The sequence below is a fragment of the Empidonax traillii genome, unplaced genomic scaffold (genome assembly GCF_003031625.1).
Source record: "Empidonax traillii isolate 1590-97213 ecotype Southwest subspecies unplaced genomic scaffold, ASM303162v1 scaffold677:size394641, whole genome shotgun sequence".
NCBI classification, from domain to species: Eukaryota; Metazoa; Chordata; class Aves; order Passeriformes; family Tyrannidae; genus Empidonax; species Empidonax traillii.
In genome coordinates, this window is record NW_020955870.1 from 228574 (window position 1) to 298193 (window position 69620).

Sequence of the window (69620 nt, forward strand, 5' to 3'; positions counted from 1 at the left end):
ATGGAGCTTTGCTGTCTTCCAGGAAATAATTACTCACAACAGGAGATGGAAATACCCCTGTGCACCATGACAGAACAGAGCTCTGAAAGAGGATGTGGGGACAATGGAAGTGATAACATCTCTGCCAGCTAAGAAGTGGCTGTGGCTGTCATACAGAAAACCTGTGATGATGAGCAAGGCCCCTCTCACAGGCAGCCTGTGCTGTCTTGGCCCTGCTTGGGCACTTGATGGTAGTTGCCACCAATGCTCCACTGTGTGTACAGTGCTGTAATGAGGAGAGGGGACAGAGCTGGAGAAGGGTCTATCAGAGGAGTCCCTGGCGTGTAAAGGAACCATCCAAAGAGCAATCAGAGCCAATTGAGGCTTCCTTGCTTAAGCTCCTTGGGAGGGAAGTGAAGGTCACTGCAGAGATCTCACTGCTGGAATGATCCTGCTGCCTTTGGGCACTTTGTCTCTCTCCCACGTGGTGTTTTCCTCAGCACAGGAACGTTCTGCAGGGGTCTCAGCCCAGCCAGGCCAACCTCTGGCTGCCTTCTGCCACACAGTTACCGTGCTCCTCACTGACTCTCCTACACAGTTTTTAAGCCCTGCTTTAAGGCAATCAGAGATTCTAACCACTGTCTTTGGTGGTGGTTTATTAGTTAGGTTCAAGCATATTTTTAAGAAAAAACACTGCTCTGCACATCACAGGACAGTTTTCACACTGGCCCTTGGGTGTTCCAGGTGAAGGAGTTTGAACCTGACTTTCAAGAAAATACTGCTCTTAGTTAAGGGAACTGGGATTCAGACAATACCCCCCCCCAAAAAAAAAAAAAAGTATTTGATAACTTGCAAGACTTTTCACAGCAAAATCAGAAATCAACAGCCTCTACCACTAAAACCAAGAGAGGAAACAGCAGGCTAAATCCTTGTCCTACACTGCACAGGCAAGGGCACCAGCTGCTCCATTCAAGCCGTGGTCTCCCCTCTACAGCAGCACTTGTGCATGGCCATACAGACACACACAGAGGACCTAAGAAACTGCCCTCCTGCAAGGGGAAAAGCAGCTGCCTCTGCAGCAGCTCCCTGATGGCTGTGTATAACAGCCATGAACAGGGAAGGCTGCCCGTGTTTCTGATGGTTTGTGCAAAGGCTTCTTTTATAGCACTGGTGCACTGCTAAAGCTGTCACCCATGCTGCTACAGATCAGCAACTGTTTCCAAGTCCAGCTGCTCCAGGAAAAACTGGAAAACAACCCTTGCCTGTTCCTTGGAGCCTCTGCTGAACGATGGTTTCTGAGCACCTGGCCTGTCCAACTGCCTCTGCCTGAGCAGAGGAACCATCTGCAGCTGTCAGTTCAGGCAGGCTGATCCCACCTGCTGAAGGAAAGGATTTAACCTTTCTGGGGCTGCACTGGGCCTCTACAACACTTTGATTTTACAGCCTGGGCTAATATTGCTGCTGCCATGCAATGGAATGCCTTCATTTTGCACTACAGTTACGGTGCCTCAGCTTTGGCCTTCCGTGTAAGCTGCTCGTTACTTCTAAATGTTGGGTCAACAACCTCTATTTTCTGTCATTCAGGAGCAAATGTCCTGCCTTCTAATAGCGATCCCCACAGAGGGGACCTCAGTTCCCCCTGCAGCTGCTGTACAAGGGCTCACACGCTGCTGCTCCCCTGGGCCAGCACACAGTGCAGTGAGACCATGGGCACACTGACCTCTCCCCTTGCTGCTCTTGCTGAGGATGGAAAGGTTTCACCCTTACCAAGTGGAAAAGACCATTTACAGCCCCATAGATTTCCCTCAGAAATATCCACTTTGGACAAATGCAAGTCCCATTTGTTTTCCTGCAGCCTTTTACAAGGTGGCCAATGCTTTGCAGTGGCTGGATGCCATGTAGATAGGAATGGCTTCCCTGGGGATGATGTCCTCTGTCCCTTGGTGGGCCAGCTGACAGTCTGGCCCTGCCAGCACGGGGAGCAGGCTGGATGGTATGGCTGGGCAGCGAGGGGATGTTCCCCCTTGGGCAGTGCCAGGAGGCTGGATGAGCTGCACCCAATTGTCACTGTGCCAGGGGGGTCTTGGGCTGTCCCAGCCATAAGGAGCTTCCAGAGAGAAGAAGGGGCCCAGAGTGGCATCTCAGTGGAGCCTGTGGGGACCTCAAAGTTCAGATGGAGGTTTGGAGGGGTCCCTCATTTCCAGCTCAGTGTGTGCTTGGCCCTCCATGGCTCTCCCTGACCCGCACGTGCTGCTCTGGGCCCCAGGAAGGAGCCTCCTCCAGGCCAGGGTGCAGCTCTGTGCAGGAACAGGGCACAGGAGAAGGGGCTGCCAGCAGGAGCTGGTGGGGGAGCTGGCCATGAAGGGGGGTGGGAGGGGAAGGTGGAGTGAGGTGCTCACTCTGCAGCACAGACAAGGACATGGGCAGCAGTCACAGCCAGCGAAAGGGACGATTTCTGTGAACCACTGTGCCCTGTGCAGGTAGGTGCTGCAGGGGAAGGAGGCACATCTGCCACATTCTGGCACAAACATCTCTGCAGCCCCGAGGTGACCCGTGCCCATCTACCTGAGCAGCCCCAGTACTTCTGATAAGAGAAGCACACTGGCACTATCTGTGCTTGGACACTGCCTGCCCAGACCAGGTCCCACTGAGCAATGGCACATCTCTTATCCACTCCAAGGGAGCTCTGACCAGCCATGGTGGAGGCAAGAAGAGCTCTCCAGCACAGAGGCTCACTTCATTCTCCAGTGACACTTCCAGAGGAGCAGCTGTATGAGAGCTGGCTCTCTGGGCTGTGCTGTCTGCTCACACCGTATGCCACCAGGCAGCTACAAAGCATTTGTGCATGACTGATCTCATGACACAGCGTGTTTAGCAAAGGTTTAGAGCTCTAACTTTTCCCACTCCTTGCTTGCATGGATAGATCACCTGCCCATGCTTTATCCTTGGAGCTATGGACACCTGCAGAGTCTGGGCCATCCCTGGGACCTGCTGAAGGGCAGGAAGCCACCACTGCTAACTCAAGTCTTCAGGCCAAAGGAAGCCAGAAAAGCAGCAAGAATGATGCAAGGGTTGAGGAAGATGGGGGAACTGCAAAGGGGAGGTCCTTTCTAAAGTGAGTTTATTCAGAAGACCCACCAACAGGCCAAGGATGGCAGGGACAATCCTGCCAGACTGTTTCCTGGGAATGGAGTAATGCGGGTATCCCCCTTCCAAGGAGGTGTCAGTCCTTCCTTGTATATCCCAACAGCAGAGCCCTGTAGAAAGCAAATACTGCTATTTGTTTTATGTAAGAAGGTATTTTTGACAAGAACAAACAGGAAAGTTGGTCAAGAATTGGTTGGTGTGGCCAGGGTGCTGCCTGTTGTTGTCACCACAGGAGAAATGTGCAGGGTGGGGAATTCAAGAGATTTGTGTAAAGACAGAGCAAAGCAAAGGGCTCAGCAGTGACAGTGCCCATGGGTGGCCCTTAGAAGTGTGGATTCTTCACACAGGAGATTTTCCTTGTGGGAGTCCTGGTTATGAAGTCAAAGATGTCCTGAGGTTGGCTGAGCACCTCTAGGCACTGCACTGGAAGGACTGGAAGGAAGCACTGCAGCTCCTTGCCAGCTGCAGGGTGGAGGTATTCTCCCTGCTGGCCTCAGGCCAGTCCTCCAGACCCAACCTCTGCTATTGGGTGGGGTGGCCACTGAACCAGAACCACCGAGTGACAGATCGTCCAAATGTATTTGCTTAGCAGGGGTAGAGAGGGCAAACAGTGAGGCATGTTCTGCAACGTGCAGACATGACAGGCTTGCACAGATCTGAGCTTCTGCTCCTTCACACCAGTTCAGACCAGCACAACAATGGCACAAAAGAGAGGAGGCACAGTTCAAACCACTGGCACTCTGACTCCTGCAGTGGAGGCTCATCTATGCAACATCCACCATGCATGTGGTGTCCCCCACATGGATGCATGTTATATGTAACTTCTTGCACTTGAAGAAGCTCAGAGGTTCAGTCAGAGCAGGCCCAGCCTTAAATTCCTGCACTTGGGCAGATTACCCACCGAGCAAGGACATCTCTTCGGCCCCCTGTACGATGGCCCCAGTCTTGGCAGGACAGAGTTATGCCAGTCTGTCCCACCACACAACACAGGGCCAGCACAGGCTGGTTTTCCTTGTACATGCAAGATTTCTGCAGACACTGTAAGCCAAATTAAATCCTCTAAAGCTATGCTATTCTCATACCCAGAACTGGGGTTTAGCAGTGCAGAGGAAGCCTGCAAATATCTCCATCAACCAAAAGTTTCTCATTTGCTGGAGCGGCTGTCCATTTACTCCATCTAAGCAAATCTTTTTTCATGGCTGCCCAAAATATCTGATTCTTGCATCTGCCCACCCACATGCACCCACAGTGTGCTGGTGGTAGAGAAAGAAGTGATGTGATGCTTCTGGCCTTCAAAATTCAGTACACAGTGCAGGCTGCAGGACAGTGGGGTAGGGCAGGGTCTCTCCTAACTGTACCAACTCAAGACAGCAAATGGCTTCCTGTTGTAGGTTCATGGTTAGCCAGGGCTGTTCCTTATCTCAAGGACATACAGCTCCAAACAAGGCTCCAAACTGAGGCAGTGCTCCAGCACTTCACTCTTGTCACCAACTGTGGACTGGAAAAACGTTTTCCAATGAGACAGATGCATTAACAGGTACCTAAAGGGGCTCCAAGAGACCTGGGGAAGGACTTTGAATAAGGACCTGGAGTGACTGGACAAGGGGGAATGGCTTCCCACTGCCAGAGGGCAGAGTGAGATGGGATATTGGGAAGGAATTGTTGGCTGTGAGGGTGGGCAGGCCCTGGCACAGGTTGCCCAGAGCAGCTGTGGCTGCCCCTGGATCCCTGGGAGTGTCCAAGGTCAGGTCGGATGGGGCTTGGAGCACCCTGGGCTGGTGGAAGGTGTCCCTGCCATGGCAGGTGTGGAATGAGGTGAGGTTTAAGGTCCCTTCCAATCCAAACCATTTTGGGATTCTGGGATTCTGTGACCTTAATGCCAGATTCACAGAGCTGCTCCATTAAGCTCAAGACGTACAGACATTAACTGATTAATCATTATGGTCATCTTAATTTTGTTGCAAGATCATCACAAAGCTTTATGAATTATCTTTTGTAAAATACTTTGAGATCCTGGGTGGAGCATACTTTGGAGTTGCAGAAAGCATTCCTTTCATCTCCTTGATTAATCATGTAACATGTCCAAGAGAGACTGATCCCATGCACATACTTTGTTATCTCCCTAGGCCTGTCTCCTCCCCTCTCACATTTCCTCAGTAAACTTTGACAGAAGCTCTGGCATAAAAAATCAGCACTCCCAATGCGAGCAGCATTTCTGATGTTACAGTGCACGATGGAATAAGTAGATATTTCTTTCAAAGGAGAGACAAAGGTTTCTGATTTGACATTTCTTCACTAAAAACTGAGCTCCCAACACACTGGGAGCTGGTTTGTTTGTTTGTTCAACAGCATAATATTGAAATCATTCTCTCCAGCGAGACCATGAAAAAGGCTGAGCCAGCCTGGCCAGACATGAGGAACAGAACAGGTTATTGCAGCTGCTGGAGGAAAATATGTAAATAGCTCTATGGTGACTGGGCAGCCAGCCAGCTGCAGTTGGGCTGCGGATTTGAAAATCAGGCGCCAAATGGTTGTTTTGAAAAAAAACCCGGATTTGTTGTCATTAGCGCGGAGATCAGCGCCAGGTTTTATGTAACAGTGCAGGGGCGTGGGCTCCGCGTGCTCCCATCCCACAGCTCCACCGGGGTAGCACTGACCTCAGTGATTCTTGGAGCAGCGCTGGGATTGCTCCTGGCTGATAAAGCATGCTTTGTGAACTCAGAAGAACCTCATTCAGAGCCAGTCCCCACCCTCCTCCACTGCGCTCTCCAGACTTCCACATGGTGAAAAGATTAGGGGCTTGCCTGTGCTACGAGGGAGCCCGAACTCCGTGGAGCGCTGAGAACCCGGGGCTACCCTGGCAGGCTGCAGAGGACACTTTTATCTTCGGAGCATTGAAAGTACAACTAGAATAAAACCCAGCTCTGAAAGGCAAACCTCACAGTGTTAGAGATTATTGGCCCAATATTTCATTGAAGGTGACACGAACAATCCCTTCCTTGACCTTAGAGTCATTTTGCTCTTTGCCGCTCTAATCAGCAGCTGCTCTACCCTGGAACGCCCACGGCTCCGGCTCCAAAGGCTGCCACAGCCTGACTGGCAGGAAACGGGGATATTTTTCCTCCCTGGCCGGCTCATCTGCTTTCAGTGGTGCTTTCACAGCATTTCAGTGCCAAGAAATCTGTCTTCCTATTACTTTGAAGGAATTCCTGAACTCTGGGGAGCCAGTGAGGGTGAGACTCGATAGCTGAGGCTGCCCTGGTGTCCTCCGCGCCCCCCGGGAATGCTGTGGATGGGCTGTACTGCAGGAACCCCCCGGGAATGCTGTGGATGGGCTGTACTGCAGGAACCCCCGGGAATGCTGTGGATGGGCTGTACTGCAGGAACCCCCCGGGAATGCTGTGGATGGGCTGTACTGCAGGAACCCCCCGGGAATGCTGTGGATGGGCTGTACTGCAGGAACCCCCCGGGAATGCTGTGGATGGGCTGTACTGCAGGAACCCCCGGGAATGCTGTGGATGGGCTGTACTGCAGGAACCCCCGTGTCGCTCCTGTGTTACAGACGGGGCTGGTTTTATTTAGTAGGTGCTGTTGTAGCAAATCAGTCTGAGGAAAAATGACAAAGTGGAATTGTGAAAAGCTGGGGAGCCCTGAGTACTGACCCCCCAGCGTCTTCCTTTGCGGCTTTTCTGTTGGGATGGGGGCAATATAAGAGGAGGATTTTGAAGTAAATTCTCGTTTCTTTCTGGTCACGTGAGACCAGAACAAGAGTCTAAAGGGCCACCACTCGCCCTCCTGCCACAAAGGGGTGAACAATCCCAAGTACAGACAGGCATTCTCTCCATCCAGACTTGGTTAATAGTTCTCCAGTGTAATATAGCTTGACTTCTGCCTTGGTAAGGAGGTAAATGCTGTAGCAAAAGATAATTACTGTTCAAAGCTCCTGCCAAACATCATGTGCTGGAATCAGAAATAAGTACACCCTCTACACGTTACAGCGTGGTGTCTTGTCTTGAAAAAAATCCTTGTCCCGCTGTTTGCTTTAATCCCAACTGTGCACCATGTTCCTCTTTGTTTTTTATGTCTCAGCAAACTTTGTGGTAGTGGATGAGGAAGGTTTCAGCCATGACTCATGGCATACTGTTCATTTTCTCTTCTTGCTTTGGTGCTTTCTGCTGTGACATTGCTGGAAGCAATTTTACTCAATGAAAGATGAAATTCTGGAGAAAACTCTGTGGTGAGGTATGAGCGCGTCTCCCAGACTTACAGTCATTGCTAGCAATTTTTTGAGCAGTAATGCCGAGCCTAGTTTGAATTCAGACTGATAAAAAAATGTTCTGGGGCAATCCTTGCCCCTTCCTGGAATTAATGACAGTATCTGAGACAATCAGTTAAACATTGTCTGGCTGTTCTGAGTGAGGTGAGGAACATGAGGGGAGAGTCAGACAACTACAGAAAAGACAGAAATAATCCTGCTATGAAAGACATACAAATAGAAAATGTAGAATGAGAAAGGGGAGGGCATGGCAGCAGCTGCTGAGAAACCAGTGCAATTGAGGTAAGAAATAGTAGTGGAAATCCTACATCCCCAGATTTGTGAAAACATCAGAGTCATTATGAAATCCCAGATAGCATCAGGAAACTAGTTACACCCAAATGTACAGGAAACTTGTCAACAAGTGAGAAAGTGCTCTGTATCAAAGGATACACAGGGTTTTCCTTTTACATACTGGAAGCAATTTCTTCATCTACCTGATGGGAGAAGCACTCCAGTGCTAGACAGAGCCTGTCCCTGATGTCTGTGTCTGACATCCTAAAAATTTATTCTTAACCTACCCAGATATGTTGCAAGTGCCTTTGAGCTAGAGCTTCAGTACTGAGCCCAGGGCTCTCCCAAGTTCCTGACTTTGGGTCACGGTGGGACCTGTACCTGCACCAGCCTCTTCCTCTGCTCCACTTTCCACAGCAGGAAAACCGGGGAGAGAGGGTAAGGCAGGAGCCTCGGTGTGCCCTGAACAAGTTACCAATCTGAATGCCCAGTAAAGAAGCCCCAGGGATTGCCATGGCCCTCTGCTCCCCCAGCCAGGTAGGGCTGACACATCCCTATGTTGTCCCTTTGTCAAACACGAAATTACTATGTCTCGTGATAACAAATCCATTCGACCTGGTCAGAGCTGAAGGAGTTTATTGTAAAATTGTTCTGGGCAGCAAAGAACTCTCGAGGGTTTTAATGAAAAACTAACTGCTAAATATTGAGAGATGAGTAACCACACTGGCCCTGGTTCAATACTAAATCCCTGTTGTAGGAGGCATCCAAGAGGACCAGTATTTGAACAGATGCCAATTCCACAACTAAGGCATGTGTTTCACACCCTGGAAAACACAGCTGGCAAGTGGGTTCTCAGCTTTTGCACTTCCCTTTCTTCCTTGATGCTGCTTCTCCCCATCTCACCGTCAAAACATTCTCTTCTTTTTAGCAGAGACAGGAAAGGTGAACACACGCATTCAGGTAACAAGGAGGGTAAACTGGCGTCAAGGATGAAAGTGTGCAAGTGCTCTGGTTACTGCTAAAGAAAGGGACTTTCTGGAAAGTGTAGAAAAAAATCAAGTAGTATTATTGAGGCATATTCAGGAAGTATATTTTGAAAAAAAAAAAATTTACTTCAACACAGTAAAGAGCAGCACTATGAAAATACCCAGTAAAATTAGAAGGCAACCCCCTCCCCCCCCCCGACAAACCCAAACCACACTAACTCTTGAAACATTAAAAGTTTCTAAGCCATTATCTAAAAAATCTAACAAAACAACGGCGGGGGTGGGGTGGGATGGGCTAAACTTCATGAACAAAGGGGATTTAAATTTGGATTACAAATCAAAATTCGGCAAAAGGCTTTAAGAATTTCTAAAATATGACAGATGCACAGAGTATCCCATCAAATCACAGGAGAAGAAATGACCTAACCCAAAAATGCTTTTACAGAGGCTTTCAGCATTCCTGAAATATTTTTTTCTGGCTCAACACAACCAAAGTTTACAGCTGGTCTTCCACGAATTTGTTGGTGTTGGAAATCGAATACTAAAGACAGAAAAAGTTCACTCTGAGTGCACGGCTCGATGCTCAGGGGCGGTTTTTTTTGGTGTGCCCGGGGGAAGACAGCGTTGTTAGGAGATGATCCGGACTGCGCGGGGGCAGGAGCTGGGGCAGGGACAGGGGCTGGGCCTGGAGCCGGCCCAGCAGCAGTTACAGTTCGTAGACAGGCGCCAAAATTCAAAACACGCACTGTACTCGCTGCAAAGCCCGAGCGCGGCTCGACAAAGAGCAGCGGGCGGATGGGGCAGAAGCCGAGCTCTCCGCAGCAGCGGCCACAGCACCCTGGGATTTGTAGTCTCTTGTCGCTCTTTCCTTTTCCAGATCAAGTGCTCGAGCTCGGGCAGAAGGCTGAGTTTCACGCCAAGGTGCTCATCATATCATCAGAGCTCACTGGCAGAGCCCTGCCAGCAGCGACCTCACGCAGGGAGGTTGCGGACATGCCTTCAGAAAGGGCTCGGGGAGTGATTCCGCTTCCATTTTAGCTCCCCCTCATAAACTCCCTCCAGGTAACCCACTGACACCCACGGCTCCACAGGCTGCTGTGGGAATCCCTGTCCTCGCTCTCGGTAGGTGAAGGGGCAGTCAGTGCTGTCCCAGAGAGGTGGGACAGGCACTCTGCTGGACGCAGAGGAGCCAGGACAACTCTTTCTGTGTTGGATGCACATTTTGACACAAATGCATTCAGGTGAAAACCTGTGATTTTACCCTAAAGATACGCAGTGATTGCAAGAGAGACTTAGAGCTATTTGACAACAAGGGTATTGAGCATCCCAAATTCCTGGATTTATTCTGAGATTTTTCAGTTTGAAGTGTACTTGATATTAGAATCTCAAATCCTCTAACATGAGCATTGTTTTAGTTCTGTTTTAAGGACAAAAGTCTACTTTCTCATCCTGGCTTCCTAAGTTTCTTTTCACATCATATACAGTATTACCTTGCTGTCTTTCCTGTTTCTCTATCCAGACCTGTCCTCTCACCTTTGCATCATGCTCATTTTACTTTTTCTCTTTAGTGTGTTGTATTTAGTACTTCTCAGGCAGAAAATTTCCCTTTTCTCAGCCTTTCCTGGTAGCTAAAAGGCCCAAGGGCAGGAAGAGCTTTGGGAATGCTAGTTAACGTGCAAGAATTGACAGAGTTTGGGGTCTTTGGGGACAATACTACTCTAAATCTTTGAGAAGGGAAAACTTCTCAGTGGCTTTTAATGTGTACGCAGTTTGGCTGAATTCCCTGGGACTGCAAAAGGATTTCAGGATAGCTTCCTTCTGGAACGGCTGGACAGGGAGGCACTGCACCCTCTCAGTAAATCTAAGAAGTAGTTACTGAATTCCTGAAACCGACAAATCAGCACTCCTATAAACTCGCCCTTGGGAAATGCTGATCCGTGTTTTCTCCAAAACTGTCCACCCCCAATTTCAGCACACAGCCGGTCCCTGTCCCGTGCAGACCCAACAGCAGAGCACGGCAAGCTCACACAGCCCACACGAGGTTGTGGACGATGTTTTAGGGAACTACCGTGAAAACACACAAACACAACCTGTCAGGGAGCCCGTCACCCCACAGGCCTGAGCCCCACGGGTGGACCCTGGCACCGGCTCCAGAGGGAGCAGAGCCGGGTGAGGCTCAGATCTGTCCTGCCAGTTGCTCCGGTCCCTCCCGGCATTGCCACCCAAACCTCTTCCCCTCAGGATCGGCCCCGCTCCCGGGCCTGTCCTCGAGCCCCGACCGGAGCCGCCCCTGCGGCCGCTGAGCGGGCGCAAAATGGCGGTGGCGGCTGCGGCCCCGCGGCCATCTTGGCGCCAAGACTGCATGTCCCAGGCGGCGCCGCGGCGGGAGGGGCCGCCCGCCCGCCATCTTAGCGCTCCCTCCCCCGGTGCGGCGGGATTGAATGAGCCGCTGCCCGCCCGCCCGCCAGCCCAGCGCCATGTCAGGCACCCCGAGCCGCGGCACCCCCGGCGGGACCCCGCTGTCGCCGACCCGCATCTCCCGGCTGCAGGAGAAGGAGGAGCTGCGGCAGCTCAATGACCGCCTGGCCGTTTACATCGACCGCGTGCGGGCGCTGGAGCTGGAAAACGACCGGCTGCTCCTCAAGATCTCGGAGAAGGAGGAGGTCACCACCCGGGAGGTACGGTGGGGGGTGAGGGCAAGCAGCGGCGGCCCCTGGGGCGCTCCCCGCGCTCCGTCCCGGGGCAGGTCGGCGGCCCTGGCCGTTCCCGCCCGTTCCCGCCCGCGGCTGTGGCGGCTCCTCCGTGTGGCGGCTCCTCCGCGCGGCCGCCGCGCCATTCGCGTCCCGCCGGGCGGGGAGCGGGGGCTGTGCACACCCAGCTCCTGCCCGCGCGGGCCCTCGCGGCCTCTTTCACCGCGGTGTGGGGCCGAGGGATCGCTGATGGCCCGTCTGAGGCAGCTCGAGCCGGGATTCGGTGGCGGGAGCGGGGCTGCAGCGGGCGGGGCCCGGCCGGCGCCGCGGTCGGTCCGAGCCCTCCGGTGCCCCGTAAGCAGCACACGCGTCCCGCCCCGGCACTGCGGCGTTGGGTGTCCTGTCCTGACCACTGATGCGATGGGACGGGAGATTTGAAAGCGTTTAGACTGACTTTGCTTCTCACGAGAGGAAATCTTTCACAGACCCCCATAAATGGTCGGAATCAAATCCTTGCAAACGACTCTGATTTGCTTCCTGTGATCTCGGAGGCAAAACTCAGTGATCCCTTTTCCGAAGCCATGCTTTGCGTTCCCCTATTCTGTGTTGTCTGCTTCCCCCCAGCACTCTCGTTCCCCCGTGGAGGAAGGATGTAGTTGGTGACACACTGGGGACAGTCCCACCCATCCTGTGCCAGCCCAGAGCCCCTCAGCGAGGTGCGGGGTCCCACCGCTGAGCTGAAGTTAAAATGCTGTGGAAAGCCTGTCACTAAACGAACAGCCTGTGCTGTACTGCTGGGGTGTGATGGATTGCTATGCCACTGTGTAGGCTTTTTACATTTTTTTTTCTTTTTGCTTCTTTCACCCTTTAAGAGTCTGGTTTAATGAGGCTCAGGGTGGCGGGAGGAGGGTTTAGATTAGGTTAGTTTAAGCAGACCAGGTATGATAATGTCTTGTTTGGGGAGTGGTTGGTGTACCTGCAATCACTGTGTGCCCGAGACTGAAGTACTTTTAAAGTCCCTTTATATCACTTAATGATATATTGTAACATCTAGGTTTTCAGAATAACTAGATATTTCTAAACATGAAACATTGCTATGTTTACTCCGTGTGAAATCGTGCTGTAAACAGAATAACCACATCTAGTTCAAGGAACTTCTATGCTTTAGATCCCTGCAGACTAAAAGGAGTATTCATTTGAAATGCAAGAGGCAGAATGTAATTCTGTTGACAGCACACGTGTAGCAGGAGTAGGACAAGCAGACAACGTAGATATAATCTCATTAGACTTTAATCTGAACATAAAGGAACTCCTAATAGCAGTTCTGTGTGCTGTCCATTCTGGAAAAGTATTCTGATGCTGCAATTGGAAAATAAATTTGAGAATTTTGATTCTTTTGGAATCTTTTGGTTACTTTGGCCTTGAGTTTTTTTCATCCAGACTTCAAAAAGGTCTTATATATATATTATAACAAAGTTTGTCAGGATTCATCAAACTCTTCTTTGACACTGATGCTTCACCTCCTCTCTGGGCCACCTTTGTTAAATACTTTCCTCATCCCTTTTGGAAGTTCTATTTATTCTTTACATACACTCACAAAAGGAAACTTTGTAGTTTTATTGTTTTAATGCTGGATAGTGCACAATGGTTTAGGACTGTGGGAGCAGTAAAATTTCAGATGGCTGTCAGATTTTGGTTTTACTGGAATGGGAGAACCTTGTCCTTTCATTTTTGTGACCAATGTAGTAAACTGGATTTTCTGCTGACAATTCAGTTTCCTTATTAGCTGTTGGAATTTTCATTCATAAAATGATTAGGCTTAGTGCCAAATAAGATGTTAATTAAAAATAAACCCTTCAAACGCCACAAAACCCAAACAAACCCCAAAGCAACTTCTGTGTAGAAGCACAGTTAAACATAGTCCAGTGATACCAGCATACTGTTCTGTCTACATCATTATATCTTTATATTAGCTCTACATGCTTGTAAGAGACTATTTTCTTTTTTCAGGGTGTTCACGATGAAAATTGGTAGGCCTAAACTGTGTGTAAATTTGACTCTGATCTTATTTATTTATTTATTTATAAAAGCTGAATGAATGTTCTGTTATTTTTGGTGTTTCTTTGGTAATGGCAGAAAACATCCTCTGTCACTGTGGCAGATGCACGTTGTGGGATGCAGGCAGGAGGGACTGCTCTCCAGTGTTAACACCAGAGGCTTTTACCTTGAGAGCAGATGGGTTCATGATCCAAGGTGAATATCCCAAAGCTGAGGATGGCTGTGGCAAGCGGTGGACTGGAGCAAGGTCTCATGAGACAGATGCTTGTCCTTTGCTTGTCACTCCAGTATCCCACAGTGACCACACCTGAGCTGGGTGAGACCATTACTGACTGACATGACCTGGCATGTCCTGAGTAATGGATGACCCTGACATTCCCTGCCCCCACCCTGCATGTGTGGGAACAGTTTTGATCTTGTTCTCAAACCTCTGGTTTAGGGTAATATCTTCTAGATGAAAGAAGTTCTGCTGATGCTGTTCAGGCAAGGACTATAGCCATTGTTCTGCCAGAGACTCTTTAATCATCAGGTGATCAGGATGTTCTTTTTCCTTGTTGTTTTAATCACCAGTTTGTGGAATATTGCAGAAAACAGCCTCTATGTGGCAATCTTGGCATGGCTTTAGAAGGAAATCACTCCTGTTGCGCTTTTTGAGGAACACGGGTCTGCCATCTCTTAACAGCAGAGAAAAGGAACTTTGCAGTTGATTAATATTTAGTTCTTTGCCAATTATAGCCCTTTCCCCTGCTTTTCCTAAGCCTGTCCTGTGGTGCTTTACCTTTACTTGTATGCAGGAGGCCTTTAGAGAAATAAGAAATGTGCACAGTAAACCTTCAGACAAATGGGCTGGTACAGAAGAGAGTTCGCAGATTGTGGTAGAGCTTGGTGCCAGTAACACCAGCTTGTGGGTTCAATCCCCTATGGGCCAGTCACTTAGAAGTTGGACTCTGTGATCCTTACTGGTCCTTTCCACCTCCGAATATTCTGGGATTCTGTGAAATGCAAAAAAAAAAAAAATTTGCCTGTGTAGGTGGGGGAACATCTAATTGTCCTCGTTCTGTCTCTGTTCTCCTGCATCAGTCCCCTCATGTAGCTTAGCCTGTGACACAGAAGAAATTGAGCTCATCCCGTTGGATTTTTTCCTGCCTCCCTAGTACATGACTGATGTGTTCTCACTGTGTTGGGGGTCACTGTTCCAATAACCCAATTTGTGAGTCTCTGTGGGGGAACAGTGGAAGGGCTAAGAGGAGAGTCCTAGAAGTCTCCTCAGTCCTTTTTTACTAACTCCCTGCCCTCCCCTGCAGTGCTTATGGTTGCAGCCTTACAGAACAGATGTTTTGATGGGCACAGGAGGGATTACTGCACTGTTCTGAGGACACCCTACTGTGCTCACCCTCTGAAAGGAGAATTACAGAGGAAAATAAGAGAAGATCCCTGGGAGCCTCAGCCACTGACAGCAATTGCCTTTGTGACAAAAGCAGTGTCTGGGGGTTCCCTCTTCACCTGTGTCTTCCCAGCTGTGTGGATCCGAGTGCAGGTGGCTGCAGTCTTACCTGGTTTCCACTTATCTGCCAGCCCTGGAGCTGCTGTGCCCTTTGTGTACACCAGAGCTCCTGTCATGACCAGGGTACGTGGGTCTGGTGCTGCCTATTTGCCACCTGCAAAATACATGTTCAGATGCTGTTGTGGGTGTTGGGTCACTCAAGCTGTAGCCTCCAAAGTCGTGGATTAAGTGATCTTCTGGCACTATAGACATCATCTGGGAGGTGACACAACACACACATCATCATTGTTCTTGAGAACTTCACTGGTGTTTTTGGTGAGTCTGAACCATAGCTGACTGGCAGTCCTTTGTCAATCCATAACTGAGTAAATAACATATTGAGCTGCACCAGGGAATACACTTGTGTTTTGCACATTAATGCATGCTAATGAGATTAATATTGCATCACCAGATTTGGCTGGAGCATGTTTCTTGTCTAGTATGTTGGTTCTGTTCCTTCTTGATGTGTTTCACGTCTTCACTGAGTGACATCTTGTGGCTATTCTCAAGTGGTTGCTGTGGAAGGGTCTGTGTTGGTGTGTCTGCCCTTGATCCACAGCCCAGTGAGCTTTGTTGAGTGCTCCCAGCACGGACTGGTAAACAAGAGCACCCAGCAGTCGTGTCTTTCAGAGTCTGCTGTGGAAACATCTCAGTTGTCTTTTTTCTATTCCCTTGTTCCCTGTGTTGCCCAGTTACAAATTTGCAGGCTCTTTGGCCAGCAAAAGAAGAGAAAGTGAAAGCTCATTTGTGCAATTTCCAGTGTGTCCAGCTTGGCCTCTGTGCAGGAAGTGTTATGCTTGTGTGTACATGGACGTGCAGTGGCTTGTGCTGTAGCCTGTCCGTCTGGTTCTTTCTGAACTCTGGTTTGAGCTTTTAGCTTTATTTCTCCCATCACCTTCAGATGGGAGTTATATTTTCATAGTGGAGGGACCCATTTTTTGGCCTAACCTGTCATCAGGGAGGGATTATTTGCTGCTTCTAAGGGGTTTGTATTGTGGACATCGTAGAGAGGCTGCTGAGCCTCACTTGACAGTATGAATTTTGTCCCTTCTGCTCCTCCACAGAGGCACCAGTGATAGTGGTGGGAGGGACCTGAGAAGTATCAAACATGACTACATGGCTGTGGGTGATTTTCAGTGGTGTGGGGAGAGTGAAGAGCTTGGCTGAGCAGATCCTGCAGACCAAGACTGGATTGCACAACTGCTGTTGGCAGCAGGGTTTTGGATTCTACAGCAAATCCCAAGCACAAACAGAGGCTGGGTGGAGAATGGATAGAGAGCAGCCCTGGGGAGAAGGACTTGGGCGTGTTGGTGGGTAAGAAGCTCCAGGCACCCCATCCATGTGCTCTGGTACCCAGAAACCCCCCGTGCCCTGGGCTGGTCCCACAGTGTGGGCAGCAGGGGAGGGGGGATTCTGCCCCTCTAGCCCTCAGGTGAGATCCCCCCTGCAGAGCTGCCTCCAGCTCTTGGGTCCCCAACATCAGAAGGACGTGGAGCTGCTGGAGTGAGTCCAGATGAGGCCAGAGGGCAGGATTAGATGGGATATGGGAATGAATTTCTTCCCTGAGAGGCTGATGAGGCCCTGGCATAGGTTGCCTAGAGAAGCTGTGGCATTCCTGGAAGTGTTCAAAGCCAGGTTGGATGGGACTTGGAGCAACCTGGGATAGTGAAAGGTGTCCCTGCCCGTGGCAGGGAGTGGAAAGAGATGAGCTTTAAGATCCCTTCCAACCCAAACCACTTTGTGGTTCTGTGACTATGGAACTGTCTTTCAGGATTGACAACTGCTGCAGAGAGACAGGATCCACTTGACAAAATGTCTAGCATACAGCTGGATAACCATGTTACACAGCGGGTGAGCAAATGGCTCACGAGTTGGGCACAAAGGGTGACAGGGGCTGGGTTAACATCAGGCTGGTCACTAGTGGGGTTCCACAGGACTCTTTCCTTGGACCAGTTCTCTTTAACATCTTCATTAATGACTTGGATGCAGGATTTGAAGAAATACTAAATAAGTTTGTTGATGATACTAAATTGGGAGGAGCTGTCAACTCCCTTGAGGGCAGAGAGAGCTCAGCAAATCAGGGAGATGGGCAATCACCAACCCTATGAAGTTTAGCAGAGGCAAGTGCTGGATTCTGCATGTGGGACAGGGCAGCCCTGGTTGTGAGTATAGACTGGGGAATGAGAGCAGCTGTGGGAAGGGACCTGGGGTCCTGGTCGATGGGAAGGTGAGTATGAGTCAGCAGTACCCTGGCAGCCAGGAGGGCCAAACATGTCCTGGGGACATCAGGCAAAGCATCCCCTGCTCTGCGCTGCAGCTGCCTCACTTTGAGCCCTGCTGCAGGTTTGGGCACCCCAATTTAAAAAAGACATTAAGCTCTTAGAGACTGTCCAAAGGAGGGCAACGAGGATGGTGAAGGGTCTGGAGGGGAAGCCTTGTGAACTGAGCTCACTTGGTTTGTTCAGCCTGGAGGAGGCTGAGGGGACACCTCACTGGGGTGTTCAACATCCTCCTGAGGGCAGGTTCTCATGAGCAGTGACAGGACCTGAAGGAAAGGCTGGAGCCGACTCGGGGAGATTTAGGTTGGATATCAGGAAGAGGTTTTTCCCCCAAAGAGTCGGCACTGGAACAGGCTCCCTGGGGAAGGGGTCACAAAACAGAGGCTGTCTGAGTTCAAGAAGCATTTGGACAATTCTCTCAGTCACATGGAGTGATATGTATCTACCAATGGAGCTGGTCAGTCTGCTAAGTACTTTAAACTGGCAATGATAGGGGAGGGATGGATTCTGCTCACCTGGGTGAGACCAGGTGAGAAAATGGTGTATGTGATAAGCAAGCAAAGGCCTGGGGTTATGTGAACAGAGGAAAAAATAATAGGAAGAAGGATGAAATGGAAACATCCCAAGCTTAGGCATGTAAAGAAGGAAATGTCCATGGGGGACAATCCCCAGTGGGGATTGCTCTCCTGCCCTTCCTGGAGAATTGTCACACTCGGGTGTCTCCGTGAAGTGACTGTAGCACTAATGTGTGCAGCATGAGCAGCAGACAGGGGCAAGAAGTCTGTGGGCACACAGACTTCTGTAACAGAACACTGGCCTCGCTGGAATCAGGGGTAGCTCACATGTCTAGGGTGCTGTGCTGGATAGGTGGATACAAGCTTTTCAGGAAGGTGAGGAGTTGCCTTTCGTGAGAGAGAGCAGTGGGAATGCCCGGAGCTCTGCCTAAGGACAGGTTATGAATGAACTGAGAGCTTGTTGGGCAGACCAGGATGGGCAGTGTGGGTCAAGAACCTGATCTGATCAAGAAGATGTAAATGAGGCCTGCTTCAGACACCCTCACATGCACTGCCTTTGTTAGGTCAGGGCAGTGACCATGGGACAGTGGAGTTCAGGATCTTTAGTGGATGGACCAGAGCAAGCAGCAGGACCACAACCCTGGATCTCAGGAGAGTAGACATTACCACTTCAGGGCTCTCTCTGGGTTTACAGCCCTGGATGGAAAGGGGTCTCAGAGAGCTGGGTTGCTGTTCAACTGTAATCTTCTCCAAGATCAAGAGTGGTCCATTCCAACAGTCAGAAAATGGAACAAAGGTGACAGGAGACCTGTATGGATGAGCAAGGAGATCCTGGCTTGAGTCAGACATAAGAAAGCCTTCTTGTGGTTCAGACTAACCTTCAGGAACCCCAGGCCCCTGAAACCAGAGGGAAAGTCTTTTTACAATATCTTGCCTTCTCATCATGGCTAGGCTTCGTGAACGAAGATTTGAGAAGGGCTCTACCCGCACTTGCTACAAGCGCGCTGATGGCTAAAAAGGCCAATGCGAGATAGACAAGTCTGGTTGCAGAAGGTGCAGCAGAAAGACTCCCCAGGTGATATCGACAAGATGCGATTCTTTCTGCGTTGTCTTTTCTCCTCCAGAGTGATCCTGCGTGTGTTCTCAAAAGCAGCAGCAGCGTTATAGATGGTGTGTCTCCAGGCCTCCCGATTGGAGGCCAGAGTAGACCAATGGTGGTGATCAATATGGCCAAGGCTGAGGGATTGTTTCAGGCAGTCCTTGTATCTCCTCTTTGGGGCTCCTCTCTCACTGCAGCCAGCGGCAAGTTCCCCACAGAGCACGATCTTAGGGAGGCAGTGGTCCTGCATCCTGGAGGCAGTGGTCCTGCATCCTGGAGACATGCCCTGCCCAGCACAGCTGAGTTCTCTAGATTTTATTCTTAATGGCTTTTTTACTTGTTTTAACAAACTCCTCAGAATTCCAACAGTCCTAGAGCTTTATTTTTTTTCCCTTCTCTTGCTTCTGCAAGGATGCTAAACCCAAGTCAACTTGTTCTTGGCAAACCTGCTCCTGTGTGCTGCTGAAAACCAGGTTTCTCTCTTGTGGCTTTCTGGATTAGCCACCTCATGGGCACTCACTACTAACATATGAAAATAAGATCAGATGTCATCTCCTGGATTACAGCTTGAACTAATTGAAATCTATTAGAATTACACTTTGAAAATTGCATCTTCTGCTTCTCTGATCTCCCGTCATGTCTCTGTTTTCCTTGGTCAGTAGTCACTGTGTAAATCAATGCTGTTTCAATATTCTGAATGCTGCATGCAGTTCTCTTACCCTATTTTAAAACATCTAGAGCCTGTAAGGAAAAAAAAAATATGAGCAGAGCAGCAGAACAATTTCTCACCAGGAGCAAATCTGGAGAAGAGATGAGGAGAAACCTGAGATTTCCAAGTCATGAGTCCAAACAGATTTGTCTAGGAAGCAACCACTGAACGTTTCTCACAACACAAAAAATTAAGACATGAAATAAAATTATCAAGCAGTAGGTCCTAATGTCCTAGCTGTGCTTTTGTGATACTCTCTGATGTGAAATCCAAAAGCTAAATTGATTTACAGTAGGATTAGACAAATTAGCAGTGTGTGGTGGCTGCTGGGTTTTGATGTCTGGAAGCAATCTTTGGCTCAGAATTTTTTTTTTCTTTGAATTTTTAGAAGCTGGGGTATATGTGAGTGAAGAATTATATGGTGCTTTGTTCTCTATACTTCTTCCATTCAGCATTTGCTTCCAGCTGCTACTCCTACTGCCTTATATTGGAAGGACTGACACAGGTTTTTTGTGTGTTTGTGTCCTTCTGAAATGTGGGGAGCAGGAAGCAAGGGGTTGATGTAACCCAAGCAAAGTGATGAGAAATGACGAAGGAAGGAGTTGGAACTGATGGATTCTTCTGATGGAAGATGTCATCATACAGGTTGTGTCTTGAATCAAGTATTCCTTGGGAGTGTTCCAAGGAGGGGTAGGTGCTGTCTGGTGGTGTTCTGCACAGACGTGTGATGAGACACAGAACCATAAACGGCCTTCACAGTTGCCACAAGCACTTACTCGACTTGCTTCTCTTGTTGCTGTGGATATTGGCTGTTCCTATTGACTTCTATTTGTTTGTTGCTTTGATTTTTGTCCAGAGAGGGCAGGTGAGGCTTGTCCAAGGAGTTCCTGCTTTGCTTTAACAGCATTTTTTTAAGAACGGCTCAAGCGTCACTGTGTTTGAGACCAAACTGAGTAGCAAATGTAAAGACATTTAAAAAAGGGAGTGGGCAGAAGAGTGTCTGTAGAGTCAAAACAAATCAAAGTAATATCTGCACACTAAACAGTGGCACTTTTGGGACTGAATTTCTCTGGAGATTTTCAGTGAGTCATTAGACTCTTAAGTTCCTTCCACCAAAACAGGGTTTGGGGAGGGTGACAGTTTCAGGGAACAGAAATACTTTCCAGAATTTCTCTCAGTGCTGGGGTAGAAGAGTGCTTTCTGTGACTAACCATCTTGGACTAGAAGTGTTGCCAAGCTCCTAACTCCAGGCCAGTTCTGCTGAGCTGTCACCACTTGTTCTCATTTGAGCCTACTGTTGCATTTGGGTCTCTTCTCTCTACTTGACCAGTGCTGAAAACAAATATGATGCTACTTTTTTATGGCCTAGAAAGACCATCTTGAACTGTCCCCAGATTCAGTTTGATCATCTGAAACTTTTATCAGCATTATCACAAATCTGTATTCTCTTTGCATCCTGTTGTTAGAGTTCTAGCAAGGGCTTTTTGTGTGTTTGTTCTTTACTGATTGAAGGTGTTATTGCTCCCAGCTGTCTGCTGCTGCTTCCTTTTGCTGGAAGCTGCAGTGTGTCCTTATGTCTCAGTTATTTCTGTCTGCTCAGTGTATTAGCTTGAAATTCTAGTGGAAGTGGCCTTTTGACTGTGAGTGGGACCTGTGTGTTTCTTTCTCATGTGTGTTGCTGGAAGAAGGGCAGAGAAGAGGTTAATGTGCTGCAGAAGAAAAATACATTCTAAGAAGCTGCTACTATGAGCTATGAGTTGTGCCATGAATGAGCCGGTCGTTTCTAATTAAAGCACCACAGACTCTGGTTCTCTTTTTAATAACAAGTTTGGGAGCAGCTTTCATCATGATTTTTAAGATCCATCAAACTATATTGTCGCCACACAGGAATTACATGAAGTGTTTCTCCTTTGTTCAGAATAGTGTTGTTTGGTGTTTTTCAGCTCTGCATTTTCTGTAATGCCTCCAAAGCATAAATTGCTTAAGGCCTCTTGTAGGTATCACACCAGCCACATCTCTTTGTGCCAGTGAAAACCTCGGGGAAAAGGCTGCCTTCCTTTGTACCTTGACGTGCAATTCCAGTTTATGTCCTGGAGAACTGGGAAGGGATTTGTCCTTGTGTCCTGCACTGTGATTTAGTGTGTGTCTCTGAACCTGCAGCAATACAGCCCCAAGTTCCTGGCAGGTCTCCTGGGGCAGGATTTGAGCACATTGAGGAACCGAAGGGTCTAACCAAGGGCTGGCATTTGAGAAGGAGAGATGTAGGTGCAGAACCAGTGTTTCACCTTTGGGCCATTGTGCTTTGTACTGCAGTTTGCAAAGACTGTATTTTCACTCACAGATCATCCTTAAGGAAAGGCTTTACAGCTTATAATGTCCAGTTTTCAATTGTTGTTTTCATTGTAAAGTTCTGCATGAAAGAGTTTAGCGTAGTCATGGTATGCTTCTCATAGAACTTGCCAAGTTCTGTAAGTGATAATGCAGAGATAGCCTCTGGCTGGTGACTGTGGAGAAACAACAACCCCACCAAACCAAAACTTAGATGGAATAAAGCTTGAAAGAATTGATTCTTAAAAGAAAAGAAGCAAGACTGCATGGATAGATTGTTGCACAGATAAGTTGTTTCTAGTGTGTGGTATGCTTGTAAACTAAGGCTTCTCAGCCCTCATACTGTCGCATATTAGTTAATTTCAGAAGTTTTATGAGAAGTATAGTCTATCAGGAACTTCATTATATCCTGACTGCTTTTAATCAGTCTCTCTGAAGACCAGATGGTTGTGTCTGTTGTTGGTGCCACTCTGATGTTGAAATAGTACTTCTAGGAATGAAATATTTTGCTTTCTTGTTTTTACATTTTATCTTTGTTATGAAATTTCTCTTCCTAAAATTTGTGCATTCTTGGTTTGGCTTTTCTCACTCTGTGTTCCTGAATTTATATTAGTAATAGTTTTTTGGGTTTTTTTTATATTGTGGTGCCCAAAACTGTACACAGTACTCAAGGTGAGGCTGCACCTTGAAGAGCAGAGTGGGTTTGTTCAGCCTGGAGAAGAGGAGAGTGAGGGGAGACCTCCCTGGGGTCTTCAGCACCCTCACAAGGGGCAGTGGAGCAGCAGCACCGATCTCTTCATTCTCATGACCAGTGACAGGACCCGAGGGAACGGCTGGAGCTGAGTTGGAGGAGGTTTAGGTTCGCTATCAGGAGAAGGTTCTTCACCCAGAGGGTGGTTGGGCACTGAACAGGCTCCCCAGAGAAGTGGGCACAGCCCCAAGGCTGTCTGAGTTCACTAAGCATTTGGACAATGCTCTCAAGGATGTGATGGAATTGTTGGAGTGTCCTGTGCAGGGCCAGGAGTTGGACTGGATGATCTTGATGGGTCCCTTTCAACTGAGCATGTTCTTTGATCCTGTGATGATTGTTCTGGTCCCCTTAACAGAAGCAATAGCAGCAATCTTGTGTGGCCTGAACATTGTAGCTACCCCATATATCTTTCAAATAATCTTGCATTCTATAAAAACCTACGATGTACAAGACTTTGAGGTGCCTCATGCAGTCTGAATAGCTAATTGATTATGTGATATATTGGATTGGGACAGGGAGAGGTCTGTAGGTCCTGATCCTCTGACATAGAGAAGCAGGGTGCAAGCTCATTTCTGAACAGTTCACATTTCTGGAGTTCATCTGGTTTCAGATTCTTTTTGGTTTTATAGTGCAAGAGCAGCAGAGTCAAACTGGGATCTTGGGCTTGTATTCTAGAAAGTGTCTTAAAGCATTTATTAAAAAAAAAATCTCCCAAAACAGCAGTATTAGAAATGAGGGTAAATAATTTAAGCTAAGATTGTAGGGTGCACTGATCTGCTTCAGTTTATCTCTTGGGAAGACTTGCACACTTCAAATATAGTATGTTTTGTTATGTCGTACTGTTAATAAAAACTAAATCTAATCCCATTAATTGAAAATGTTCAATATAGAATGTGCTTAAACAGCAGAAATCAATATCATACACCCTTTTTTTCAAAGAAACTTGTGTGAAACCTGGTTCTATGTTTCAGTTCTCTGATAGTCTTTGGGATGTTCTCATACCTGAATACTTTTTTTCCCTTAGGTGAGTGGAATCAAGAGTCTCTATGAGTCTGAACTGGCTGATGCCCGAAGAGTTCTGGATGAAACTGCCAAAGAGAGAGCTAGATTACAGATTGAAATAGGAAAACTGAGAGCAGAACTTGAGGAGTTCAATAAGAGGTGAGGAGAGTACTCTTTTATAATTTTTTTCTTTTAATTGGGTCCTGCACAGGCGGAAGGTTCCCAGGTCTGACTGGCTGTGACACAGCACAGTGGCTTGTTTTACTACACAACATGTGTGACTCAGTGGCCTGTGACATCGCTGCTAAATAACTGTCTTCTCAGAAGTCATGTTTTGTCTGTGTGTCTCCTGCAAGCTGCTGAGTCTGGAGACACTGCACATATGTTGCAGAACAGAATTCACAGCGACAGATTGGACCAATGATTAAGAAAAATCAGTTACAGTTAAATGAAAACAAATTCCAAGATCTACACCAAGGAATGCAGGGAGAAGACGTGAGCCTTGTATCTGGAGTGCATCACAAAATAAGGGTGTTGACTTGGAAAAAGATGCATATCATGTTGAACCATGTAAAGAAATACTGTCTGTAGGGCACACCAATGCCCCATCATGGGGGATTTTTATTAAAAAAGAAAAAAAGCTGTTCCCTGCATCCTGAGTGGTGTGAGACTAGAACAGTGAGCTAAAGCTGCAGCAAGGAGGGATTACTGCACATAATAAAACAGTTTTTTAATTAACATAATGACACACACCTAGACAAGCTGCAGAAAGTCAGTATGTTAGAGGAAAAGATTGATAAATACTTGGTGGGCAGGAGGATGATGACCTTAATGATTTCAGCTCAAATACTCATGTTTAAAGCAGTTGGAGATGCTTTGCCTGTTATCAATATTGCTGAAGAAATACTGTTTTATTGCTGAAAGGCGACCATGTTTCCATAGCAAATTGCTTTGTACTTTGTGTGGGAACATGTCATGAGGAATAGGCTTGGCCACATCAAATAGGAAACCTCGGGGATGCTCAGGCCTCTTTGGGGATTGCATGTGCTCTTCCTCATGGGCTGCACTCTGAAGTAAAAGATTTCAGCAGTTTAGTGTGTTGTGCAGCTGCAAGAGGAAAAAACAGTTTGCACCATGTGTGTATTGTCATCTCTTAGCTTCCAGAGGTGCTTTCTTGTTTTCCCTTGTCTGTCCACGGCATGTTCTTTACCGTGCCGTGAATTTACAGCACACGGTACCGGCTGTGTTCCGGGGGGGTTCAGGTCACTGATGAGCAGCATTTGCAGGTCACTGCAGGAGCTGTGCAGGGCCCGATAAAAGGTGTCTGATACCAAAGTACCTGTGTTTGTGACCAGGACATGCTCAGGATGGGTGGGCAGCCACAAGTCTAATGAACTTTTGTTCTTCCAGCTACAAGAAGAAGGATGCAGATCTGTCTGTGGCTCAGGGTCGCATCAAGGATCTGGAAGTTCTCTTCCATAGAAGTGAAGCAGAACTCAATACTGTCCTGAACGAGAAACGCAGTCTGGAAGCAGAGGTGGCTGATCTACGTGCCCAGCTCGCCAAGGTATGACAGGGAATGCCTCCTTGCTTTAGCACAAGGCAGGCTGTGTAGTGTGAGATTCCCTTTCTTTCTTTCCCGTTAGTTTGTAGTGTGAATATCACTGATCCACCTCGCTTACTGCTGAACCTTTGCCTGCCCCTCTTGGATGCAAAACTAAGAAATCTCTGTAAAACAACCAAAACAACATAGTGTTTTGGACGTTTTGCTCATCAAAAGCTTTTTTTTTTTTTTTTTAAACATTTCTGATGTTTTTATATTCATGGGATATCAGGTTACTAAGTGTTGTCCTTTGTAAGGTCCTCAATAATTTTACACTTGTGCTGGAGTCCCTAGTGGGACTATGCTAGCAAGAAAAAGAGGTTGCAACACACTGTGCTTGAGGAATTAATAATCCTCAGCTCCAGTATTGCAGTGTATTGAAATAATCCTACATTTTAAATAGCTGGTATGCAAAGGTGAAAGCTTGGTTTAAATATCCATTAGCACGCACGTGTTCTTTTTTTTTGGTGGTGTTTTTTGGGGTTGGTTGGTTGGTTTGTTTTGTTTCTTTTGTTGGTGGTGGTTTGTTGGTTGTTTTTTATTAAATCAGTGGCTTGACATTAGATTTTTTATTGTGAATAATTGGTCCAAAGACATCAGATGAGGACCATAAAGGGTTTATGGATGGAAAATAGGAATCCAGACAGAAAAAAGTCTTTATCTTTAAAATTCTGTACTAGGCTGAAGACAGTCACGCTGTGGCTAAGAAGCAGTTGGAGAAGGAGACACTTATGCGCGTGGACCTGGAAAATCGGTGCCAGAGCTTGCAAGAGGATTTGGATTTCAGAAAAAATGTGTTTGAAGAGGTATTATCAACTTAGTAATCTTACTATAGTCCAAAGTTTAGGTAACTTTTAATCAAACTGACTATAAGTAACTACTAACTAGTTCAGGTAGGGAAAATTATTATTATTCTTCCTTTTAAATGGTTGAGTAGTAAAATAGTTAAAGGTTTTGCACCTTTTTACATGGTAAATCAGTGGTGCAGTTGGCATGAGAGAGTATTGTTTCATGGGCAGGGAAACTAATGGAGCAGCTGACTGCTCTGGGGAAGTCTTGTTCCCTCTCTCTGAACCTGCTTGCCTGGCACTGCTCCTTACTTGCACTTGACTATAACCTGGTTTTATTGACAAGAATATTATGCAACTGCCCTGCTTTCTGCAGAGATAGTTTTTTTCCCTTTTAGTGAGTGGCTCTAGTGAGGACCAGAATTTTTGTAAAAGTGGAAATCGGGAAGGGGAAGCATGACCTTCTCTCTGTACCAGATGTGAAGTGTTACATCACTTTACTCCATCCTGGGTGGTTCTGCAAACTCATTCAGTGAGAGTTGCCACTTGCTTCTGCCCTTCATCTCACCTGTGACAGGTGTGCTGTTTGGCCCACCATGCACCAAATCACTTCAGCCTGATTATCTAGTGAGACACTTAGAGCTTTTTCAGTTGAATTTAATTTTTGACAGCTAAGTGGCTGAGTTTCGCTTTACTACAGCACCCAAATAGTACCCAGCTTGGTTTAAGGGATGGGCCAGGGCTGTGTGGCTAAGGACAGGAGACAGGAGCTGGAGCAGGGCGAAGAAACCAACCAGGGAGATCACCTTGAGTTGTGCTGAGCATTTTCTCACTTTCATGCCCTGAAGTGGTTGGATTGATGCAGGTGACTGCAGTGACAGACTTCTGTCTGTTTGTATGACCTTAAAATAACTTTGCTTCTTGAGGAGGATGTGTTGCTTCTGACTGAAGGTGAAGCTAAATGAGACAGCAGAAGTTAAGATTAAAGCTTGCTCTGCTCAAGGGTGGGTGTTCCTTTAGCCATCATTGGAGCTTTCTGATCCTTGCATGGACCAATTCAACATAAAGCAAAAAAGAAATTATTTTTCTTTAGGTTAATGAATGGATTTGCTTCAGTGAAGGGTCCAAATCTCCATTAGAATTAGAATATCATGATTGGGAGTGTGGCAAGTGAGTCCTGCTCATTCTAGTGGTGTTGAACTGCTGGATCAACTCAGCCCTTCACCTGATCTTTTGTAGTCCCCCATGACATTCCTGAGGCCTCTGCACTGTCATTGCCTACACTTACTGAGAGACTGCTGCTTGTTAGTTTGGTTGGTGTAAAAATTCCCCACAGAAGGGAAAGCTTCCTCCATATCACTTCAGGGCATGTTACTGTCAGTAAAAGGGCATGTTTCTGTGGATCTGGTTTTAGATGTAGAGCATTTCTGCAAAACAACGAGTAAAGCTGCTCTGAATTTGTGTTATCCTGCTCTGACTTTCGTGTAGACATGCAAAATTGAGCCTTGCTTTACCTGCTATTCTTCCTCATGGCCCCTGCTGCTGACTTCAGGCCTTCTCCCAGGACTCAGAACCACTCCCTGGTTGGTTGTCCTGCCCTGAAGGAAGAAATTGTTTTTCTCATACCACACATTCAGACCTGGCCAGGTCTCTGCATGACTCTCTGCATTCATACTCAGCATGAATAAGTGCATGAGTAAGCCTTACCTTACTAGTTTGGGACCAGTGTTCTTAGACACAGGAAACTCATACTTCTCTAAAAATGAAAATTTCTTACTACAAACTCTGACCATAAAAAATTATATTTGTCTTCAGGATCGCTTGGGTTGCTGCTTTATTAATACTGTAATCAAAATCTAACGAGGAAGGATCATCAAGTATCTAGAAAAAGATGCAGTTTTTCTCTGTAGTGATTTTTTTAATGTATGTAATGGTCACAAAAGGTAATAATTTTCATCTGATTCCTTGTAGACAGCTATTGTACTGTCAGGATGTATATTGAGAAGGAAAGGGTTTGTAGTGCAGCACATGGAATATCTTAGCTATGTAAAAATTAATGTTTTCTTCTCCTTTCTTCCCCCCATTTTGATTTTTGTAGCATAAAACAGCTCCTTACTTAAACTGTCTGTGGCTATTTTTGAAGCTGGTTTTAGGTGGGATCACTTGAAAGAATTCTATCCTGCCAAATAAGAACAGTAACTTGCATCTGTTAGTGCCCAGTGCAGCAGTTCCCAGGCTTAAAGGCCTGTCGAACTGCAGCTCCTCTACATACACTAAGTAGTTAGCACTGAAATAGTTAATTGCTGTCTGAGTTTAATTGCTTGTATTGTTTACCTTACTGTGGGAATTAATCCCTCTTTTCTTTGTTGCATGCGCAGGAAATCCGGGAAACGAGAAAACGCCATGAACATCGTTTGATTGAGGTGGACACAAGCCGCCAGCAGGAGTATGAATCCAAAATGACTCAGGCTCTGGAGGATCTGCGAAATCAGCACGATGAACAAGTCAAGCTGTATAAGATGGAGCTGGAGCAGACCTATCAGGCCAAGGTAACCACTGCTGTCAGACCGGAATCCCAGTCTGGGAGATCAAACCAGCCCTACTGTTCTTAAGGAGACCAGTAATTATAATTTGAGGAAGCTTTGTCCCAGTGTTCAAGGGCCTCCTCTGGGGCTTGAGTGCAGGTGCATTTTCAGGGAGGTTATAGCCAGAGGTTATAGCCAGTCAATATACAGACATGGAGAATGAAAAGATGACAAGATTTGAACAGGGGAATGATGAATAAATTAAGTTGCTTTTTTTCCCCACGTACAAGATGGTTGTTATAAATGAAGTTGGAATGTTAAGGGAAAGGGGCTTGGCTGTGAACTTCGTTCTGGGGATTACTAGACAAAGATGTGTCCCTGTTAGAGACCTGAGCTGGGGAGGAAGATGATGTCAAAGCAGATTGTTAAGTTTTGCTACTGAGTGAGTCCAGCTCATTTCTTGCACAGAACAGATGTGGAGCTGCTGGAGCAAGTCCAGAGGAGGTCACAAAAGTGATCAGAGGGTCGGAGCCCCTCTACTCTGGAGAGAGCTGGAAGAGCTGGGGTGGTCAGCCTGGAGCAGAGAAAGCTTTGGGCAAACCTTTTGCAACCTTTGAACACTTAAAGAGGGCCTGTAAGAAAGATCATCATGATCTTTGATAATAAGTAATAAAAATTCTAAATATGAGGATTTGGCACTATGCCAGCATGACTATAAGGTAGTGGGTGGTTGTTAGAATTCAAATATTTTGATTTTAAAGCTTACAAGAAGTAGTGGAGTGTGTAGTTGAAGTTCCTTCAAAACCCATAGCCTGAAGAAGGCTCTGTGTGCTGCTTAGAACTTAGTGAACAGCACAGCCAATGAAGATTGATTTTATAAAGCTTTGTGCTGTGTGGCTAAAAACATCTGCCTTAACAGTTCTTAACATTGGGTTAGTTTAGTTTTTGAGTGGATTCCATGGTGTGTGGCAGAATTGTTGAAGTTCAGCTGCAAGGCATGCAAAGGATGCTTTTTCTCGCTGTCTGCTTTGATGAAACCTATGTTGTACCAGCCTTGAGCTCTGTTGTTGCTCTCTAATTTGGTTAAAATTAGCCACTAGAAATTAAACTTGTTCACTAGGTGAGTTTAAGAAAACAAATTGGATGTTGGCAAGTATTAAAGAGAAAAAGTAAAGAGAATAAACCAAAAAACATTGTTTTGCCTCTGGCAGAATGTCATCTGGAGTGCCGTGGGTAGTTTTATTGCTTCTTGAAAAGGTACTACAGAGTAATACAGAGCAGACTGACAGAGACAATTAAGAGTATGAAAGAGGTCATGCATGAGGAACGTTTTTAAAATAAAACTTCACCTGGAAGAGATGCCTTGAGAAAAAGGAAAGATACAGTGAATGTCTGTAAAAGGGTAAATAGCATGGGGAAGATGAATGAGGAGTGATTTCTTTGGGGTTTTTTTTCAGTAGAAGCAGGGCCATTGTTTTTTGGGCATTCAAAGAGGATTGTTCTTTATTAATACAGAGCTATGCTCCTTGCCCCGTAAATTCAAAAAGCAGAGACCAATTCTTGCCTGAAAATCCACAGAGAGACAGTAAGCAGCAAAATATTGTCTCTGGCTTAGGAAGTCCCTGAGTTGCAAATGGCCAGAGGAGACATAATACCTGTGGAATGTTTTACTGAGTTAGCCCTTGGGCATCCAGGGAACCTTTGGACCAGTACATGGACTTGGTAGGCAGCATTTGCTGTTGCCCAGTGTGATTGGTCTTAGGACAAACAGGCAGAGCATGTGGTCACTTTTTTTGAAACACTAAGGCTGCTTGTATAATGGAAGGGCTGACAGACTATTTTTTAAACAGCATAAGCAAATACTATAGGAATAGGTCTAAAATAGATTTTTCTGGTCCTTTCCTGTATTTGCTTAATGTTATGTAGTTCTTATCCTAAACTCACCAGATGTCCATTTAAAATTTTTTAAGATTAAATAGTTGCTATTTTTTACCAAAAGGATACTGCAGGGTATCTAACTCAATGCAAGTGACCTGTATAAAACTTACCTTCCAGCTGGAGAATGCCAAATTGTCCTCTGACCAAAACGACAAAGCTGCCGGTGCAGCGCGGGAGGAGCTGAAGGAGGCTCGCATGAGGATAGAAGCTCTCAGCTACCAACTCTCTGGCCTCCAGAAACAGGTAAAGGAACTACATTTGCTGACATCTTGAACTGTTTTGTGTGGGTATATTAACATTTCTAGCCCTTCGTATGTTTTGAGTATTACGTAGAGAAGTTTTTGGTTTTGTTCATTTGGGAGGGAGGTGAGTTTGAACCGTTTGAGTGGTTGCTCTGCCTAGGCCAGCGCAGCAGAGGATCGCATCCGGGAGCTGGAGGAGATGATGGCTGCTGAGCGGGAGAAGTTTAGGAAGATGCTGGATGCAAAGGAGAGGGAAATGACAGACATGAGGGACCAGATGCAGCTTCAGCTTACAGAATACCAGGAGCTGCTTGATGTTAAATTAGCACTGGACATGGAGATCAGTGCTTACCGAAAACTCCTGGAAGGAGAAGAGGAAAGGTACGTACAGATTCCAGTTTCTTTTCTAAGGACTAGCAGGTGTTATTTTCATTTCTTATGCTTATCTTTTTACCGTTTGAGCAGGAATGCCCAGATCTTCTTTCACTGAAGTTATATTGGCTTCACACCACTGTGTGTTCTACGGAACACGTACATGGAATGCTTGTTCTCAGCTGAACACCATCTTTATGTTTTTTTGGTTTTATAGTGGTCTTGGAGTACAGTTGAATATAATACTCTGTGCTTGGTTTTCATCTCTTTTTATTTAAGTGCTTGTGCTTCTGCATTTTCCTGGTTTTAAATCACGTGTCCTGCGAATAGTGTGTTCAGCAGTAGCTGTACTGGAAGGGAGGGTTAAGTGACCTGTGTTGCTCTCTTTATAGCACTGCTTTCCATGTCATATATATCATACTGCCAGAGTATTCCTCAGGGATGGTTAGCCCCCTCCTCCTCATGTATGCAGTCCTCTTGACACAGAGCAGCGAGGCTGCTGTCAGCAGCACGTTACAGTCTGGTTACTGATGATATTGTGGCTTTGTCTGTTGTTCCCTGGGTGAGTTAATTCAAATGCTTTTTTGATTGCTTTAAGGTTGAAGCTCTCTCCAAGTCCCTCCTCCCGTGTCACAGTCTCTCGGGCTACCTCCAGCAGCAGCAGCAGCAGCACTTCCCTTGTTCGCTCTTCCCGAGGCAAGAGAAAACGCGTGGAAGCAGAGGAGCTGTCCGGCAGCGGGACAAGCGGCATCGGCACTGGCAGTATCAGCGGCAGCAGTAGCAGCAGTAGCTTCCAAATGTCCCAGCAAGCTTCAGCCACAGGAAGTATCAGCATAGAAGAGATAGACCTGGAAGGCAAATACGTTCAGCTGAAAAACAACTCAGAGAAGGTGAGTGTCAGAGGAGAGAACGAGGAGGAGCCAAACTGAGATGCTGCAGAGCCCTTTGCAGCACAAGCAGGTGCAGGCACATGGAGAGTAGGAGCAGCATCTCAAGATGCAGAATCCTGCAGGAATTAAAAGGAGCACTGAAGAGTTGAACGTTATGGTGGGTTAACATGAGTGTAATGTTTGCTGCAGGAAGAGAACACAGTTTGTGTTCTAGATGTGTAAATGTGTGCTGGAATATTGCTCATGGAAACAGCCTGCTGTCTAGCAGAACGTTGTGTGAAATGAATACCCTTTAAAATGCTGAATGACCTTAAGGGACTTACAGTTTAGACTCTTACTGGATATAGAAAAATACTTTCAAGGTAGAATGCAGATGTCTAACAACCATGCAAATACATTTATATTCACATTAATTTAATAACAAAGACCTAAAGAAAGCTCAGATACCTGTATGCTCTGTTTTGTTCTCTCTAAATAACCTTCTAACTCTCTCCTTTAGGATCAGTCTTTGGGTAACTGGAGGCTGAAAAGACAAATTGGAGATGGAGAAGAAATTGCTTACAAATTTACTCCTAAGTATGTCCTCAGAGCTGGGCAGACCGTTACAGTAAGTTGTACTTAAAATATGTCAACAACATATTCTTTTGTTGATGCTGTGGCAACAGTTGTAAACCTTGAAGTTTGGTACAGCATGATTTGGTGTATAACTTTTGGTTTTATGGGTCTCACTTTAGAAGAACAGGATTTCAGTTAGAAAAATGCAGAACATAAATACTGAAGTGCTAATATAGAAATTCAGTATTTAAGACCACTTTTGGGGCACAGAGAAAACTGAAGAAAAAGGTATTTTGGGGAACGGTTCAAGGACTATCTGTTGTCAAACACGTTTGCCCCAGTTTGGAACACTAATCCTGCTCAACCTCCTAAAGAAATGGGAACATTTCAGAGCATTCATTCAATCTAGTGGACTGTAGTTAAGTTTAAGACTACAAATAATAGTATAGTTAAAAGTAGGGTAAAACAGCCATTGGAATTCAGAAAAAAAACCTGGTATGTAGAGAGAAATAGGAGAATCAGGGGTAACTGTATTGCCTGAACAGTGAATTACAGGATGTCTTTCTGCGTAGATTTGGGGTGCAGATGCAGGTGTGTCTCACAGCCCCCCCTCTGTTCTCGTGTGGAAGAATCAAGGCAGCTGGGGCACTGGAGGGAATATCCGCACTTACCTCGTCAACTCGGAAGGAGAGGTAGGCTGTGTCAGAGGGCTGGGGTACCTGCCACACTCTTCCATTGGAGGGTGGGGTGACATGGCACAATCCTGATTTCAAGATCTCCCCTATTATCTTCTAACATAGAAGAGTTTACAATTCTGAAATAATTAAGTATCTGTACATATCTCTGACATTTTTGGGATGTTTTTGAAAACTCTGATCATCATTATGATTATGCCCATAGACATTTCTGTTTTATAAAAACACACTGCTAGTACAGAATTTGTTTGGAATTTGAGTATGTACTTTCAGAAGAGACAAAGAAAAGAAACACTGCTGGCAATTCAAAGTTCCATTATATAGTGCCTATGATATTCTGGGGTGCAGTGTAAATATTAATGTAGGAAGATAGCTGTCATTTCCATGTTGGAAGCATATCACGAGTTCTTATTTGGCAGAGGTTCCTGTATATTCTGCATTTTCCTACATCTGCCCACAGTTAATGTTTCAAAACCATCCCCACAGATGACTTTTGCAAGGGAGAATAGTGCTTTGGCTGTTACTCATAAGTGTGCTGTTATCCCAGCATTAGAAAAGGGAAACAGACTGCATTTTACCTGTTCTTGCGCTGCCTTTCTTGCTGGCAGTTCTCTGGCTGCACTTTGTGCACACTGGGAGATAGGGGGGGGGATCATGTGTACAAATAAAAAGCTAACTGTCTCAGTATTCAGAGTGGTCAAAGGAGTATCTGAAAAAACTTCAAATCCATGTCTGTTCCCACTGTGGTCACCTTTAGTGTCCCTGCTAAGAAATGTATGTGAGGGACAACTTCTTCCACAACTAGAGATTTGCATCTCTGATTTCCAGGGTGCAAGTAGATAGAAGAATTTCTTACTACTAAGAAGTGTTAAAAATAATTTAGTAATAAAGGAAGCTTCCCGGGGTTTTAGAATTCTTTTTAGTGACTGGCTTGGAAGACCATGCTGATAACCAACATATACAATTGAGATTGAATATTCAGTAGAAATTGGGAATATTCTTAATGCTGTGTAATCATGATGAAAAAGTTTAGTTTCTCACATTACACTGTGTCTCAGACAGCTCCTACCTGTGTCTGCTGTGACCTTGCATAAAATTGAAACATGTCTGCTTCCTCTCAAATCCCAGGGTAACAAAACAAAACTCCTGTGGCTAAATTACATTACCACCCCTTTTAATGCACACAGATAGGAATGATGTGGTTTGCAGGATATTACCAGTATTTGCTTCCATAGTTACGTTAAATTTAGGTCAGGTTGCTTTAAACCCTTGATATTTAATAGGGGTGATAAATTGATAGTACAGCAAATACATAAGGAATAGATCAAGACTACTTCTCTGTCATTTTGTGTAGGAAGTTGCTGTGAGAAGCGTTACTAAATCAGTAGTCGTGCGAGAGAATGAAGAGGAAGAGGATGAAGCAGAGTATGGAGAGGAGGACCTTTTCAACCAACAGGTAATCAGATGCAGACGTTTATTTGTGCCTCACTGCTCAGATCAATCAGGCATAAGATTTAGGGAGTTCCTTCAACTCTTGTCAACTCTGAGTGTTCTGGTCCATGTTTCCAGCGGTTGCTTGGAATCCTGCAGCACTGCTGCAAGGCACAGAGAGAGCACAGTGTGAGCAGGGCAGCCAGGAATTGCTGCTGGCATCCAGCCTGGTACAGCTCAGGGTACCTGTGGCAGAGTGCTTCTGATCACACATTTACAGCATTATCAGACTGTTCTTCCTGTTCAGTATCTGCTGCTCTGTAAAGCAGAGCTGGGGCATTCTTGCTGCAAGCAGAATATAACCAGATAAGCACTGAAAACCAGGAAAGGGGGGTGCCTCTGTTCTGCAAGCTTCAGCTTACTGGTTTATTTTATGATACAATATACCTTCTACATCTGAAATAAACTTGTTTTTTCTTAGTAATACCACCTGTATGTTTTGATAACACTTGTGAAATAACCCACCAGCAGCTGGCATAGTGAAAAGGAGAAAGATGCTTCATACAGGTGATAGCAGAAAATACTTTAAATTTATTTGAAACTCAAGCGATTTGTTCCTCTGATCAATGGCTATTAGTAGCTCTTTTCACAAATAACCCATTCTGTGAATGTTTGCAGGTGAATTCTGAAAGCTTTTTGGTCCTCAGGACATTAAGCAATTTATTTGTAGTACAAAGCAACTGAAACAGAAACTTTTTCTTACCCAAAGAAGCAGCTTTGCAGCATAGATCTTTCTCAAATGGATCAGCATCTGAAATAAAGGGAGGAACTCGTTGGTCTAAAGCAAATGACATCACAATTTTCACTTGACATCTCTATCACCGTCGGAAGCACAAAGAGTAACCAGTGAACCCCTGGTAGGGAAGCACCCCTAGAGGAGCAGTGTGTCAGTCCTGGCAGCACTCGAGGCCGTGTGCGCTGCTTTCTCCACAGTTGCGATGTTCCCTTAAGACAATCAAATTACCAAAAAAATGCTTTTGACAACAGAGATGATAACCAGGATTTACACTTACAGTATGAACAGCTGATGAGAATTAAATTCAACTATGTCTGTCTTATTTTAGGGGGATCCCAGAACAACCTCTAGAGGATGCTCAGTGATGTGAAAAAAGAAGAAAGAAACTATTATTTGTGCTTTTTTCCCTTCATTTATTTCCTTTTATTTTTGCTATTTTTTCCCTCCGGAGCCACTGAAAACTATTTTTATATGCATCATCTGATTTCTTTGAAGTTTACTCCTTGGTACATTTTTATAAAAAAATTAAAAAAAAACCTTTTCTGAACAAAACTGCCAGAATTTTTAACAGATTTCTTTATTTTTCCCTCTTTGTTGAAACACTATATTGGAATACAATATTTTTCCCCACACAGAGTTTAAAGTCTTATGTAGAAACCTAAAGCAGAAAAGAGATTTTTTTAGCTAAAATGAGATGAGACTCCTTGAGTGTATGGTAAAAATATAATTATATATATAACCAGGATAACCTCCCCAGAAAAGAAGTTCTATGAAGTGGGTTCATCTGCAAGGCCCTGGGAGAGATTCACAGAGTGTTTCCTCCACAATTGCAGCAATGTTGCCTGGTATCCTCAGCAATGCCCAACTTAGGAAAATTAGACCCCAGCTTCATTCCAAGTGGTGTTACACAATGGCAGTGACACAGGGAACCTGCATTTTAGGCATTTAGGACTCAGGACTGTGCTGTCACGTCCTGCTCCCAGGTTTGACAGCCCACTGGTAAAATCATCTGAGTCTGTCACCACCTGAGCTGTGTCATCTTTCCAGAAGAGGGAAAATGGTAGGTTCTGCTTCCTGAATATACACACCATCCTAAGCTGGAAGTGTCAAACCCAGAGTCTGAACTGTTTGATTTTCAGGGGATTTTGCCATTGTCTCAAGTGAGACCTTGTTAAGTTGTGGGCACAAGTTGTGATAGTCAGTATTTATCATTAATGCTTCTGACATATTCAGCTTTAAACAGATTGATTAAGAAGTTAAACAAATTTATACTTTTGGCAATGATAAATAGTGGGGATTTTAAAGGTTATCCCATGTAAATGTCGACTTTTTAAATCAGAGCTAGATGCAGCTTGTTCATACTTCTCTTATGTTCAAAGGGGCATTGTCAGGTATCCTAAGGAGCAATATTTGCAAAATACTGCAGAAATAGTTGAGTGACTTTTACATAGTTCAGAGGCACTGCCGCTGTGCAGGACAGAAGCATTGCTGTGCAGTGTGTTTAAGTGCTCGAGGCAAAGTCCAACAAGGAGTGAAGGGAGAATAATGTTTTTTATAAAAAATGCTTTGTATGGGTAGCAGGTGATTTTTATTGCAATGGGATGCGTTTTGTGTCTGACAGTGTCCTTTTAGCTTAAGGTTTCTGCTGCTGCATTTCTCTGGAGAGAAGTCTGACTCCCGTGAGGGTTCATGTTCCTACAGTGGTGCATCTTTAAGCACAAGGAAAAATATTTGACTGCTCCAAAGAATGCACTGGCTACTGTACAAGTGAATGTTTTTTTAACTAGTTATTAGTATGGATACAAAATTTGGATACCATTTGGTTCCAGTATAGAATCGTGTTTTTACCTGCACTCTTGAAGTCTTATCTTGTCATTCAAATAGTTTAGACTCATCAGACAAGTGACAAGGTTTGGATGTTTTCGGTGGCTTTTGGACATTATGTTCTCTGAACAGTATTGTGACTGACAGATATAACCTAGAAAGTCAGTTTAGTGGCTCTGACTGATGGCTTTGTCATGCAAGCAGGGTGGGAACAAAAGGGGCTTTAAGCTTCAGCATTTATTTTGCCATTTAAAAATCAATCAAAGATGCTACTTTTCTCTAATTAAGTGGGATGACTGAATTGCTGAAGTTAAACTTATTAGACATTTAGAATTATGTTTTTACTCCATTATCAGAAGATCCATTACAAAAAAGCCTGATGACGATTTGGCTGTTTGGGCTGTGGGATAACTCCATTGATGTACTTGGCCATCTTTCTAATGTAATTTTCCCACTCTGCTTGAGTAGAAGATCAAATATGTAGTAAATCATGTCTATCTCTCTGTAAGATGTATCTAGTGAAATTATGTTTCTCAGACATACTGTTATAATTATCTTTTCTAAATTTGTTGTTATGCAAATGAATGCAATCAATGTATTTTTGCAGCACACCTTCCAACCACTGGACAGCATTTCCCTTTCTGATCCACAGCTTCTATAATATACTGACATAGTGTTTGAGGGCTTTTTGCTTTTTCCCTAAAGATCTGTATTTATTTTTTTTACATGGGCCAGTTTTTGGACTGCTTATTCTTTAAGATTGTTCTGTGATCTTAAATACTAAAGCAATGAGCGTGTAGTTCATTTGCATTTTTTCTGTGATTTTTGTTTGTTTCCTGTAAAGAATGGCCTCGGAAAGGCAGCTTGAATGAGGAAAAACCTCTTGCTACCTGAGCCATAGTTTTCTTAACAGCTACTGTATGGGGAGTGTGTCTTCTTGTAGCCTTAAGAACTGGTGCTTGCAAGATCTCTTGTGACGAGCACTGTGCCCTTCCGTAACAGTCTGCAGAATTTGTCCTTGGAATTGGAACTGTGTCCTTAAACTTTGGAAACAGTTTATTTGATTCTTCAAATAAACATTCTACCATGTTTAGGTATATGCAGGTCGTACAAACCAGTGATGGACACTGTGGGAAAGCCAGTCCGAATGTGGATGATTCTGTTACCACAGTGCTTTATAACAGGCTACTAAAAATATGATAATTAACTCCTGACTGTAGATTACAAGACACAGAAGAACTACTGTATTCCATGTACTTTGTGTCTGTGCGCCTTCTCCAGCCACCATCCTGTCCTCTTGCTTTTGATGCTGAGCTTCAGTCTAATGGCGCTGTCCCAGTAAAGCTGGTGCACCAGACTGGGAGGCAGTTTTGTGGCTTTAACAAAACAAAAAGCATTGTTTCCATTTCCCCCCCGTCTTTCAAGGATTTTTGTTCCATTTTCAGGATATTTGAAGATTTTTGTTCAAATCCAGTGTTCCCTTGCCCCCTTTTTCTCTTTGATCTTGTATATGAACCACTCTTGAAGAAACTGGAGAATAGTCAGCAGTTCTAGTCCAGTGCTGATACCTGGTGTAGAGCTTGAAGGAGAAATAGATTTTAAAATGAGAAAAATTATTTTAAGGTGTCTCTGAAGAGGGAAACAAACCAGTGTAACTTTTATCAGAGTAGTTACTTGAGCATAACTACCCGTATGGATGTTCTTATTCCAAAAAAATAACTTTATTCTGGATGAAATAGAAAAAGTTTTTCCTATGTGTAGATCATAACAGAATATGATATAAAATATGGAAAATGCATCCTTCCCCCTCCTAAGCTCATACCACATGAAAATGCTTTTTAGAACAAGTCTATCCATCTGCAGACCTGTCAGGAATGTGGTGTCCTGTGGAGTGAGCCCCTGGCATTTGATGCCTCTTTTTTCTCCCTTGCTTCCACATTTGTTCCTTTAACTGTTGGGTTGTAGTGACTTATTCCAGGGAGCAGAATGGCTGGGATTCCCTTGTAGCTGCACATCTGTATCTCCTGGGATTCCTTTGTTGCCCCACAGCTCTAGTTCCTGTGTTTCCCTTGTTCCTTGGCTCTGACAGAACCCATCGTTTGCACTGACTCGTTGCTCACTTGTCTTCAGCTCCGTGTTGCCATTAGATGGGAGTTGGCTGCATAGTCTGTGTTTGTAGCAGGAACCAAAAGCCTCATGAAGAAAATAAACATCTGCTTCCCATGCCTGTGATGTAAAAGCCAGCCGAGCGTGTGTGCAGCTGGCAGCAGTGTGGGAATTGTGCTGTGGTGGGAAGCAGACTGTACTGTGAAAGGAGATCACTGCGTGTGGTGTCTGTCCTCGAGCAACGGGACACCTCACATTCAGTTCAGGGATCTTAATGGGTTTTATACACCCTTTTTTCTTGTTTTTAATGCTCATACTGTATAAAAGCCCTCTAACTGCAACCTGAACAGAGGTTAGAAGAGACATGTAAACATCTTCTCTATACCCCAGGACACTGGAGAATCTTACTTTTCTTCACATCAGAAGGGTTTTGATGGTGCAGGAAAACATGCATGCTATATGTTCTAGATCTCTTGTAGCCACTTCTCTCCCATTTTCACTGTTAAGCCATTCTATCTCTTCTTTCTGTATCTTCTTTTGAAAGTCTTATCTCTAAACAAAGGCATATCCACATTTGATCCTGGATTTTATTGACACTGTTGGGTCCAAACCCTGTGTGAGCAGGAAGCAAAGCCTTGTTGTGAACCAGTGAGCGGAAGGTGAGATAGTGATTGCATTTTTCAAAGCACTGTTTTAGCTGAATGTCAGGACAAATGATATTGGAGAAATTGTTTTCTCATTTAAAATGGCCTGGGAAACAGAATTTTGATTTGCCCTTCAATATGCTTAGCTTTAAACCAGTTTAAAATTATTTAAAGGTGTTTGGTTTTTTTTTATACAAGACCATATTTACATGCAATTATTATTTGTAAACATAATGCCTTTCTTGAAATGCTAAGGTCTAGAATGATAAGGATGGTCGATATTGAAAGCCTCCATTCAGAATAGCATAAGCAGTGATTTGACTTGGAGTTCAGGAAAATAAAATGTGGTTTATTGAACTTCCAGATTTTGCTGAAGTGATGAGTCTGTGTTGGTAAGGCAGATGTTACTGTGTATTCAGCTACCCAGATCATTACACTAAAAGTACAAGCAATAATCTATTTTAAGTTTAAGCCAAAATGATTTCCATTTGGGCACAAAACGCAGTTGAACTTTTATTTTCATAGCACTGATGCCTTGTGACTTGAATTGTGATTTTTGTTTTTTAATTTTTAAAATTTTTGGGGCACAATTTTGATTTGGCTAGAGGGCACTGCTCAGTGCAGTGACCGCCTCCAGTCAGCTGCTGCAGGTAAATTTTTGGAAGGTTCAAGTTTTTAAAATAAGGAATGGTGAAAAAGGTTGTGAACTGAAACACAGAAGACAAAATTATTAAACTGTTCACTAGGAACTTTAAAATTAAACTACATAATGATCTAGACTTTATCATTTCAAAGTGTTTTTTTTTTTTTTTCTTTTTAGAATATGCATGCCAAATGTCTTGTCTTTTTCAATGATTTGTAATATACATTTTATGACTGGAAACTTTTTGTACAACACACTCGAATAAATGTTTTGCATTTTATTGGTTTCCCTCTTTCTTTTAACCAACCTCGAGGCCATGTGGCCATGAGATGATTCATCCCAGGGGCCCTTCCTGTGTGGAGAGAGAGAGGACACAAAGAGCTGTCCCCGCTCCTAAGGCTGATCAGCTGTGTGCCCCGGCGGGGGTCGCGGGCTATTCCAGAAGCAAACGAGCGCTTTCCTTATCAGGACGCAGTGCTGGTGGAAAGTGCTGTCCTCTCTGATCAGCAGCAATAAGTGCAGCAGGAAGAACATTAGGAGCTGGAGCGGGTAACCATCCCCTTCTCGCCACCCCCTGCACTGAAGGCGTTTTTCCATTAAACCGGCTTGATCCTGACATGAGAAGGGGAGCATTCCCATTGCCCCTCCGCGGGGCTGCGCTGAACCCCGCTGAACCCTCGAACGCTGTGTCTGCCCCCGGCCCGGCCCGGCCTGGCCTTTCCCCGCCCCGGGGAGTCCCTTCAGAGCCCTCGGGGGGCCGCGATCGGCGGTGACAGCCGCGCTGGCGGACGCGGTGCCCGCCCGGGCCGTCGCGGAGCGGCCCCGCTGAGGCGCTGCCGGAGCGCTCGGCTCGGCCCCGCCCGGCGCGGGGCTCGCCGGGAGCCGCAGTCCGAACGCCGCCATTTCGCCGGCAGCGCGGGGTCTGAGAGCATGGAGAGCGGCTTCGGCTCCGACTTCGGCTCCGGGGGCGGCGGCGGGGGGAAGCTGGACCCGGGGCTCATCATGGAGCAGGTGAAGGTGCAGATCGCCGTGGCCAACGCGCAGGAGCTCTTGCAGGTCAGGAAGGGAGGCGGGCGGGGCTGGCTCCGTCCCGCTCCCCGTCCCCGTCGCGCTCCCCTCGCGGCCGGAGCCGCCGGGCCGCGGTGCCGCTCACGGGCTCTCTCCGCAGCGCATGACGGACAAGTGCTTTCGGAAGTGCATCGGGAAGCCCGGCGGCTCCCTGGACAACTCGGAGCAGGTGAGGGCGGGCGGGAGGACCGGGGACCCGCGGCCCCCGGCTCGGGGCGGCCGCTGAGGCTTTGTGTCCCGCAGAAGTGCATCGCCATGTGCATGGACCGGTACATGGACTCCTGGAACACGGTTTCCCGAGCCTACAATTCTCGGCTGCAGCGGGAGAGAGCCAACATGTGACGCGCGTCCCGGCCTGCGGGCCAGGAGGGACCATGTGAGGAAGGGACGAGAGGCCAGTCCAGGTGGTTGGGGGTGAATCCTGCTGCCTTCCCAGCCCCTGCCATGGCAGAGCAATAAACCCTCGCTAAACCTTTTGCATCCATTGGCTTTTATTAGCACCAGCCCCAGGAGGGAGTGATTTTTTTTCCAGTCTTGAGAGCCACCATGAGCTGCTTGATTTACTTCTTGCCCTTCCCAAGCGTCCAGACTGGCCAAAGCATTATAGCACTTGATAAATCCCTGCTGAAAGGGCTGCGACAGGCAAGGAGCCTTCTGTGGAAAAGAGGGGCCAAGCCAAGCCAGCAACACAGTCGCTTTGCCCGGGATTCCAGCACGGACCCAGCCATCAGGTAGTTACCCAGTCCTGTCTCATGAGAAGAAAAGCTGCTATAATATTCTCCACATGCCACCTACCTTGGCTCTTTCTTCCCTTGTATCTCTATCTCTGTGGGGCTCACTTTGGGCTCATAGGCTGTGACTCAGCTCAAGCAGTATTGGGGTTGCAGCACAGCCTTGCAAATAGTTGTGCCAGCACAGCTGGGGGAGAGGACAGGGTTGGGAAGTGGTTGGATTAATTTCTTTATAGAATAAAGTGCTTGGGTTCATTTCTTTAAAGAATAAAGTGTGTTGTGTTGCTGTGATACTCTCTAACTTCTGGTTTGGCTCTGGCACAGATGTTCCATCTTGGAGCCTGCCTTCTAGGCATCTTTTTTTTGAGGGAGGAGCATATCTGCAACAGAGAACGTGCGTCTGCTTTGGTGCTCAACTCTGTACTGTTCTCTGCTTACACACCTCTCCTGAAAGGCTTTTTAAAAATCCCTTCTTTTAGAGATCTGCGTTTTATAAAAGATTTCCCTGTTTGCTGGGACATGGAGACACACGAAGGATGTTGTCTCCATACCTGCTTGGACATTCAAAGGCATGTGGTAGAACCTGACTGCATTTAATCTCCCAGTGTGGTGGCTTCTATTAAAGGGATTAAAGTGTTCTCACACAAGGTAAACTGAGGCGATAATGGGGTATTTGAACTTACTGAAACTGGAGTTTCCCTTCCAGATTGTCAGAATGGCTATTTGGAAATAAAGTGCTTTCAGCCGTGTTTGCTTAGGGGCCTTTTTACTTTTATTTATAGCTGTATGAATTTTGTGGCATGGGCTGTGCAGCAGTCCCATCCCATTTCATTCATGGGAACATCCCACAAGTGTTGCAGCCGTGGATCTGAACCCATGTGGAGCTCAGCCATGCCTGGAAGCCAGGTCTCCCACCTTGCTGGTGCTCTAGCTGGGAAGGTGGTGGATCTCGCTGCCAGCTGGGTTGAGACAGAAGAAACCTCTTGCTATGCCCAGATGCAGAGCTTAAGCACCAAAAATGAGGAAGGGGTTTGGGGTACAAGCAGCTGTTCAGTTTTGGTGGCTGAATCTATTGGGGAGATGTCTAAATCTGCCCAAGACTTGGCACATGAGCTCTGCAGCAGTTTTTTTCTTATGAACAAAGTTGTCTGCATGTCTTATGCTTTCTGGTGGGACCTGCCTTCCTGCTGAAGGAGTTGTATCCTCACACCCTATGTCAGCACTTTGACTTTTTCCCACCTAGCTTAACCAGAGCAGTGCTGTGTGCGACCATGCCTTAATCAGTTTAATCACCTGTTCCCTAGTGTAAAAAGAGCTGGGGGGAGGTTGGGTGGGTGGGGGTGTATGGAGGGTGTAGAGAAGCCTGTCTTGATCCTCTAGGACAGATCAGGGCCTCTGCAATCCGAATTTCAAGCATTTTAGTCCTGTCTCCTCTTGGGATCAAGTGGTGAGCCAGAAGGTCGTCACTGAGCTCTCAGGCACGGAGTGAAAACAGCAGCACACCCTTCCCAAGCGCCACTGCACAACAGCTCCATCAAAGCAGTGAGGTCTGAGGCTTCTGCAAGGGCATAACTGGGCTGGGATGTAGTTCCCTGGTCTCTTGGCTTGGCTTTGGGATGACAGCTCATCGACAGATCAGCCAAACTCCATGAATATCTGCCAGATGTTTCGGGCACCCCTCCAACTAGAAAGGTCATGTTCTAATGCGTAGGATGTTTGGCCAGGTCTTTAGTTCAGACAGGCCTCATTTATTTATAGAAAATGTCTAGAATTTGTACCTTTCTATGCAAAGCAGTTATCAAATGCCCTGGTGTCACAACAAGCGGGTCACACAATGCTGGCATTTGCTTAATACCCGCAAGGCTGTCTTCACCCCTTTGCAACATCAGAGAAACGTACAATAGCTGAGGGATTAGTGCCTCCTCTGGCAGTTACTCCTCTCATTCCTTGCCTTCCCTGAGTGGTGAAATGCAGTTTCAGAGCTTGAGGTTCTGTGCGATCCAGCCCTGGACAGCTGTGACTTTGGTGTAGACACCAGGGAAGTATGGCCTGGCACAGCCATAGCCCCAGCTTGTGATTCCTGCTAGAAACCACTTCCCTGAGGGTTCTTTACATGCCAGGGGCCCGCCTGCATCGCCCTGCAGAGAGAGGAAAAGGGTGTAGTATCAAGCCAGCGGCAGCCCAGCTCCCCCAGCTTTGAAATGTTCTTTCTCTCTGGGACATGGGCATTTGCTGGCCTGCTCCCCACTTCCCCAGGAGCCCGTTCCAAGCTAGGGGACTGCTCAGTGATGTACCTGCACGAACAATGTGAGGTTGGGGTTCTGGAACATGGAAGAGGGTGTTTGGAGGTACATGGAATAGGCTTCAAGGTATCCCCGTAGTCCTTTGCTTGGCATTACCCCCATGACCTGCCATGGGTTGGTGGGAAAAGCAACACAAGGTGTGTGCAGGATGGACATGGATAAAGGCAACAGCCATGATGGATGGACAGGCAGCTGAGCTAGGGGAGGCAGGGCCCTCCTGAGAGAATATAGCCTGGGGACTTGGCAGGAACTTGCTCTGTCCCAGCCGCAATGTTTGCTGCTCTCACTCACTGAACAGCTGTCGACGGTGCCCTGAGGGAAACCAGCACACACCATCCTGCTGCTGATCTGGACAGGGTAGAACTTTTTGCAGGCCTGGTCTCCAATTATGTTCACTGCTGCTTTTTGCAGATGCTTTGACATGAGACCTGAGGAGACAAGTATTCATGTTAACTGGATGCAGAGCACGTGAGAAGCAGAAGCATGTGTAGGAGTGGGGTCTCTGCAGCCTTAATTGCTGGCCAGAGGGAGAGACCTGCTTTGGGAAAGTCAGTCAGGCCTGGTTCCTCCCCAGCAGAGCAAGCACAGAAAGATCCCCTGGGTGTATACTTTGTCCAGCTCCTCAGCTGACCAGCTGCAAATGGTATTGAGTCCTTGTACTGCAGGAGCAGAGCTGGAGCAGCTGCTGTGGGGATGGGGAGCTCAGTGGCTGCCACATAGAAAGCTTGGGAGGGCTCTAAGAGGGCAGAGGTGTGGCTAAATGGAGTACAGTGCATGGTGGCAGGGGAGGAGATGGTAGTGATACCAGGCCTTGCCCAGCTTGGTGTTCCCTGCAGGGTCCAGTCTGGCCTGGGGAGTGCTTGGGATGGTGGCATTTAGAACTGCAGGTGTTGAAGTGTGCAAGGTGGGTGACCATCATGGATGAGAGGGGGCCCTCTCAACCAGTACCTCCTTCCTTCGTGGAGCCCCAGCCTGTGATGAAGCATCTGGCCCCTTCATGGAAGATGTGAGACTTGTCTGGGAGACATATAGGTCTGATGGTGTTGCTGAACTTGACAGGTGTGCTCAGCTCTAGCAGTGCCACATCATAGTCCAGGCTGTAGATGTTGTAGAAAGGGTGCTTGTAGATACGGAATATTTTCTCCATTTTGCCATCGATGCCACTCAGGAAGGGTGTTCCTAGAAAGGCCACCCACATTTTGGGGTCACTGTAACTGCAGAAAGACAGCAAACCTGGCTGTTAGGAGCACGGCCTCACAAGGAGGGCCATTCCTCCTCTTGTGGGGCTGGGATGCACTTCAGCCACACCCTGTGAGGCCAGAGCCCCTGTCTCCAGCACACTGGGCATACCCAGGCTTTGCTCCACTCATTCCTCCTCACACTCCCCTGTAGGGGCACACCTACAGGGATACAGGGAATGTGTGCCTCTCGTGGGGCACAGCATCCCAGCCTCTCGTGGGGCACAGCATCCCAGCCTCTCGTGGGGCACAGCATCCCAGCCTCTCGTGGGGCACAGCATCCCAGCCGTGGTGCTAGACCGGGAGCGGGGCTGATGGGACTGAGGCCAAGAGCCAGCTGGCTTCACTAGCCCATCTCAGACTTACATGTCAAAGCAGTGAGCTGCAGAGAGCAGCCACCGCTCAGCAATGAGGACAGCCCCGCACTTGTGCTCCTTCCGCCGCAGCCACAGACTGACTTGCCAGGGCCACTCCCCTCGAGCTGCACTGCTGCCACCCACGATCTTGCTGAAGGCCAGAGCAGTTGTTAGGCCACAGTCTGGGACAGAGGAAGAAGCACCATGGTTTTAAATAAACATAAATGAAAGGGGTGTCTGCCTGCCGTCACTCATGCCGTGGGACAGCCTTCTGGGGGGGCGTGCACAGGGCAGTAGGATGTGATGGATTCCATTCACCCAGCTGAAGCAAGGCTTGGCAGACAGGGTATGGTTTGTGAAACTTATCACAGATCACACCTTCCAGGGCTGTGGTATGTGAGGAAGGAACATTTGGATGGACTGGCTGAGCTATCACACAGCAAGGAATGTGCAGACCAAGGAGCAGTCCCAGAGATGACAAGACATTTTCTGGGTTGCCATGTTGTGCAGAGTTGTCTTGCCACCTTGTGCTACCGGACTGTCTGGCCAGAAGGCTGATGTGCTGGAAATGGTTTCTAGTATTTGTAGCAGAGGAAAAGAGGCCACATCTTCTGGCAGAAAATTTGGACCCTGCTCATCCAGCTTTATCTTGGTTTAGATTCTGGCAGAACAAGTAGGACCTGGACTACAGTGGGTGGCCCAGGCCCCCAGTGTCCTGTGTGGGGCCCAAGACAGCCAGTGTGAATGTGGTGGGTTGCACTGGGCAGTCTGGGTCACGCAGAGCAGGGGCTGCAGAGCAGGACTCACCGCAGTTGCGCTCGTCGGAGCCGTTGCTGCAGTCCACAACACCATCACATTCAGGATTTTCTTTTCCAATACACACCTTGCTGGAACACTCGAAGGTGAAGCTGGTACAAGGCACCACTGGAAGGGAATAACCCTACTCAGTACTCTCTGTGATGGAGGCCTCCTACCAGCATGTCAGTACATCTGCCATCAGTTTTACCTGGGGCTTGGGTGGGCTTGGCAGTTGTTCTCAGAGCTTCAGAGTTTTCACTCACATTTGTGCTCATCTTCATTCCCAGGGTGGTTCTGTTGGTTAGACTTGCAGCTGTTGTGCTGGGCTGGGTGAGGATGGCTGTGCTGGAAGTTCTAGTGATGGCTGAACTGGAAGGGATGCCTGTGCCAGGACTGGGCAACTGTGAGATGGTGTCCAGGATCCAGTCTGTGACTCTGGTAATTCTGGAGTACACACCAGGTTTCATAGCCTGGGCACAACCAAATCCCCAGCTCACAATGCCAGCTAGGTAAAACACTCCTGGGGTCACCTCACAGGCCAAGGGCCCACCTGAATCTCCCTGCAGAAGAAGCAAGGCAATAGCTGCTCAGTAGAGTCTCCCCTAGACAGGTCTACATGGAGTTGCCCCTCAGCCACACAAGGAGGACTTAGCTACCCCCAACTCTTCTTTCTTCAGCCTTGGGTCTGTCTGCTGTCAGGCAGTGTGTGTGCAGGGCATGTCAGACACTGAAGCCAAGGGTCAGTGGCTCAGCGTGGCTGCACAGATACGAGTGGCACTTGTCCTGAGAGTTCATAGCTCCTGTCAGCACCACTCCACCAACTGCCACTGTCTCACTGCCACTGGAGGAGACCTGCTTCATCCAGGATTCATCTGGCCAGACAGAGCAGTGGGATGTTGGTTTAAGTCATTCTCAACCTGGTGGAGCTTTATATACTTTTCTAAAGCTCCAAGGTACAGGGCTGGGTTTTTCATGCTCAGGTGAATTGCACAGCTTGGCCACAGCAGCTCAGTAAATATTTCACAAGGATCTGCTGAAGGCAGAGGTAGCCCAGCTTTCTGGAACAATCCAAAGAGTAGAGAAATTCCATACTCTTACCTGGCATGAGTCTACCATCCCCTCCAGGAAGCCAGCACAGATCATTCTGTCAGTGAGGGAGAAGTTGTAGAGGAAGTTGCAGGTGTTCTGGTCTATGATGCCCACAGAGGCTTTCTGCAGGATTTCGGGCGTGGTAACTACATGAAAAACACAGGATTACTGAGTGGGGCAGAGGAAAGGGGAACTCATTGATTTTAGACTGACAACACAAATTTTGGGAAAACAGGCTCTAAGCCCACATGAGAATTGAGTCCTATATGACCTATTTTCTCAGCAGCCCTGAAGCTTCCTGGCTCACCCCAGGGTGCAGTTCTCTGTCTGTGCTAAGGGTCCTGCACCCAGCTGTGTCCCTGACAGCTTGTGGGTTCCTGGTCAGCTGGGCTTCTTTGGTAGCACAAGTGCCACTCAAGCCTTTTCCCTACAGTGGGATCTTTCCTTTTTCCAGTTGCTTGGAACATCTCTGTGACTGAGTGTGTCTGCTGTGGCTGACACACCATCCTGCCAGAGCTGCAGCAGGCCCTGAGCCAGTGTCTGACTCTTGCTTAGCATGGTAGAGCTACTGAGAGGAGTCTAGCAGGTTTCTCCTGGTTCCCACCAAGCTGCTCTCTCAATTTTTGTGTTTGCTGGTGACTCCTAAATAACTGTGGTTTAAGGTGATGCTCTGTGTGCCTTTATTCTTCTTTATTCTTGGGTTTGTGTCAGTTCCTGACTGTCCCTCTCCTGCCCTGTGTGCTCACAGGACTGTGGGTCACAGTGGCACAGGCTTTGCTGCTCAGGCTGTCATTGCTCCAGGGCAAATCAGCACCACTGCTTACCGTTCCCTTCCTGGAGGTCTCCCCACCCAGAAATGAGGCATTTCTTGCCAACAGGGAACTTCTGCACAGCAAGTGGGAGGCACACAGGCTGGATATATTTGTTGAAGACAAGAGGTCTTGCCAGCTCGAGTACAGCCACGTCGAAGTCCAGAATCATGGGGCTGAAGAGGGGATGTGGGATCACTCTTGTTACGTTGACTTTCACTGTATTCTCATCTGTTCCATTTAGTGATGTTGTTCCCATGTAGGCTTCGATCTCTTCTGGATTTGTCCTGCAAATACATAATTCTAAACATGCATGCTCACACACAGATGACTGCAGACAGTTTTACATGATCAGCACACAGCAGTGCTGCCCTGCTAAGTCAGGCCCAAAGAACTGTTTCCAGCAGTGGCAGCTGCTGGATATCTCCTGAAGAGCAAGTAAACATGTAGTAATAATCCTCTCCTTACCTCCAGAAATTTATCATTTCAGGAGTGTTCTGGAACACAGAACTGTAGCTTTGTGTTCACCTTCACACAGTGTTACTCCAGCCCTGTGTGGGAGCTGGTGTGCTGTGCATTACCCCCAACATCCCGGTCATCTCCCTTGTTTTTCCAACTGTTGCTGCATTCCTGTGCTCTTTAACCGGCCCTGCCCACAGGACTGCTGCTCTCAGGGCAATATCTGCACATTTCTGACCGCTTGTTCTGGATGGCAACATTCAGATGGAGATGGATGGGGATAGCTGATGGAGACCCGTCCTTGTCCACAAACAGACAGCACTGCTGCTTTTGCTGTGTGCCTCATTTCACACTTGTCTGCCTTACATTTCACTCACTGCTTTATTGCCCAGCTGTTCAATGCATGAGGTTGTCTTGAAATCCTTCATAGTTAGTCCCCCGTTTCTGCCTTCAGGAATTTATTCTTGACAAACGTTATCCTCTTGCTACTCATTTCTTTATCAAGGCTACTTACAAATCTGGGCTTGGGCTCTTGCAGAACAGAACTCTGCAGGACTGAACACCATTTTCCCTTTAGCAGTTGATCACGTGTCTCTATTTTGTATATGACAACTTTTAAGGTTAAATTTATTAAAGAAGTTCTTGTGGCATCTGTCCTTTTCCACCCCTCTCAGATGTGTTGTCCTTGCTCCCTGCCCAAGCTGGGGTAACCCCTCTCTGCGTCATTCCAACCTCCCCACAAAACCCCTTTACTGTGCATCTCTAGTTATAGCAAAAATTCCCGTGCAGAATGTGTTCTTGTTGTTGGCTCCAGTGCCACGCTGTGGTTTTGGCAGCACAGCCCTGTGGTGAAGGGCAGGGGGGAGGCTCTTACTCGTTGAAGCAGTGAGCTGCCGACAGCAGCCAGCGGTCCCCAATGATGGTGGCTCCACAGAAATGCCTCGAGTCCTCTCTCAGGCTGACTTGCCAGGGGATCTCTCCTCTGGAAGCATCTGTTCCTCCCACAATCTTGCTGGGTTTAGAGAACCCAGGTCGTCCTCCACACTCTGAACAAAGTCAAAGCACGACTTGTGAGTACTCCTGGCAGAAGACAAGCAAGGAGAGACTTTTGCTCTCTCTAACCAGTAAGTCTGAGCTGGGACAGGTCAGGGCTGAGGTGTGCGGATCTACCCAAGCCCTGTCTGCTGATCATGGCAGGGCCTGATGGTGTCTACACCTGGGCTTTCACACTAACTGCTGTTCTGCATCTTGCTCTTGGCAAATCCCCAACCCTGGGCCTTTCTCAAAGGTAGAGTAATCAGTGCCTCTTAGTAATTAGTGCCTCTAGGCACTTAGGCACTTAGTAATTAGTGCCTCTTAGCCTTGCCATTACAGATGAAAACTTAATCCTAAATGGAGAAAAATACCTTACATCTACATCTCCCTGCAGAGCTGCTGGGGGCTCTTGGAGCAGACAGGTCATCCTACAGACACCTGCCCTCCTTCCCTGCAGTGAGGAGGTCCCTGTCTGCTGTGAAGGTGCAGCCACCAGCTTTGAGCTGTGGGGAGATCCATAGGTGGCAAACAAAAGTGAGTGGTCAATAGGTTAAATGCTGTCAGACACTGCTGTGCCTTAGTGCCCTGTCCTGGACCTGCTGGAGCAGCCGAGTCACTCAGGCAAGATGACACAGTTGTATAAGCAAAGGAACTGCATGGACCTGCACAGGTACTGAGTGACCTTGCCAGGCTGCTCTGGTCTGAGCTGGGATGGCCAGACAGTGTCACACGTGCCTTGGCCTTAGTACTTAGGCAAGGGTTGTGGGGCTCACCCTACAGAATGTCAGCTCGGCTCACCAGAAGAAGGAAACTGGCATTTGGACTTGCATCTGCCACTCTTCCTGCCAAGGTGCACCCCCCATGGGTGCTCATACCTTGTGGTCTCACTGCAGTCACTGGCCTGCTGGCAGCTGGGGCTGGGGAGGTGGTGGGGGTTCCTCTGGTGGTGTTGAGCTCTTCAGAACTGACCACATTACTGTTGGTACTGGAGTGTACTGGAGGGACAGGATGGGCTGTGGAGTTGGGAAAGGCAGAAATAGCATCCAAGATCCAGTCTCTGAGTTTGGTAACACGTGTGTAAACCCCAGGCCGCCTGGCTTCAGCACATCCAATCCCCCAGCTCACGATTCCCGCCAGGAAAAACCTGCCAGATGGTTCTTGGCAAACCAAGGGCCCACCAGAGTCACCCTGCAAGAGAAACCAGATGGTGAGCTCTCCCTGGGGATGCACCGAGCTCTCCCTGGCCACCTTCAGCATCCCTCTGCCAGCTGGGGTCTCTCAGTCCCTGTGTATCTCAGCTCACTTCATATTTGCTCCAACCTAGTGATGACTGGAGCATCTCCTGTGCTGGCCTTTGGCTGCTCCTCCATCTGGGCATGCTGTCCTTCTATTAAGTAGTAGCCTTGTGCCATTGATATGCCAGAAGAGCACAAGGACATCCTCTATAAAATATTGGGTTTAGCATTTCTACTGCTTTAATCGTTCGTTAAATTGTTGTTCTTAAAGGTTATGCCCAGCAGCCCCTCCACAGCCAGATGATGGGTGTTCATTGCCTGATACATAACCCAAGGTGACCATGCTAATCTTTGCATCAGGTTTTCTTGATTTGGCCTATGGTTCCCTGGTCAATTCTTTGTTATTGTGAGGCCCTGAGAGTGTCACTGATGGACATGTGGTGTCTGTGAAGCTGGTTGTGCCTTCTGGGGGTGATACTGCTCTAGATCAATAATGAATAACCAGATGGGCCATGCTGCTCATCCATCCTTGATTCTTCAATTGTTGGCCCCTTCTCTGGTGTTTGTGTTGTATTTAGTCCAGAAATAGGAGGCACGGCCACCAGAGCAGTGCAGTTTTGCTCAGCTGGTGGCTGCGGGTTTGAATAGCCCTGCCAAGCCACAGGAACAGCCTTGAAGTGTCCCCTGGTGCATCCTGAGAGGAAAAGACTCATGTGAGGTCCTGTGCCAGCTTCCCTGGGCAAAGCTTACCTGGCAAGAGTCAACCTTCCCCTCCAGGTAGCCAGCACACATCATCCTGTCTGTGAGGACGTGGCTGTAGAGGCTGGAGCACAGGTTCTGGTCCAGCAGCTCCACCGTTGCTTTCTGCAGGAACTCAGGTTTCACCACTGAATGAGAAAGACACGACTGTGAGCTCAGCTCAGGAGCCCTGCACGGGACCAGCAGCCCCAGGCACAGCCAGCCCAGCTGGCCTGAGTTCCCTTCCCTGGGGTCTCCTGCCCCATGCACACCCCACCACGTCTCCTCTGCTCCCTGCCCCGCTCTGCTTACAGAAATCCTCCTTGAGGTAGCCCCAGCCAGAGATAAGGCACTTCTGGCTGGTTGGGAAGTGATGGCCTGCGTCTGGCAGGCACACGGGCTGGATGTACTTGGTGAAGGTCACAGGTCTCTTCAGCTCCAGCACAGCTACATCGTAGTCAGCGGTGTCGGCGTTGTAGGAGGGGTGTGGGATGATCTGGGCAATGTCCATTTTCACTGCGCTGCTGTCGGAGCCTCTGAGGGAGGTGGTCCCTGTGTAAGCTGCCCACATGGTTGGGTCCTGAAACCTGGAGGAGAGACAGCAGGGACTGTGTGAGCCTCCAGCCACAGCACTGTCCTGCAAACCCAAGCTGCATCCTGCCATCCACGCTGAGAGTGATGGAAACTCCCCACAGTCCCCGTGAGGGAAACCAGGCATGACGGGGCAGTGTGGTGCAGAGATGGCAGCTTTTGGAAAGGAGATGGAGGGGGGAAGATGGCATGAGTAGAACTTACTCAGTAAAGCAGTGAGCAGCAGACACCAGCCACTTCTCTGTGAGGATTGCAGCACCACAAAAGTGCTCGTTGTTCTCTCGCAGGCTGACTTGCCATGGGAACTCCCCTCTGGACGCCTCTGAACCTCCAACTATCCTGCTGGCAGTCTGCATGGCAGGGCGGCTCCCACAGTCTGGAAGTGATGAGAGAGCCAGTGCATCAGGATCCTGATGCTGTGTCCCAGCAACATGGACTTAGGGGCAAGTGGGAGAAGCTGCTTCAGCTTCATGTGTGCTCCCAGCACATGCTCAAACAACAGGAGAGTGCCTGGGATGTCACAGGGTAGGCTTGGAAAGAGCACTGCAAAGCACTGGCCCATCACAGCATCCTCCCTGAAATTCTGGGGAGAAGCATCTGGACTAGTTTGACAATCTCAGCCACTGCCTCATGATATGCTCCCAGCAGCTCGTGGGTGTTATCCATCATGTGGCTCTTGTCCATCATGCCAGGCCACCAGGAAGGTGAGCCTTATCACAGTTGGTGGTGGGACCAACTCCCCTCATCCTCACAGCATAGGCATTTACTATTGGCTTGAAAAGTCATGCTGTGTCCTTGACTCCCTTCAGTGCCTGGAAGCCAGTGGTGTTACACCTGTCACAGTGTGCAGCAGCATTGTGGCCAGCTGTGATAGACTCCCCACAGCCCCTTCCCCCAGAGGCATCAGCACACCCCGTCTGCCTGTCACAGTCTGGGTTTGTGGCAAGTGACAGTGTCTCCAGGGCAAGGCTGGAGTCATTCGTGTCCTCTGCAGCCCACCCAGCAACTCTGCCCTGGCTTCCCCAGGGGCAGCCACCATGGGGCAGTGTCCTTGTCACTCTGCTCCCTGGCAGGGCCACAGTCCCTCCAGGATGGTGCTGGGAGCAGAGCTGCAGCTCTGGCTGAGCTTGCAGGGCCCTGGGCCACCAGGGTATGAACAAGATCTCTGCATCCATGCTGCTGGTGAGGAGGAGGAGGCTGCAGAGTGCAGGTTGCTCTTCCTGCCTAGCTCTTACCTGATTTCAGTCCAGATCTGTGGGGAGAAACCTTGCTGGGACCTGTGACAAAGCAGAAGGAATCAGGATCAAAAAGGGCAGCCCAGTGAGCTCTGGGGACTGTGCTGTTCCCAGACTTTGCTGTTCCCAGGCTTTGCTGCATCATCTCCTCCTGCCTTCCCCTGCCCCATGGCCAGTGTGAACTCCTGGCCTGGGTCCCTGCTGGGGAACTCTGCTCAGCCACGGAACAGGGGAGGAGCAGCCACCTCTGTGGGCTTTGGGGGATGAATTCCCAAAAGCAGTGAGCCACCTCCTAGGAGCAGATTCCAGGTCTGAACCTATGCAGGACTGTTGCCTAAAGCCAAGGGGAGTCTGTGCACCCCCATCTGGGCTGCACGAGGCTCCCCAGGATCCAGGGATCCTGCCCATGTGGCAGAGGGGGCAGAGGGAGCTGCAGAGGAGCCCACACCTTCATGTTTCCCAGGCACATGTTTTTTTAAATCTGCTGGACCTGAGTCCTACAGCCACAGTCACTGAAGGAAAGGAGAATTTCTTGTCAGGTGGTTTCAGAGAGTAATTCAAACATGAGAAATATCTACCTAAGCCACAATTATTGCTGCAACTCTGAGGACTGCCTAAGGACTGCTGTGCACTTGCAGGTACAGACAACTCAGCAATTAGCCTCCTAGAGCTTGATCCCCTGTGCCTTAGGCTGGTTCTAGGTGCTGCAAGAAAAGCCAAAGAAACTGCAGTTTATACTTTACACTCTGTAGTTGCTGTGAGCCCCTCAAGCTGCTCTTGCAGGGCAGAGCAGCAGGACAGCATTAGTGCTGGAGAGGTATCTGGGTACCCCACAAATGTTTGTTGAACAGCAGGCAAGATCTAGGCTGGTCTCTGCTGCTGTATAGTGGAGCTGGGAGCCAGGCAGAGATTTCATTGTTCTGCTGGGTTCCCCATTTCCAGCACTGCTGCTGGGCATGGATATCCAGAGCTGAAGCCCTGCAACAGTTTGGCTCTCAGAGACACAGATGGTGGCTTTGCTGTGTGACCCTGGGTGGCAGCAGCCCCAGCACAGGGCACCCTGCCCTGCCTGCCCTGCAGTGGGGGGAGAGCAGTACCTGTCAGAGAAGCTGAGGAGATGGTCCCGTAGGCAGCCAGGGACAGCCCCTGCCTGGGCAGGGCAGCTGCCAGCCCGTGCCTGAGAGCCTCCTCCTCCAAGGCAGAGCTCAGGGGCTGGGAATCCTGGGGGGCGAAGAAGAGGCGGAAATGGACGATCACGCTGGAGTTTCCATTCCTGCTGGGAGACAAAATTAATGAGGACGTTGGCTCCACGATCAGTACAGGCTCCTGTGCTCGCTGCCTGCAGGGAACTGAAGGGAAACCAAACTGACTCTTAATAATTTAAGGTTTTTCTGGAGATGTTCTCTGGGTTGAAATACTTATTTGCAGGTTTTTTTTCCTTTGGCCCAAAGCTGTGGTCGAAGAAGCCGTTTCCCTCTGCCTTTCTGACTGCATTTCCAGATGAAAGAATCTAGAACACTACTGCAATCCCAGAAGAAAATCCAGCCTTGATCAAAAACCAGTTTCTCTTTGTACTAGTTTTGAAGTACAGCACAGGTGTGAGCTCACCTTCTTGGTAAGGCTTGTCAGAATGCCCTGAAACATGAGCTGCAGAGCCTGCAGGGACAGCTGCCTGCACTCACCTATAGCCCAGGATATTGCAACCTGTGCAACTCCAGTCCAGCTGGGAGTCCTGGAGACTGGACAGAAACTGCAAAGCAAAGAGTGATGGTCAGACACTTCCTGCACAGAAGACCCCAGGGAGGTGGGACTAGATTATGCCTGGGATTTTGCAGGGAGCTGGAGCTGTTGAAGCATCTTCTCTTGCCTCTGCAAGCAGCAGAAGCAGCTGTGTCCTGCTCATGTCTAACCCTTTTCCCACCCTGGCTCAGTACATCCCTTTTTGATGCCTTCCTACCTCTTTAGCCAGGAGCAGGCATGAGCACACATTTCCCACACCACAAATGCCTCTCAGGGCCCCAGTGGGGCCTTTCAAAGTGTGGCTCAGTCCCACAGTGTACCCTGCTGATGTTTAAGAAGTCCCAGTTTCCCTCCTGCCCTTGGCATTCAGATTCTGCTGAATGAGGACGGGCAAGCCGGGCCCTCGTGAACCACCACAGTATTTCCCAAGTATTTTCTTGGAAAGCCCAGATCAACTCACCAGCCTCTCAAGAGCAGGTGTCAGCACCCTGTAGTAGTCTGAGTTCTCCACCTTTAAGCTGCTGTTGAATATGATTCCTTGCAGCTCCACTGTGTGCTCAAAGCTGGTCTCTCCCATGGGGTGGCAGGCTGCCAGAGAGGGACAGTGTCTGTCAGAGGCAGCTTTCCTTTGGAACAAACTCTGTTCTCTCCTCTGGACACACTACAGCCCCTCAATGTATTTCTTGTCATGAGGGACCAAAAACTGAACCCAGGATTTGAGGTGAGGTGTCAGCAGTGCCCAGCACATGGGGACAGTCACTGCCCTGGTCCTGCTGGCCACACCATTGCTGGTACAAGCCAGGTCACACCTGGGCTCATATTTAGCCGCTGTCAGCCAGCCACTTCTCAACCAGGCAGTTTTCTGGCAGGACTGGCACTTTGCCTTTTTGACCCTCACATCACTGGCCTTGGCCCATCGATCCAGCCTGTCCAGTTGCCTCTCTGGAGCCTTCCTGCCCTCCAGCAAATGAACACTCCCATCCAGCTCGGTGTCATCTGTGAACTGACTGAGGGTGCCCTCGATCCCCTTGTCAAGATCATTGATATTAATGAATTATTGGGCTGGCCCCAGAGTGGCTCTGGGGAACACCACTGGTCACCAGCCCCCAGCTGGATGTAACTCCATTCACCACGAGCAGCCAGTTTCTCTAGAAGAATGTGTGGGAAATGGTGCCAAAGGCTTTCCTGAAGTTGGGGTACACTATATCCACAGCCTTTCCCTCATCCACTGTGTGGGTCACCTTGTCACAGAAGGAGATCGGGTTGGTCAAGCAGGACAGGAATAGAGCAAACATGTCATGAGACACTGAAGATGAAGTGCTCCAAAGTCACATATTGAGAACATGAGTTGACTACAGCCCTTGCCCGTGTGTGCACATGCAGGAACCTGACCACATTTTGGCTTCAGCAGGAGGATTTTTGCTATGAGTAGTGCAGACCACTTCTCTTTTGGAGCTGATAAACTGAGAGAATGTACCCAGCTGCACACTCACCCAGCAGGATCCCCAGGCAGAGAGCTGTGGCACTGCCAGCCACGGCGGCAGCAGCAGTAACCTTCCAACAGCAGGCTCTCAGTCTCCTTCTCTGAGTGCCTTGTCCTGGCACTTCTCCTGGCTTTATCTGGTCCATGCTTTTTAAGCAGATGGGCTCTGTGATTAAGAAGGAGAAGAAGAAAAGGATAAGGCTGGGATGAAATGTGTCATGCTGCTCCATGGTTACCCCAGGAGCTTCAAACATTGCCAGGAGAATGAAAGGATGGGTACACCACGTCCACTGAACGTGCCTCAGGCTGTACTCTTGGTGCACTGAAGATGCCCAGATGGGATATGGTGCTCCAAATGAGATCTCAAAAATGCCCAAAACAGAACAGTTATCTTGCTTTTTTTTGGGTCTGCAGTCTTGCTTGTACAAGCCCGCCTGTGGTTGGCCTTTATTTGCACGTCAACAACAACTGGGTATCAGTAGGAATGAAACAGCCTGGGATATCCATTGTGATTCCATCAGTCATTCAGGCAGGCTGGTTTTTGCAACAAGCCTGGTGAGACAAGGAGGGGCACTGATTTCCTGTGGCCCTAAAATGTATTAAATAACTGGAAAAATATTTCTCCCTCCTAGGCACATAACCCTTCCCTTCAGACTGGTGGGATAAAGGCTGTCTCAGACAATTTGTTTTGTCAGACTGGAAAGCCACAGAAGTCTGACCTTGGCCAAAGGTCCAGAGTTACTCAGCTTCAGAGTTCTTTGAGTTCAGTCTCGAGCTGCTGGGGAACTTCAGATTTACAGGTGACACCAGAAGAGCCTTGGCAAGGCACAGTCATCTCTCAAACTTTGCCTTGATGTTGACAGCATCAAGAGCATAAAACCCACTCAGCTCTGCTGTCCTGAGTTGCAAAGTGTGTCCTGCCAAGGGCCATCTCCCCTGGTCACTTCCCACCCTCTCAGAAGGTGCTGTGAGAGGTTGGGCTGCCACTGCAAGCAATTCACTACTGCTGTAAATCAGGCTGTGACTTCGGGGAAGCTGCAGAGGAACAGCCTTTTCTAATGTAAATGCAGCCAGCAATGAAAGGAAGAGGGGAAGAAAAGGACCCAGGACACGGAGCAGCAGCTCCCTGTTTCAGAAGAGCTTTTCAGTGTTTTCCAAGAGGCGTCAGCAGCTCTTTAAACTGAAGCTTCTAGATAAGAGATTTTAAAAGGTCACTTCTTTGTGAGGCAACAAACAGAGGGAAAGGGGAGAGGAAGGGAGAGCCTGTCCAAGATCCCTCTTTTTTTCTAGCAGACCTCCAAATACTCTTTCTCAGCTGTCACTGAGCCTGGCACAGTTAGGCACTGTGGCCCCTGGTTCCTGACAATATCTCCATTTGACAATTCAGCTCTGCCTCAGAGCAGACAGGTAGGGAACATTTTTCTAGTGGTTCTTGTGACCTGAATACATACAGATGAGGGATCCTTCCGCCACTCTTTCAGTAGGTTTTTTAGCCTCTGTCTCTCTTGTAGTGTGCTGCATGTAGGACCTTAGAAATCTAGTCCAGGTCTGCCGACCAGTGCAGCAGACAATCAATGGACCTCAAAGGTGGGACAACTGCATCTGAGAAAAACATTAACACCACAGACAAAGTGGGCTCGGGCTGGGTGGTTTTTTTTGACAATACAATCTTGGCTGCACACACAAGTCATATTACAAATCTAACTACTTGGAACTCTAGAAAGAAGTTTATATTAGTAATTGCAGAGGCATTTTAACTGGAAAAAATAAGAATCTTTAGAGAGTCTTTTACTTCCCAAAACAATCAAAACGTGTCTTTGCTCTCCCTTTTAGCATAGGGAAAGTTTATTTTCTTTTGTTGTGAGTTGTGAGTGGTGTGAGTTAAAAAAAATTAAAAGGACATGTAAATGTAAAGCCCATTTTGCAAAAGCAAAGCAGAGATTGTAATTTTTTTACTGAAAATAATAAGGACTAATCTGTAAATACATAATAGAGATCTGTAGCAAGGAGCTATACACAGTGAAAAACATTGTGTCATAAAATCAGATGAGCATAAAGTAAATTTTTTTGGTGGGGAAGAAATTAGGAAAAGTATTAACAGTCAGAGGAGCATGAGTTTCCAGTAGGAATGTTGAGAAGAAAAATGATTTTTTTTTGTCAGTTTATAAATTGATTATAATATATGATGCCCCTAACAGCCCCTGACCTAAGAGAGTCATCTTTGTCCTTAGTCTTTTCACCGCTCCATTTTAGAAGAGAAGGCACATCTGATGTGCTGCAGAGTCAGCAAGAGCTGTTCTGTGACCGTCACCATCTCTGGCTGTCCCTCAGGATCTGCTGCAGCCCTGGGTTTGTTTTCTCTGTGGGAGTCTGGACTTTGCTCTAGGGCAGCCTTGAATCATTCCATAGGATTTCCTTGGAAGATATATTTTATTTGTCAGCTGGTTCAGATAAGTAAAGTACAAAATGTTAAGTAATATTGTAAAAATATTTATCCAATTAGCCAAACGGTCACTAACACCCACTCTTCTCGTCAAAGAGCACAAGTGGCGTGTGTGTGTGTGTGTGTGTGTGTGTGTGTGTGAGCACACAAGTATGTGAGCCCACATGAGTGTGTGAGAACACACGAGTGTGTGAGAACATGCATGTGCCGAGGGCACACCACGTGCAGGAGCAACAAGGGGACAAGGCAGGGCCACAGGAGGGGCACTGGTTGCCTGTCCATGCGCTGGGCACAGATCCAGCCTCACCGTGGGAGGTGTCTCTGTTTCACTCAGGTGACCCCAGGCCATGCACACCTGCAGGACTGGCCCAGAGCAGGGTTCATCTGTTCAACACAAACTGTGCTGGCTCCTGTTTTCAGGCAGAACTGGCTCCTTGCAAAATGCAACAGCTCCAGGGCTGAAGCACCATACTGGTGTCCCAGCACCGTGCTCAACTGCCCAGCAAAGGGGCTGGTTTTCTTCATTTGCCTCCCCATTCCCCAGCCTCTTCCCTTCCACTGCTGGGTACTTCTAATCCTTCACCTCACTGCGTCTTCCCCTTCATGTCTTCACCTCCTGAGTCTTTTCCTTCTGCCTTCCCAGCCCTCTCCAGCCCTCAGTCTGTCTCTCCTATCTCACACTGCACTGCCCCAGGCTCCCTCCAGCTTCTCCCATTCCCAGTCTGTCAGCCCCTACCAGCAGCTCTTGACCAGAGGGACATGAGCTGAGCCCCCTCTCTGAACTGTTGGCCAGAGGAAGGACAGACAGGAAAGAAACAGTGGTAACTGTGTCTTCAAAAGTCAACTTCATTTACAGATAACGAATACAAGGAAACCCCAATGTCCCCTGATGGCCAGTTTGGGCTGCTCTGGGGTCTTTGTGCTTCATTTCTGTATTCCAGCTCACTGGGATGATTTTTCCCCCAAACTGTGATTACAGAGGGCAGCAAATATGCTGCAACCATCTGAATAACCAAGTGTTAATAAAAGCATTTGCTTTATCCCATGATGGGGTAGTGTGGCTCTCAGCACAGCAATGCTGTGTGTGCTGAGCCTTCAGGCACAAGGGTTGTAAAACTGTCTCATGGTGTAAGGTCACGCCTGCCAGTCCTCACCCAGACAGAGCCTTTGCAAAATGTGGCACAGATACGAAAAATATGCGACTTGCTCGAGGCAGAGCACGAGCCCTGCAGCAGATCCACCTGCAGCCTCAGGAAGTAAGGAGCCTGTGGCTAAAGGCAAGTGAAGAACTACTGATTTTATCACCAAGATAAGACTTGTGGCACTTCAGAGGAGGAATAAGTAGACTATTTCTCCAGAAGGAGGTAGCCCAAAATGAGTAAGTAGAGTCCAGTGTGCCTCATTTGGTGAGTTCACCATTCAAAATCTGAAGCACCAGAAAACAAACCATGTCTGTGTCACCAAACCATGACCTTGAGCAGGAGAGAGAAGATGGTCATTTGCTGTAAGTGAAAACAGAAGCATGACCAGAGGAGGTGAGAGATGTGGGTGTGCAAACAGGTCTGCTGGCAGAGCATGGTGGTGGGAACAGCCAACCCCAAATATCTCAGCTAAAATGGGGTCAAACCTTGTAAGTTTTTCCTTAGAGTTGGGATTTATTTGTATAGAAATGGGGCTCACTTGTGGCACCAGCTACTGAGAGAAGGTAGAACACTTTCCTAGGGGGGTGGATTGATAACCAGCGGTATCTGTTGGGTGGTGGTGGCAGTGCAAGGACATGTCAGTCTGGAGAGGCCAAGAACCATGTGGCAGTTCCCCCTTATGGCTCAGGGGGTACCTCAGAGCCACTCTGTGAGGGGGCTCCAGAGAAGGGAGTGTTGGAATATTCCAGCACTTGTTTCCTGGTGAGCTCCTATGTCTTCCCTTAAACCTTCTGATGAGATGATGCTATGCCATAAAAAGAAAGCCAAACAGATACAGGACAGAGCTCTCAGCATCAGAGGCAAACCACCCCCATGACCAGCAGACACAGCTTTGGCTAACATGGCCTTTCTGTTTCGTGTGACAGGGATGTCACTGGCCACTGACCACCCAACCCTGTAAGTCTTTAATCCTTTTGCTTTAACCCATCTCCAGTCTCTGTAAGGGACAAGTAAAGCTGTGCATGGCCCCATCACTGTAGGTTAACATTTAGAGGGGGTTGTGCTGCCTTTGAAAGACTACACTCTACTTTCAAGTGGAAAGGAACACTGTGACCTAAGAGGCTGCAGACTCTGGACTGAGGACAACTCTTATTACTGATGTGAGTGCAGAGCCCCCAGACCATGTGTGGCCTGCAAGCGAGCAAATCTGAAAGTCCCCACTCACCTGCTGCCCTCTTCTTGGAGGTGCCTCTGGTTCAGCTGTAGTCCTGCTCTCAACAAGCCCAGTGACACTGTGCTGGCCTTGTTTATTGTCCCTCTTGGTCTGCAAAACGTCTCTCAATTTACAAGTAAGAAGATCCTCTTCCTGCCTGCCAGCTCAGCAGTCTCAGCTGGGGCATGACAGACAGGCTGAGCTCCCTGCTGCTCGCATTATCACTGGTAACAAAGGCTCTAACATCACTTCCATCTCGAGACACTCAGCCCTGAGCTCTGCCTTTGGTAACAGAGTACTGGGCAGATTTGTGCCTGCAATCACTTCCTAAACGTTGAGCCATGGACTACACAGTAAAATGAAGGCAGCTCTCCTGCCCTGACCGGGATTGAAAACTTGGTACAGATAGTAAATCCTGAATACACATGGGGAGTATCCAGTACGTCAGGAAGCCTCTGTTTGTCTGGTTACTTTTCACAACAGGAGCACTATATAATTTGATACTTTTCAGCTCATGAATGGCCAGGAAGAACTCACATGCTTAACTCATGGCATTTCCTTCAGTGACATCCACTCGCCTGCCCTGGACACTGTCAGGCCCAGTGCAAAGGCTGTGGAAGAACTCTTGTTCCTGATGAAGTCAGTGGGCATGCTGGGACCAGAGGTTCTTCAAGGGACAGGGGCTAAACTCCACATCTTCATTTTGCAGATGGACAAATTTTATTCTTTCTTACCAGCTGACGTACATTAGACACAATGTGTAAATTACATTTTTACCTTGCTTCTGCTGATATTACAGGTTGACAGGTAGGCATCAGTGTTCATGGGCACAAAACCCCTCTGCTACCCTGAAACCAGTCATCTGCAGTGCATGTTCCCTCAAAGGGAGAGATCACATAGAGAAACCAGCCAGTATCAGTCAAGCAGTGAACTCAGAGCACCTGAGCCAATGGGATATTTGTCACTAACTTCAGAGGCTGCAGAATGAAACTCTCTATGTGTCAATACACAACAGTGTCACCTGCTAAACTCCAGTGCTGAGGCTGTGTGACCATGCACAGCCCTCTGAGGCCATTCCCAAGCAGGGTGTTGGCCCACAGGGACAGCCCAAGTCCTGTGTTGGCCTGTGCTGCCTTGCTTGGCACCTCATCCATGGGAACTCCCCTGAGCAGGATACGGGGAAGGGGGGCTGTGCTGGAGCTCTTGCAGACCAGCCTTGCAGACAAGCGGGTGCAAAGCATCACAACTCTCCAGCCCTTTCCTTCAGCCGTGGGAACAAAGCACCATCCAGCTGCAGAATCATTCATCTGAGCTCCAGTGATGGTGCTATTCCCAGCCCATGGAGGCTGCTGTAACAGTTGTCCCATTCCAAGGTCAAAGCTGCTCCCTGCCACAGCTGTTCCACTCCTGTATTTCCTACAGCGTTAATGTTGCTTATTTCAGCATTTAGGTCTGCATTACTGTTAAAGCTTTTTGCTTCCTGTAAGCCAACCTGAACTTTCCTTCTAGAATATTTCACAGTTTGTTATAGCTTTTAAACAATTAAAAGAGACCATTCTCTGCATTTGGTTTCCAAAGTGTTAAAGAAACTAAGATGTTTCTCCTTAACCAGTAAGAGGGTCTACAGGTCACTTTCCACTAAGGGAATCCATTAGGTCCCACATGTGTTTGCTGATTAACAGACTAAAGATGGAATGGGCTACGGGAATACACAGCTGGCAGAAGGATTCAGCTTCCACAGACATTCAATGGGGAGTCCATTTCTGTGGCCAGTGGGTTCCTTCGGTCCCAGAGCAGAAAAAATCCCCTCCACTCATTTATGCAAAGTGGTCCCAACCTCCCCTGAATCATGTTAGAGTTACATGGAATTGAAAAACACTAAAAAGCACTTCAGCATCACAAAAGAAAAACTATTTAGCCATAAGCAAGCAGGCTGATGTGCTAAGGAAGCACAGAAGTTGTTTCCCTCTCTTGCTTTCAATAAAAGCCGAGCTTAGCTGTTTTCCCCACGGGCAGTCAATTCACAAACAAGCTGTTTCCTCAGAACCAGCAGAGCAAGAGGGATTTCCCCAGCCATGGGGGGAAATCCAGCAGGGAGAAGCAATTTCAAACTCCCGCTTGTCTGGAATTCTGCAGGTGCAGGCGACAAACCTGCTTGACCCTGAGGGAGAAGCGAGGAGGAGAAGGAGGAGGAGAAGAACAAGAAGGAAGAGGAGGACAGGTGTCCGAGCCCCGGTCGCCGGGCAGGAGGGATCGCGGTGGGTGCGGTGGGACCGCGGGGCGAGGAGCACCCACGAGTGGGTGCAGCTGTCGGGGAAGATGCAGGTTTTTCTGTTCCCATCCGAGCCAAGAGAGCCCGGCACCTTGAAGAAAATGAAAAGAGCCCCTCAGGAGGAGCAGGGACTCACCTGCTTTGCTTTTCCCGTTGCCGCCAGGTGCTGTCCCCGGCGCTTCTCCCCGAGCTCCCCGCCCGGGGCGGCGGAGGGGGCGGTGGGAGGCACGGGGGGAGATCGCGGCGGGGCTTAAAGGCACAGGCTGAGAGGCACGAACGGTTCGCCCTGAAGAGCCGGTTTGTTGCTTCACCGAACTTCGGGTTTAAGCGCTTCCCCCCGCCCCCCGCTCTCCGGCTGCCCGCGCCGGGAACTGGAGCAGCGATGCTCCAGCCGCTGCCTCCCCCCAGCCACGGGACCTTCTGCGCTTCGCTGGGCAGCTCCCATCGCTTCAGCAGCAGCACCTTCCACCTGCGGCACAGAAGGGAAAATCGCTGCCTGGAGGGGGGTGGTTCGTGCCGGCAGCACTGAATTCCCCCTGTCCTCCCTTGTCACCCCTTCCCACACTGAGGCCAGAGGGGGGATCAGTTCACCAGCACAGGCCCGTGCACACAGGAACAGTGAAGGGAGCACTATGACAAAAAAATTACTAATTTCCTCAGTCAGACACCCGTAGCCCTTACAGTTCATATTTGTTTATCACCGTAACAATCTCTGTGTAAGGAGAACGGCCTGACTGTGCCCGGGAACGGGCAGGGGTTGTCCTGCATCACACACACCCACAGCCCAGGCCAAACCTGGACAGGGTTCCTGGTGCTCAAGTTCATATTTAACCCCACAAGTGATCCTTCTGCCATCTTGAAAAGATGAAAAATACATGAAAAACTGAGAACTTGTTTTGCTTTAATCTGAATTTTTGCTTGCTGCTTGACACAGTCAGCTCTCACGATTGCCACTTCTGAACCCAAGAAGCTTCAACATTAACAGCAAACTTCATCAGTTCATGTCTTTAACGGCAAAACAATGAAAGAACGTAGGATTTTTAAATTATAAAACTATCACAGAGATTTGTTTGGAGTTGGTTTTGACTGGAGTTCATCCTTTCATTCTTAACATCTGCCATCCCATGGATCTCTCCAGACTGAGCACCACTGAAACCTGTTTTAGGTTTTCTCCTGAGCACCAATAATGAAGACTTGGCTGATTAAGTTTCTTCCTGCAGGTTCAATGAACCAGGAAATGCAGCTGTCTCTGAATCTGGACACACTTGGCTGTAAGTGAGACAGCGAACACAGAAGTAGCTCCTGTCCTTCCTGACTGTGTGTCCATGATCACCCCCATGAAACAGCTGAGAGAGGGACTGACATCCTTCTAAAGTTCAGCAGATAAAGAAGAGTCTGCACATATCTTTGTGGGAATAGAGAAGACAAAACTGCTTGATCAAACCCCAAAAACAATAAGGGGAGGAGAGGAGATATGGCTGCAATATGGGAAGAAACCAGCAAAATCTAGTGGTGCATTAATGGTTGAATAGGTAAGAAATTAGGAGCAGTAGTCTCTGCACTCCTGTTCAAGGGGCTGGAAGCAAGCACAAAGTTAAGTGAAAAGGCACCATGGGTGTCATCACTAGCAAGGAACTCTTGTAGAGGTGATCTAGAGAGTCAAATCTATTTTGGAGGTGATAGTGAAGAGAATGGATGTGGAGACTGACAAACCATGAATACAGGAATTGTATTTAAACAGAAAAAACGGAGATCAAAATTCAAAATACTGTTTTTGCTTGAATAAAGTTCTCACCAAAAGAAAAATAACACAGATTCATACTAATGTTATGCTCTAATGCTAAAGTTCAGAGCCTTGTGTTTTCACTCATCATCACTATTTTTCTGTTCTTTTTTCCATCTCCTACTTGCACAGCAGCCTGCTGGAAGCCTGGGCTGCTGTGGTTCATTATGGTGAGTGGGAAGCTCTCTCGTATTTGCTGTGTATGATACACAACCTTCCTTCGCTGCTAAAATTGAAAAAAAAAAAGAGTATAAAATCGTTTGGGATATGTGGCAGGAGCTCTGGAACTTGTAGCAAGTGTCTTTTAGTCGAGTGTGTCTTTGAGCTGTGGGGTGGGTGGGGGTCAAGGCTGGTCCTGTGTGCACAGCAGTGCAGCCAAGTGAGTCCCCAGCTGGTCCCCACTTAATCACCCGCACAGATGGGACAATGAGCTGGGTTGAAACTTGGCAATTGACTGAAGATCTTCACAAAACATTTCAGCAATTTCAATGTGCCCTGGAACCAACCTTCAGGCAGCACCGGTGCATGGAGCAATCCCCTGAGCCATAATCCTGGATGGAGAATGTGGAGAATCCAGCCTTTGATTCCACAGCTGCCCCGGGGGTCCTGCTGTGCAACTGAGCAAGGTGTACAGAGAGAAGATGCTTGTAAATAGTCACCACAAACTGTTCTGCAGACACAGAACCAGTCAGGTGGGTCAGATCTTCAGCAAATGCCCAAGGTGGTGGGAGAGGCTTGGAATGTCAGGAATGCAGATAAGATCTTCACTGGTGATGGATGGTGCACCTGTAGCACTGGGGGGAGAACCCTGGGCCAGCTCCACTGCAAGTGTTTGCCAGAGCAGTGGTTCAGTTGACCTCCTCCTCTTTGAATGGCTTCATTCCCTATCAGAGCATTACCCTATAATTTGGGCTAAAAAAGCCCCCAAAACAACAACAAAAACCAAACAAAACCAACCCAAGAAACTCACAACCCCTCCTCAAAAAAGACCAAACCAAACAAAAAAAACCCAACAACACCCCCCCAAAACAAATGCCCTGTCCATGTCTATGCAACACATACAGGAATAACCAGCTACAGGAACACAAAGGGGTCACACAACTTGTTCATTATGCTGATTTTGTTCATTACACTGATTTTGTTCCAGTATAGAGGTGTATATTTAAATCTAGAATACCAGGTACTGTTTTAACTGATATAGGTTGAGGTTTAGAATACCTTAGGATGAGCTTTGTGGCCAGACTGTATCTTAATATTTATTACCTTTTATTTAACACCAAACTAGTCTTTCTGGTTTTGAACCCTCCTTATCTGAATGGAAGCAGTGACAGCCCAGACAGAAAGGCTGTCTTGCTGCAACTGCCCCCCTTTTTTTTTTTTTTTAAGAGCCAGGTAACACAGGAAATTTCTGTCTTCCCAGCTGTATTGCCTATCTAAAAGTGAAATGCAGGGCATACTGAACAGAAACACAGAGTGGAATTGTACCTGTTGTCAGTCTGTACTATTCCTGATTACACCTTGTAATTCAGTAGATATTTAGTATTTTTGAGAAAGAGGGACTGTCAGTAACCACCTCCCTTCCCAAGCAACAGCACTCCAACATGCAGAGCAGTCAAACCCAGTTTATCAGTACAACCAATGACACGGCTTTAAACGGCTGGGCAGGCCCTGGCACAGGTTACCCAGAGCAGCTGTGGCTGCCCCATCCCTGGGAGTGCCCAAGGCCAGGTTGGACGGGGCTTGGAGCACCCTGGGCTGGTGGAAGGGGTCCCTGCCCCTGGCAGGGGGGACAGCAAGATGGTCTTTAAGGTCCCTTCCTGCCCAAACCAGTCTGTGAGTCTGTGATCCACCAGGGTTATAAAACCTGGGTAAAGAGATCACTTGTGTGGGGATATCAAACACTGTTTCTGGTACTGGGCAAGTTTTAAGAGGTTTGTGTGGAATCCAGCCCATGGTGTGTGCAGCAATCATTAAATCCCAAAAGACATTTTATCACATCCTGGTGCAAACAATAAAAAAACCTCTTTCAAATGTAAAGGTGATACAAAATAGCAAAGCTCAGTTCAAAAATTTAGGATCTTTATTTGAACAGTTTTAGAAAATTTTTACAGTTTTAAATTAAAACAGACTAAAGGAAATTCCAGTGTTTTTTAAAAGCAAAACAGAGAGAAAAAACCAAACCACCACAATTTCAGTTGATCAGTCATTTTCAAGTTTGTTTTCTTTCATCATATCTATATATGCCTGAAATAGGCTTCATTACTCCATGCAAAATTCACTCTGCAGAAACTCTTGGAATATTTCTCATCTTTTGTCCTAAGATTCTGTCATTCCCCCATTAATTTTGAAATAGGGTTTTTCCCATATTACATCACAGAAGGAAGAAGCAAATCTACGTTTGGTCACTGGAAATGCTATGTATTACAATGTATTTACATATATAAAAATATATTATGATATGCTGTGCAATTGGATACAAGGCTGTAATTCAGTTGGAGGGCTGGTATCAAAACCATGAAGATCCACACACAGACAGAGGGTGGGAAAAAACCACCCAGACTGAAACGGAAATCTTATGCACATATTACAGAAAGACCTACAGTTTTGGAAAAACAGAATTGTTTACAAAAAATGTCTTTTACTATGTGGAAACAACATTGCTTTTCCCCTTGGTCTTTGCAAGAGCTCTCTCCTACTGTCAGCACAGGAAGGGATCTTTAGGGATGACACAGTCAGTTCTTTCTCATTACTTGCAAATATTAACAGCAGAAAAAATATCTTACTTGTACCATAGATATACCTCTAGACAACCACAGAATTACTGACTTATCTATCCTTGTAGATATCATGCACAATCTTGCAAGTCATCACTAGCAATGCTACACCTTCCCCGGGCTCTGTGAAGGGAGAGGGACCCTCTTCACTTGGGGGTCAACCAGGGTGTCCAACTGTGGACGGCTCTGTGTGGTGTGTGTGACTGACTCACTGACAAGGGAAAGGAAACACAAGATAAAAACGAGGGAATCAGGGAAGGACATTCATTTTATTCCTGACCACATCCTTACAGAGAACAAAATCCCTCATTCTTTATTTCCCATCTGCACTTCATTTCCACAGCTTGTTTGTTTGAAAATAGTAGCCCCTGTGCAGGAAAAATAGTCCAACTAAGTTT

General features: G+C 47.5%; 3 protein-coding genes across 4 annotated transcripts; 2 read left to right on the forward strand and 1 right to left on the reverse strand.

Annotated features, from left to right (window-relative positions):
* Positions 1-11000: 11000 nt before the first annotated feature.
* LMNB2 (lamin B2) lies at positions 11001-38793 on the forward strand. Its single transcript, XM_027899577.1, has 12 exons — positions 11001-11339; positions 23658-23794; positions 25046-25202; positions 25919-26044; positions 28405-28575; positions 30607-30732; positions 30892-31112; positions 31702-31993; positions 32493-32600; positions 33121-33240; positions 34598-34699; positions 35799-38793. Exons 1-12 carry the CDS (start codon positions 11103-11105, stop codon positions 35838-35840), a joined length of 1839 nt encoding a protein of 612 aa, XP_027755378.1. The 5' UTR covers positions 11001-11102; the 3' UTR covers positions 35841-38793.
* Positions 38794-41595: 2802 nt separating this feature from the next.
* On the forward strand, positions 41596-42777 carry TIMM13 (translocase of inner mitochondrial membrane 13). Of its 2 annotated transcripts, XR_003573003.1 has the most exons (4): positions 41596-41743; positions 41856-41924; positions 41999-42159; positions 42288-42777. XR_003573003.1 is itself a non-coding variant. In XM_027899590.1 (3 exons), exons 1-3 carry the CDS (start codon positions 41618-41620, stop codon positions 42095-42097), a joined length of 294 nt encoding a protein of 97 aa, XP_027755391.1. In that variant the 5' UTR covers positions 41596-41617; the 3' UTR covers positions 42098-42777. The 2 variants fall into 2 exon arrangements, 1 of the variants encoding a protein (XP_027755391.1); XM_027899590.1 differs by having other exon boundaries at positions 41999-42777.
* Positions 42778-43255: 478 nt separating this feature from the next.
* On the reverse strand, positions 43256-57755 carry TMPRSS9 (transmembrane serine protease 9). Its single transcript, XM_027899575.1, has 18 exons — positions 57606-57755; positions 56573-56700; positions 56055-56122; positions 55470-55645; positions 54373-54414; positions 53342-53513; positions 52859-53133; positions 52559-52695; positions 51449-51761; positions 50413-50584; positions 49095-49366; positions 48280-48416; positions 47390-47741; positions 47191-47307; positions 46394-46565; positions 45738-46003; positions 45081-45217; positions 43256-44624 (listed from the first exon to the last, which is right to left on the reverse strand). The coding sequence occupies exons 1-18, from the start codon at positions 57739-57741 to the stop codon at positions 44463-44465; spliced, it is 3234 nt and encodes a 1077-aa protein (XP_027755376.1). The 5' UTR covers positions 57742-57755; the 3' UTR covers positions 43256-44462.
* Between the last annotated feature and the right edge of the window lie 11865 nt (positions 57756-69620).

Bases quoted from the DNA above. Each gene is read 5' to 3' on its own strand.
- LMNB2 (XM_027899577.1), top strand. From the start codon at position 11,103: ATGAGCCGCTGCCCGCCCGCCCGCCAGCCCAGCGCCATGTCAGGCACC. The intron at 31,994-32,492 runs GTGAGTGTCAGA...TCTCTCCTTTAG, and splicing joins TGAAAAACAACTCAGAGAAG to GATCAGTCTTTGGGTAACTG. The intron at 33,241-34,597 runs GTAGGCTGTGTC...CATTTTGTGTAG, and splicing joins TCGTCAACTCGGAAGGAGAG to GAAGTTGCTGTGAGAAGCGT.
- TIMM13 (XM_027899590.1), top strand. From the start codon at position 41,618: ATGGAGAGCGGCTTCGGCTCCGACTTCGGCTCCGGGGGCGGCGGCGGG. The intron at 41,744-41,855 runs GTCAGGAAGGGA...CTCTCTCCGCAG, and splicing joins ACGCGCAGGAGCTCTTGCAG to CGCATGACGGACAAGTGCTT. The intron at 41,925-41,998 runs GTGAGGGCGGGC...TGTGTCCCGCAG, and splicing joins CCCTGGACAACTCGGAGCAG to AAGTGCATCGCCATGTGCAT.
- TMPRSS9 (XM_027899575.1), bottom strand. From the start codon at position 57,741: ATGGACCAGATAAAGCCAGGAGAAGTGCCAGGACAAGGCACTCAGAGA. The intron at 49,367-50,412 runs GTAAGAGCCTCC...ATGTATTTGCAG, and splicing joins GCAGCTCACTGCTTCAACGA to GACAAATCCAGAAGAGATCG. The intron at 44,625-45,080 runs GTGAGTGAGAGC...CTCTCTCTGCAG, and splicing joins GCACCGTCGACAGCTGTTCA to GGCGATGCAGGCGGGCCCCT.